At 43.0% G+C, this 71,967-nt stretch overlaps 1 protein-coding gene across 3 annotated transcripts; it reads right to left on the reverse strand.

The window, feature by feature from the left end:
• Positions 1–2,611: 2,611 nt before the first annotated feature.
• Positions 2,612–52,511, reverse strand: SLC35F5 (solute carrier family 35 member F5). 3 transcript variants are annotated; one of them, XM_048484222.1, is made up of 17 exons: positions 51,706–52,505; positions 46,244–46,314; positions 40,992–41,060; positions 39,981–40,122; positions 35,334–35,477; positions 33,433–33,495; positions 28,617–28,695; positions 22,460–22,650; positions 21,415–21,496; positions 19,186–19,273; positions 16,950–17,005; positions 16,016–16,120; positions 14,576–14,735; positions 12,267–12,357; positions 8,548–8,702; positions 8,022–8,113; positions 2,612–6,062 (listed from the first exon to the last, which is right to left on the reverse strand). In XM_048484222.1, the coding sequence occupies exons 3-16, from the start codon at positions 41,030–41,032 to the stop codon at positions 8,029–8,031; spliced, it is 1,482 nt and encodes a 493-aa protein (XP_048340179.1). In that variant the 5' UTR covers positions 41,033–41,060; positions 46,244–46,314; positions 51,706–52,505; the 3' UTR covers positions 2,612–6,062; positions 8,022–8,028. The 3 variants fall into 3 exon arrangements, with proteins under 3 accessions (XP_048340179.1, XP_048340181.1, XP_048340180.1); XM_048484224.1 differs by lacking the exon at positions 33,433–33,495 and having other exon boundaries at positions 51,706–52,511; XM_048484223.1 differs by lacking the exon at positions 40,992–41,060 and having other exon boundaries at positions 51,706–52,506.
• Between the last annotated feature and the right edge of the window lie 19,456 nt (positions 52,512–71,967).

Genomic DNA, 71,967 nt, shown 5'->3' on the forward strand with positions numbered 1-71,967 from the left:
CTTGCAGCTGTGCTGAGTTCACCTATCTAGTTAATTGGGAAAGCCTACATTAATTGGGAAGAGTCTTCATAGCTGTGTTCTGAAGGGCAGGAGTTTTTTTTTCTCCTTCTGGTTGGGCTGGGAACTTGCTCCTATTCTGCATTACATCCACCAAAGAACATTACAGTCAGCAATTAACAGCTTGCTGGTGGTCCCTGACCAAAAAGCCCAGGGTATTTTTGGCCCTGGCTCCAGCCTGGTGCAACTCTCTGTCAGATGAGACCTGGGGCTTGAGCAGTGGTGGGATTCAAATGAACCAACCACCGGTTCAGCCCCCCACCCCCCCGCCACACTCCCCCTGCGAGGCGAGGGAAGGCGGCGGCTTCGGAGGGCCGTCTGGCTGCTTATGCGCCCACGCCATGTGCCTCTGGGCTGGCGGCACAGCCTTCAGTGTGGTCCCATTGGCTGGTGGGACTCAGCTGGTTAGTTACCGGTTTGGTAGAACCGGTGCAAACTGGCTGAATCCCACCTCTGGCCCTGAGGGACTTTATGCAGTCTCATAGGGCCTGTAAGATGGAGCTGTTCCACCAGGCTTATGGTTGAGGCAGCTAGAATTTTACGATCTAACAGCCTTCCTGTCCTTCTCTTTCCATTTCTTCCCCCCATTTCACATCCATGGGAAGTTTTCAAACTGAGCGCTAGACGCCATCGAATTTTAGGATAATGTATTGATAGTGATATGGATGATTAAGTAGGGCCTGTAAGGGGAAGGACAGCCCATAAATGTTAACAACTCTGTTAGAATTGCCTGTGGATTGGTTAATAGTCATCACCAGATCACAGCCTGCTATTTCTATAAATCCTTTGCCGTCAGCTATCCCTTCCACTCACCTTTTTCCTCCCCACTTTCTTATCACTGCCAAAGGATCTTTGTATATGTCTCTTAAGCTTTGTGATGCTCAACATCTAAAGTGCTAGGGACCAGTAAGTATGCAAATTAACTCGCTTCTTTGTTTTCATGTATTCTTGTTATACCAAGCTGTAAGTCTGCTTTAAAAAAAAATTTTCTGCATTGCTTTCAATAAGCTTTATTTCATTATTTACAGCTGTTTGAGCTACTGGTCAGAGATGTTACTGGCTTGGAGATGTTACTGAAGCATGATAAAGGTCTTTTGGCATCAAATCATCTTTTTAAAAGTCTGAAAAATACCCTTCTGCAGGGGAAAGGGCCACAGTGGGGACCGAGGCAAGGAAAACGGCACCAAGGTGGGCAAAACCAGTAAAAAATGCACAGCTTTTCATCCACTTAACATTTGAAGGGACTTTTGATTACAATATTTCCAAAAAGACCATCTCAGACCAAGTTTTGGAGCAGTCACAACAAAATGAGGGTAAACAAGGAAATAGGACAAATAGAGGATATTGTCATATGGATTAGTGGGTGTACCTTTGCCAGCTGAACTCCGGCGCCCTCCAAACCACTGAAAAATATCTTAGGGTTTTTTTAAGGGTTTTTCCTTCCCACAAAATAGCAGCGATATAAGAGCGCTGAAAAGCGGATCCAGAAAAATGCCAATCTTTCTGGCATTTTGGGGCCACTTTGGCCCTGCTGCCATTAAAAAAACCACCTCTCTCCCTCCCTTTTGCTCTTCACTTACCTGCTGACTGCCACCACAGTCCACATATACTCAGAAGCAGCAGATGGCAGAGAGCAGCACACTGGGCTTAGCCTGCCTGGGCTAAGCATTCAGAACTGTGTCAACGCCTCTGACTTCAATGTGGACCTTTCAGACTGGGGAGGGCAGTTTAAGAGCATAAGGGCCCACTATCTTTTGTGCCACATTTATTAAAATGTTTTATATCCTACCTTTTCCTTCTGGTTCAAAAAAGCTTACTGTACTGAAATAACCCCCCTCCCCACGCATGCACGCACGCACACACACACACACACAATACAATGCCTGCAGCTTAAAGCCTGTTTAACAGCCATCACATTCTAAACTGCCTTTCACCTAAACACTTCCAAAGATTCCCTCACTTCCTCAGGGAACATGTTCCACAAGGTTAGAGTCACTTTAGAAAAGATCAGCTCTAGTAGGTGCCAAGCAGGCTACCTTGAGTGAGGAAAAACATTCAAAAAATGGCAACCCAAAGGGTGTGTTTAGTACACAGGACATTATAGGATCCTTCAGAGTTTGGAATATATGCACAGCTTCTCATCACGTTCTCTTCAGCTTGTACCTCAGCAATCAAGGATGGAAATTAGTTCTCTACTGAGAGTGTACATTCTAGCCTTAGCTGTTCTGCTTAGTTTATTGGGGCTTGCAAACATCCTTATATGCACTGTAAGGCCAGGAGGGTGGTATAGGAAAAAAGTCCTCTGACTCTACTCTGTTCAGAGGAACGGGGGGAAAGGCAATGTATTCAGCAAAGGTAAGATTTGGAGTTTTTTTGGCCTTGCATCCAACATTTAATGGCAGGACAACCAACACCAGGGCATCCTCCTCTAGAGAAAGAATAATTAAATAGCTCTTAGTATTTTTTTTAAAGCTACTTCTTAAAGATTAACATTTCTCTTAAAAATAAAAGGGTAGACATGAAGAATTATTTTTGTTCCAAAAAGACAATTTAGTGTAGAAAAGTGTAAAATCACATTTATTACAGGTTCAATGTCTATTTATAACATATACTCTGTAATTCATAGTGTAATAATGATGGAATTATATTCCATTCCCAATTTCTAAATAATAGTAAGAATGGTAATTTCCAGTTTTTGTTTTGTGTACAGGCTGACCTATCTGAGCACATTTAAACACATTCATCATAATGAGACTGAAAATATTGGAACTTTTTACCAAAATGGGCACCATGTAGTGGTATTATGGGATATACAAAGAATACTGAGCAAAATAAAACATTTATTTGAAAGGTCAACATATTATATTGCTATGCATTTTAAAATATTTTTCCATTACAGTTTTTTAAAAATAGATTATGCAGTTTTAGTGTGAGATAAAACCAAGAATGGGTTCCTTCTGGTAGTGATAACTGAATCCTGTATTTTTTGTCCGAGTGACTTGGTAGAATTAGCAATTTTTTTCCTATGAACATTGAAATGTTGCTTCTGAAAGAAGAGTTGCCCATATGAGGAATATGGGTATGGTTGTTATTAACATTACTGTTAGAGGCTGTTTTTACACACAATCAATAAAACAGCAGATTTTGATGCAGAAAAAAATTGTTCTTGTTTTCCACTATTGGGCTCAGTAATTGCCTCTTTTCTTAGTTTAAGAGCAGTTCAAACTCAGCTTCCTCATGAAGATGAATTTTCTCCTCCCAATGGGCAGAACTTAATGTAAGATCTAAGATATGCACTGCAGCAAATCAAGCAAGTAATCAAAAGGAAAAAAGGACATCATGTCGTTCATGTGATAGGTATAATGACTGACACTACACATTTTCTTTTATAAACAATTCACATGTACAAAGTTCAGCTAGTTAATGACCGCCATTCATAACTGGGAACAGATATGATTATATTGAACAATATTTTTCTGTATGACAGAGAGGAAAAAAGTAGTCAAGGTACTGATTGTATTCATCCAAACATCACATTTTTTCTTAGCATTGACATTGTCAGGATCAAATAGAACTTTCTCCAGTAAAAGAGAGAGAGGAATGTACAAGTCTATATTGCCATTTTGTAATAGGAGAGAATGGAAAGCTTGAATCACAAGAGTGGTGCAGTAACATGACATTTGGACATACCTTTCTGGTGAGAGCAAGGCCCTGTGGGATTTAGTATAGTTCTGTCGGGCTTGCAAGACGGAGATGTTCCACTAAGCCTTTGGTTGAGGCAGCTACAGTTTAATCTCAAACACTGCTGGCCTCTGAAATCCTTTCCCCACCCAGGTCTTTTTTCTCCTCCATTCCTTTTTATTTAAGATAAATCTGAACTAGGAAGAAAGTATTAAGGATGGGATAATTGTTTTAATAAGTCTGAGAAATGCCAGCCGGGTGTTTTTAGTTTTTATCGATCTATGGGATGGTCTCTGACCTTTGAATGAACTATTTTAATCGTTAGCCGGCCTGAGACAGGCCTTGTGCGGGATATCAAATTTAATAAAATAAAAAATAGCTTTGAAATTTCAGGATTTATATACCCTACCTTAGTACTTTAATGAGAGACCACCAAGGAACACTGGGGTTGCTTTGCAGAGGAATGTAATGGCAAACCACTTGTGTTCATTACTGTGGAAATTCTACAGTGTCGCCATAAGTCAGCTGCAACTTGATTACACTTCACAGCCACAGAGTTTATACATATTCACTCTTGGATTCTAGCCCTGGAAGGCATGTTACCTTTATGTATTAAAGATTGTTTTACTGTTTAGTGCTAAATGTAATCCCAAATTCCACAGCACTGCTAACATTTTCACTAGCAGTGCAATCTTATGATGACTTACACCAATCCAAGTCTCTGGATTTCACTGGACTTAGACTGGAGAAAGTTGGCATCAAATTGTTTTGTCAGACTTTTCCCTAAAGCCTTTGTTTCCTTGATTTGTACTCTTAATATGAACTACAGTTCATTGTCAACCATAACTTGAAAACATTCTGCACAGTGTAGTATAGAATCAACTGACCTTAGAAAATCATAACAATGGTAGTGATATATTATTTCCATACAAATACAACCTTGTCTAGTATTATGATTTACACAATCCATTGCTATACAGACGTTTAGAATGATGACTGTCCATTTCTGACTAATCAGTATTCCAAGATATTCCAGAAAAGCTATTCTGGAACATATAATGTCTTGGTCATGAGATGCCGCACCCTTTCAAACAGCACTTCAAGCAGCTTAAAAACTTGCTTCTTATGAGACAGCCTGGAAATTAAAGGGGCCGGGGGAGGGGGGGGGGGCAGCAAGTGGAAATATGCATCAAAAGCTTTCTTGCACACAAACAACTGTATAGGCAAACTTGTGGGTCACACAGCCAAATCTACACATCATGGGCAGATCCATAACTTGGAACCTAACCTGAAATAAAAATTAAACTAGGTGCCCTTTCCCTCCCCACTCAGCAAGTAGGGAAACAGTGGATATGAAAGCTGATGGTGGGGATTTGGAGCAGGCAAATTGCAGGCAAGAAATGGGTTAAAAGAAACGCCTTTTTTGTAATGTTCTTTCACTCACTGCAGCCAATTTTATAAAAAGAATAAAGAGGCTGGAGAAACAATCACAGACCTGCTTGTCATGCATAACTTGGCTCACAGCCCATGCATTCCAGTGTAGCTTAATTTTCTTCTCCAGCATTGAACCAAAAACATTCAGTCATTACAGTTTTGTATATGGAATAATTTGGCACATTTTAGAAGAGTTTTGGTATTAACTAACTTTGAATTCCTTTGATTCGAATGTATGCATTAACTTTGATGTTAACTCTTTATTAACATTTTTACTTTAAGACCCAATACGTGTTGAAGCACAAGGCACCCAACCATTGCAAGGTCTCCTGTAGATAGAAGGGCATAGGTAATGTTGGAAAACGATAATAACTTCTGTAATGAAGTTATTCAAATTGCAATAATTTCCTTCCTTTTCTATTATTCAAGTAAAGATTATACATTAGAAAATAGTTACTCGTACCTATTACAGGTCTCTCGTGTGTTTTAGTTTTTTTCCATTTCAAAGTTTATACAAAGTTATGATCCACAGACTTTTTAAAGAATGTGAAAAGTATTTGTAAAAATCTTGTCCAGCATTTTAACATATGAAAGTTTTTTAAAAATGACTAACTAGAACAGCATTCACTTTCTTGATTATGTCAAGTAATGTCACCAACTGAGTTCTATAAGGCAGACTGGTTTCTTAAAAGAAGTGGAATTTCCTGTAGTAAAGTCATTCTATAATAAAACTGATTCAAGATTGGAAATTGAGAGGAAGTGGGAAGAAATGTATTTTTAAGTTTCACATGAATTGAAACATTTAAAGATTCATAAGAGGCACTGAAAAATGATTCCATGGGGACTTTCCAGAAGATTGTCTCTTCGCTGAGCTATCATTTCACCTTACACTATGAAGAAATAAAAAACAAAATTAGTAGTGGTACCAAATTACAATCTGCAGCCTTTTGACTTTACAAGGTGCATTTTAATCACATTACTGAGGAATAATAAGGGCACGAACATATGGCAGCTTACTTAGAATTGGGCAGCCCAATCCAGATGGGGGGTGAACACTCATAGGGACTGTTGGGGTGACACTGGTACATTTGCCCCCTCTGGCAGTGCAAGGAGAACTGCCATCAGTGGAAGCCGCCAGCCACAGCTCAGCTCCATGATGGTGAAACCTGGAAGTTGGGGCTGCTGCAGAACAGTCCCGGTGTCTATTCAGATGCCAGCGTGTGTGGGGTGGGGGTGGACTGGGGTGTCCCCAGGGGTGGAGCTGATGCTAGTTGGCTTCCACTGATTTCCCAGCCTGGGAAGGCTACTCCAGCCTTTGTGGCCTATGGGGCAATTTGGGTGGCAGGAAGGTTTGTTTTCCCTTCCTTCTGTGCCGCCCAAAGCCCTTTTGGAAGCAGTGCAATGCTGCCTTCGCCATGATGCCTCTGGTCACAACAGCACTCCCCTCCCAACTGGATCGCACTGTTAATGTATTAAGGGGGAAAAAAAACTCTACCGGGATTTTGTTGTTGTTGTTCTGCTCAGGATACTCATGCAGCAATATCAGAGCAAGACAACCTGCCAATGTTACCAAGAATCACACCTGCAAGAAGCTATTAGCAAATGTTTGCCTTTATAACTTAGATTATCATGAGGATCCTTCTCACAGTTAATAATGAAACTTTAAATGTATTAAGTGATTGAAGATGGTGCTCATGTAGGCCCTCTGAAGTGGTTTTTCATAAGTAGTGGACTTCAACATCTGTAAGCCAGCTATCAAGTATAACAAGCATGCAGATAAATGTCAGGCCCCGCCATTCTGGGCCTGCTAAAGCGCCTGAGACATGTCTGGGCATGCCCTGCTGTGACTGGTCTTGTATCAGCATTGCCCCAGGCCAGAGGCCCAGCTTTCCTGTTTTGCAGCAAGGTAGTGAATAGAGTTCACCAGCCCCTAATCTTTCCTCTTCCGTTAATGGCCAGGCCATTCCCGAAACAATGTATCTACTGCAACTGTCTCCAACTATCCTTTCTCGTGTTGCTATGGGGAATGCAAAGGTGGGGGCTATCTGACTGTACCTGTAAGGTTTATACTAGGAGCCAGGGAGCTGGGACCTCAGTCTCAGCTACCTGGTCACATGGGTCAGACACAGTTTCAATAAAGATCTTGAAGCCATTCTTGAGTCTTGTTATTGACTAGGGTACTAGGCCCTTACAATAATACAAATCACTATAGTCTGATATCCCAAACTATTTTCCTTTTATGCAGTGGTGGGATCCAAAAATTTTAGTAACAGGTTCCCATGGTGGTGGGATTCAAACAGTGGCGTAGCGCCAATGGCGTGGCCGGGCATTCCGGGGGTGGGGCATTAATAATTTCTCTGTTACTGTAAAAAACTCTTACTGTAAAAAAAAGTTCCTAATTTCCAGTTGGTATCTTTCTGTCCATAATTTAAACTAAATATAGCAAGTCCTATCGTCTATTGCCAACAGAAACAACTACTTCTCCTCTAATTGACTGCCTGTCAAATACTTAATACTTTCAAATACTTAATTTTGTTTCTAGAAATCAAAAGAAGGATACTTTCCTTAAACAAGGAACTTTACCATATTACTAAAAAACATGTTTCTTTTGTAAACATTGCCCAACGGGGAGAATTATCCCATTTTCTACCTTCGCTAACCAGCCACATAGGAAACAACAGGACTTTATGATTTTTGGACCTAATAGAATTTCTAACGGAAAAGCAGACCCTCTCGGCACACACAAATAATTAGTAACCCACTCTCGGGAACTGGTGAGAACCTGCTGGATCCCACCTCTACTTTTATGACTTTTATGTACAAAAAGTCTATTATACTATCATACAAACCTGTTGTCTAAGAGCAGCCACTGTCTCCATCTTCTTGAGAAATACTGTGCATTGCAATGAGACTTACACATTGCTCACTTTCTTCTGGTGTTCTACAAAATGATACAAAATTGTGAAACTATTTTATTAAATCTACAAAGAACTCCATGACCATATCCTATAATTCTGTAGAGGCAGAATAGAAACCATCTTGAGTCTTACAATGTTTTAAGAGATCAGTAATTCTGCCTTTCTTCATTTTCTATTCCACTCTAAACTGATAAACTAGCATTATCCAGAATTATCTGGTTACACAATATTTATCCACACATTTGAATTAAAGCATTGTTGAAAAAACTGATAAAATGGGAGAATCAAGCTCTTATCTGACAGGGAAATTAAAGTGCAAGAAGTCTTCAGATTTCAAATTAAAATGTTTCAGACGATATTAAGTCCTGTGCAAATATTGAGTTATAAATTAAGATAATTAATTATAAAGGGGAAGACTGGGGGGAGGGGGAGCAAAACTGCAGTGAAGTTATTCTACCTCTGAATACGGTGTTTCCTGCAGAAAAATACAAAAACTCTTCTGATTCCTACCATCACAGGATCCCAGTTGTTGTAGTGACACAAAAGAGTTGCAATGAAAAATGAAAAAAATACAGGGATGGCCCCTGCAAAAAATAACCAAGAAAATGTAACCTGAAATTAGAATGAGAATGATATTTTGGTTAGAAATAGATCACTGCATTGTTTCAGCTGCAGCAAAAGCAGATTAGACATATATGTGGGCAGGACAGAAAACATACTTTATCTCTTAGCTATCTATGAAAAAGATATTTGGTTACAGAAAAAAATCAAATTAGTACAAAGTCTATGCTCTCTTCTTCTTCAGGACAGATTTATTTGGAAACTCTGGTATAAAATCCAAATTGCAAAGTAAAACTCAAGAACATTCTCAACCAAGGAAGCAGAAAAAAGGGACATCAATTCAGATATTTTAAGAAAGACATAAATAAAATCAAGTCATTAATATACATTTTAATTTCTGGATTGCTGAAAGACAGGTAATATTACCTATAGCTATTAATTTTTCGTGCAGAGATTATGTCTTATTCCAGATCTTCTGATCAGTGAAGAAATATTATAATTTGCGGTGTTCTCAAATGCCTTGCTATTTTTATCTTCATCACAATTTGGCCTTTCCAAATTTCAGATGTAAATATGCCCCAACTACAAGGAAGGTTACTGTAGGGAAGAGGTTCCCATCCTTCTAAATTACAAAGGCCCCTTTTAAACATCAAAAATTTTGGATACCCCCACATGGTAATAATTGTACTATTAGTTTCCACTGATGGAGGAAATACATGAAGACAAAAAGATCAAAAATGACAATGCTCAATGTGCATACAGACTCACAGGTCCCTTCAGAGTCCCAGATTAGAAAACATGCTAGTTGATGCTGGATTTTATAACCAGTTTTTAATTCGACCCCTCCCCATCTGCACAAAAATAAGATTTGGGGGGGGGGACTTTTAAAAAGATTAAAGTATGGGGGGGGGGGGTGTCAGCATCAATATTGAGGATCGCTTGCCAAAACAATGAACAAAACCAGCAGGAGCAGCTTAAGGCACAGCTACTGGGCATGTCAAAAAGAGAACAGTTGAAGTGACAGGGAGAAAGGGTAGAGGTGGCACCAAAGGTGGGCAAACCAGTCAAGTAGTGGCAGCATTCCTGTAGTATGTACGTTTGCAGGTATGGCAGTTACCAGAGAAACAGCAGGACAGGATGGGACCAGGAGGAAAAAGGAAAAAGTAGGAAAAGTCAGAAACAGTGGAAAAAAGGGGGAGGGAAAGAGCCAGCAGGGGTAGGCAGGCAAAGAAAGAAGCAGTGGGGGCAGGAGAAGCAAGATAAACAGATGGGGTCTCATGGGTCCTCATTTGTAAGTATATATTTGCTTATAACATTAAAAAATAAGTTGGAAAGAATTATGCAACAAAAATGCAATATTAATTAGTTATTCTGTTTTTTAAGTGATATTGAAGAGTTAAGAGGGATCTTGAAAGAACCACTTTTAACAAAGAGGCAGACGGTTTCATGTTAATATATCACATAGGTTTATAAAGACTGAATTTATGTAAATATATCAATTATAAAACAAAAAGCACTGTGGACGAGTGACACAGTCTGTCTCTTGCCATGATCTTGCTCAACCTCTCTGTTCAACAATATCTGCCAAAATCATTTAAAGCTACTCTGGCTGTACTTGGCCAGGTATGCATGGATCTTCCAATGCAGCACACTGTTCCTACCACTGATGTTTTGATCCCTGGATCTCAAGGCCAGGGTATTGCGGAATAAAGCAAAGGGAAAAAAGTCATACTAGGGATCAGAAGTATTTCAGCTGCGGATACGGAGGGGAAAGGTGCGAATCATTTAATTTTGGGGATTGAATTCTGTGAGTTCCTTGAACTTCAACCTAATGCTATTGTTATAGTTAAGATTGATAGGTGAACTGAATGCTACTCTCACACTAGATCTAAAACATCTCACTTCAGAATGGAAGTGTTACAATGACGGCAAATTCTACCAGCATCAAAAATGAATAAAAAGAAGGATTAACACTGTGAGAGGTACAATATATCTTATTGTACACAGTATTCATCATATAATTTCACAGATTTCTAAAGCTGTTTTACAGAGCCCTTAAAAACCTACACAGTAATTTAATTTACAACACTACTCACACAATCATGTGAGCTCTGCATTGTTCTGTAAAACACAAGTAAAGTTCAATAAACGCCTCTCTTGTAGAAAGAATTTTAAGCCATGTTTGAAGGTAGTTTTGATTTTTTTAAAGTGTTAATCTAGTTCAGTGATAACTGTACCCAGAGTACCACTACTTCTTATTGTAGGCATGTGAAGATTTGAGTGATGAAGGCACCGATGAAACTAGGAACTTTACCATAAAATATAAACAGTCCTTGGTAGTTTGTGTGAATAACAGCACAATCCAGTTTCTGTCAGGGGACAGCACTGCTGCCTGCATTCCTGGGGCAAAAGCCAGATAGGAGCCAATCAATGTCAGCTCAGCATCCAGGATGTTCCCAGTTGCACCGGCCAACACCGGCCAGTTGCAGTTAGGCCAACACAATTATGGAAGCAGTGGACAGAGGTGAGCTGGGTGTTAAAGAGCTACAAAGCACCCACCTGATTCCCTATTTGTGCTCCTGGGCAGCACAAGTGCCATTTATGACAGCCAGGAGGGCAAACATGGCGGTACAAACCTGCCACCTCTTACGCCCATTCTGCCTTGCCTCTTTTCACCCCAACCTGCTCCTCCTCATACCCTACCTCAAAAACTCTAGGAATTTCCTAACATGGTGAGGTTGACCCAATCAGGCCTGGCAGCAATTAGTCCTCCTTCAAAGGCCAAAATACCCTGGAAGGGTCCTGCCCTTTCTCCTGCCTTTTACTTACAAAAATGCCAAACCGGAATGCTGTGGTTACCTAGCAATAGCCACTGAGGCAATCCATTGCTTAAAGCTGTAGGTGTCCCTTTTATTATATTAGGATTTTTAAAACCTATTTAAACCTATTATATTTTGTTTTTTAGATTTCACATTTTTCTGCAAACATGGGACCTTTTTCAGGTTTGTGGAAAGATATGTCTTGCCTGTTCACAGCTCCAGTCCAGACTGAGGTATTGTCAGATTTAGCCGACTTCACTATTAGACTTTAAAATGTCTTATTTGAAAAACAATAGATTTAGTAACACCATTACAGAATAGATCTGTGCATGTATTCCATATCTTTCTAAGATTGTACTCCTTGCTAGAGTAGAGCAAGCAGGTTGGATGAGGGGGGAAGTATACACTGACCAACTGTTCCCCATGGTACCCAGGGATTATATTGAAATAATTTTAACTGGGCAGAGGTGGGCACAGCTCTTGAGGAAATAAATATACATGCAAGCATTGCAGAGTGAGGGGAAGGACCACAAGACATTTTCTTCTTCATTTTTGATAACTTCTATTAAGCTTACTGTCATGATCTTTCCCTGCTACCTTACCATGAAGAATATGTAGTTTTTCACTGATAAAAGAATTCAAGAAAAGACAAGAAACAACAGCAATTTTATATAATTAAATACAATTTGTCCCTTATCAGAGCTATAATATTTTTGCCTTGTCTTGTAACTGTCCATAAATTATCTGTCAGGGCACTAATGGTGAGCACAATTGTTATCAATAAAGTGTACTTTACCTTTTGCTTGCACATGTCAGCTATTATGGATAGAGGTATTGTAAGGCTCAGGGCAAGTGTGCCTATCAATGATGAGGTAAGAAAGCAGCCCCTAGGAAAATATTAAAATATAAATTTTAAAGATTTAACAGTCAACACATTGTTAAGGTGTATAAACCTATTTTCCTGCGTGTAAGCAGCATTTGTGGGCTTGCTGAAGATTCTAAAGCTATTTCTGAAGTGCAACACAATTGTGAAATTAAGACTTTTTATTTATTAAAAATATTTATAGCATTATCCATAATCAAACTTTACATAACATTAGGAACCCATAACTTGCGTCCCCAACATGCAGGTCAGTCTCAAAAAGCAGGTGCAATGGACTCCATTATGGATTCCAACTGTGGCACTAGAGAAAGGGGGATTTACTTATACATCTCCTACCCTGTTTCCCTAATAAAAACTGGCATCATGGGCTGCTTTTAATTCCTTTAGGGAAAGACAGATATTTATCTCACATTCATTGTCTCCCCTCTACCAGGACTTAAAACAGACTGTTTTCAATGAAGAAATGGGTTTGGGGCAAAAAGTTAATTTTTTTCCTTCCAGCATTGCTCCTTTTACTGCTTTCTGGGGTTAGAACAAATGTTGGGGAGTCCACTCCAATCACTGATACACAATGGCATATGAGCTTTGGCCTTTAACTATGGATTAATTTTAAGCCTGTGCCAAGTTCAGAAAACAAAAAGCAGCTAAGATTAAGCTCAGTAAAAATCTTATGCCTTCCAAATTTATTCCAATTTTTCACAGTTGAAGTTTCCAGCTGCCCGCTATGGAATAACGGGGCTCTAACTAGTGTTAACATGTACACTTCAATTCTATAAACATTAGCCCTCCTTCTCAGGGCAGGCTTCAAATTTGATCTCTTGTTCTCAGAACACTATGCCTCTGTGTATGAATATGTTGTGTGGTGGTTCACTAATGCATCTTCATTAATGATCACAGCAATAAAGGATGACTTGTAGGCTGACAGGACTGCACATAGCATCCTGTTAAACTGTATTTCCTGATGTCAACATAAGCAACTTTTTACTGGAAACAGTTCACATACTTGGCTGAAAGTCATCCAGTGTTCAATATTTAAGTGAAGTGATATATATATATAAATATGTCAGTTAGAATGTCTGTGATGGCATTGGTTACTCTGGGACCTTGATAATCTAAACATTTGTAATAGGACTCTATACAATAATTTTTTGAGAAAGTAGACAGAAGACCAGTCGTCAGGTAATGTATCAGACAATTTATTTATTTAAATATTTATACCCCACCTTATCCATAGCTCAGTTTTGCTTACCAACTTAAATAACATAGAACACAATATAACCCCCTCCTTAAAAGTGCCCCATTATGAAATTGATCAGCTTTGCCGTACCTCCTAAACACCTCTGTAGGCTACATTCCCAACACCTTGTGAGGGAGTTCATTCCTTAAAGTAAGAGTTATGATGGAAAAATCATGTGATCTAATTGATGGCAGACTGGTTACTCAAAGCAGGGGAACAGTTAGTAGGGGCAGCCTGAGGGCCTCAGATGACCTTCCCTGCTACTTGTACCACTGTTACTGAGCTACCCTCTTCTATTAGCTACTAGGAGCTGTCAAAGGTTGGCATTGATAACAGAATTGTACATGGAGTGACAATTGTGCTGTACATTCAGCTACTGTAACACTATCATATGCAGGTTTCACCCAGGCTGTGTTCCAGCCTTCTGAGTAACAGCCATCATGTGGCAGATACCATAGTACTGTTCAAGCCATAACAGTGCTATAGTGGAAAGGGATGCCTCACATTTCACTCAATGAGAACTATCCACCCTAAACAAGCAAGTAACAAATAAAAAGATAAATCAATGTTTTTGCCATCAAGTCAAGACTTATGGTGACCTCTGGTGGTGTTTTCAAGACAAAAGATGTTCAAAAGTGGTTTGTCACTGCCTGCTTCCACATCACACTTCTGATATTCCTTGGAGGTCTCCCATCCAAATACTTGCCAGGGTCAAGGTTGAGAGTGAGTGACAAGGTCACCCTGCAAGTTTCCATGGCAGAGTGGGGACTTGAACCTGGGTTTCCTAGATTCTAGTCTGATATTTTAACTACTAACCCCCTGCTAACCTTATTCTCTTTACTAATTAACTCTTGATGATAATAGTGATGAAGATATGCTGAGACAATTTTTGCAACACCAGGTGCTATATAAAAATAGTCATATTTACTCATCTATTCAATCAGAACCCCGATTCCCACTTTCAATAGCTGTTAAATGTACATACCATAACCAAAGAAATTCAGACAGGACAGTTCCAATAAGGCCATTGATAACAATGCATGTAAGTACAAATTTGCTGGGAAATTCAAAGTCTTCAAATCCAGTATAATGAAGTAGGAAGAAACCTGGCCAGAGCAGCAGCAAATTAAACAAACCAACAAAACCTGCAAAAATTCATAACACCAAACGTTACTAGAGCAAAAAAAAAAAGTTTACTTTGTGATTATATTTCTTATATATTAATTGATTTAGTGTATTTATAACTGTTTGTCTTTGCACAATCGGGAACTAGTTTCAGAAATGAAACCTGGAAAACTTAAAATGCATAGTTCTCACTGATGTTTGCATTTTTCCTCTATGCCAAGAACCCCTTGCACTAGTACACCATGCTCAGTGATGGGATCCAAAAATTTTAATAACAGGTTCCGATGATGGTGGGATTCAAACAGTGGCGCCGCTGCACACACGCACCTGCAGTCCCTACTGGGCAGGGAGGTTGCTTTAGTAACCCCTCCTCGGCACTCAGAAAAAATTAGTAACCACTTCTAGAGAAGTGGTGAGAACTGGTTGGATCCCACCTCTGACCATGTTCTTGTAGTAATGCAAGAGTGTTTCACATCAGCAGAAGGGACCTTGCAGTAGAATATCCACAGAATGAAATAGAAATAGCCAATCCAGATTTCTATAACCTACGACTAGATAGTTTACCAAGTTCAGGTAGAAGAATTCCAAGTAAGGGTTATGTCGGATCATTAATCAAAGAATGGCAAAAAAAGTATTGCTATTTCGTCAGATATTTAAACAGATGTCTCAACGTTGGGATTAGCTGTACAATGTTGCAATAATTCAAAAGAAGACAATGCAAGTGAATACAAATTATCATTAATGCTGTAATAGAATCCAGGAGTACGCTAGTGAATACAGGCATCTTTTCTCCCATGAGGTATCTAAGCTATCACTGTTAATCTAGTCACATCATTAAAATAATCAGTAACAATGGACATTCTTAGTACTATTTTAATTTCCCCCAACAATATCTAGAAGTGGCACAGGTGATTTAAAGTGGGATGCGGGTTAGAAGAAGGTAACTGAATGGGAAGGGCCATTCATACAGTATCAAATCATTGCAATTTTCACAGTTTGTCAGCAAAAGTTTCTCCAGTCTGTAACTACAGACTACAGTTCACCAAGGAATGGAAAGACAGTATGGAAAGGAAGAGTCCTGAGACTTCCTTATGTAGAGCCAAGCCATGTTATGTTATAGCAGCAAGTCTAAACAGATCCTTAGCTTTTTTTACGACTCATGGCAAAAAAGCTACGGTTGTTCTTCGCATGTATACCTATATGTACATTTCAGATTAATTAAACATTTTTGGCAAATCTTCAGGCTTAAGCAGCAATACCTTGTTCCCAAGAAATCCCCTTATTAAAATTCTAATCTTACCAAAAAACATTGGTATATCAAGTTTGTCTTCTCTGTCAACTTTTCGTTTTATCATAACTATGTAGATTGCGTAGAGCATAGCTCCTATGAGAGACCACAGGGAACCTGCAGAATGGGGGGGGGGGGCAGGTGGAGAGAAACCAAGCATTCCTCATTTCATTAAAGTCACATTACTGTATTATAATATTTTTTTTAAAAAAACCTTAAAATACTATTAAGCAATACTTGTAAAAGTAATAGGGTTTAACATCTTGCTTAAAATATTTACACTTGCTTATATACATTAATATTATGCAAAGGAAATTGTTTTCAATTTGTGACATAATATGAAAACATGCTGAATTTCCAAAAAATGCTATTATTGTTTGACTGCAGACCCACTCTAAAATGCAATCCTATGCACACTCCAATAAATCCAACTGGAAATTGAAAGACTTCTAAGTAAACACGTACAGGCACAATCCAGATAGAGGAGGGGGCTGAATTGGCTTGTGGAGGTGGCACTCCCCCGGTGGAGGGGCAATCAGACCATTGGGTGGCTGTTGCCAGCCCTGCAGGCATGGGGGGGCGGTGACGGAGGCGTTTCTTGGGGTGGATATGACCTTAGTCAAACCCCGAGTTTGCCACAGTAGGGTTGCAGCCCTGGCCCTTGGACTTAGGCTATCTAGTAGGTCCATTAAACTATGAAGGGCTTTCTGGTGGCAGGTTTTTTGGGGTGGTTTTTTTTTTTGCATTCTTCACACTCCCTGCGCCAAAAAGCACTCTGGATGCAGCAGGGCAGAGCCACAATAGTGCCATCCCTGGCCGTCCAAGTGCTCTAGATTAGGCTGCCTCTATACTAACATAGAATTAAATGTGTGGTGTTGGAATTATTAAAGTCTATATAACAGTAGCTTTAAATCCATTCACAGTGTTGAACTTTTGTAAAATATACCTATTCCTGCAGATTTATCAGATCCAGAAAGATTCACAAGAACAACACCTCCAATGCTATTTTGAGGGAAATAAAGTAGGATTAGAGAGGATTTCCACATGAAAAACATTTAAAAGCAGTTCATTATATAAAATTGCATATACCGTATATACTCGTGTATAAGTTGACCCGCATATAAGTCGAGGTACCTAATTTTACCACAAAAAAATGGGAAAATGTATTGTCTCACATATAAGTCGAGGGTGGGAAATGCAGCAGCTACTGGTAAATTTCAAAAATAAAAATAGATACCAATAAAATTACATTAATTGAGACATCAATAGGTTAAATGTTTTTGAATATTTATTTCAAAGAAAAACACTAAACTAGCTCTGTAAGCCCTGATTCTCCCTTTCCATCCACTCAGAAGGGGGGTGATTTAAAAGGAGAATCTGGGGAAAATTTGAGGATGCCTGTGAGGGGAGGAATGTTTAAGTTAGCAGTACCAACATTTCAGAGTATCTTTAGGAGACCCTCCTGATGATACCACCCAGGTTTGGTGAAGTTTGGTTCAGAGGGTCCAAAGTTATGGACCCTCAAAAGTTATGGACCTCATCTACTATTAGCTTCCATTGGAAACAATGGGGATGGGAGCACCACCTTTGGGGGTCCATAACTTTGAACCCCCTGAACCAACCTTCACCAAAACTGGCTGGTATCATCAGGAGTTTCACCTGATGATACCCTGAAATTTTGGTGCCACCAGCCTACAAACTGCGCCCCCTGGCAGCCGACAAAGTAAAAACCCTAAAATATTTTTAAAAATACACCTCACTCGCATATAAGTCGAGGGGGGCTTATTCAGCACAAAAATGTGCTGAAAAATTCAACTTATATGCGAGTATATACGGTATATTTGGGTTTATCTCCTTCTCTTCATTTCACCAAATTTATTAACAAATTAAACTATTCCAATTAACTACATTTCAGAAGTGCTACAGCATAATCCTAAGGGGGAGGGTAAAACCACTGCGTGGTGGTGTGACCCCATCGCTGGTGTAGGGGAGCTGAGTTGCAGCACAATGCCTGCAAACCAAAGCAGCTGTGGCACCAACCCTCTTCCAGCACAGGAGCCCATCCTGACACCTAAGGCTTTAAACAGCTTCCTGAGCACTTTTGGTTCAGGAATCCCGCCATCTGCCGGTGTAAGTCTGCAACAACTGGCATAGCCCATTGTGCTGCATAGGGAAATTTCACAGAGGTCAGGGGAGTATCGCTCTGGGCTTGCTGGCCACAGCACAGCAAGCCTCTTTGGAGGCAGTGTGGTTCCAGGGCACAATTACTCTCTCCCTCTCTCCCCACCCCCAGGATTGCACTGTAAATCATTTAAATTAATTATCTGTTAAGCGTCAAAAGGAAAACACAACACACATCCTATGTATTTATAATCCAAGTTAAAATAATGACAAAATCGTCAACATCCTATATAGAAGCATCTTCAAAGTAAAATAAGAAAAAAAATCATCCTGCATATTTTTTAAAAAATATTTTGACACTTTATTGGGTACAGAAAACGAAAAGAAAAAAAACCTAGCCACTTCTGAGTGTGTGGGGAGGGGAGAGAAACTTAATCATACAGGGATGTTCGTAAGCAATAAGATACACAGTGTTTCGATTTGGTACCTTCTTGGTATTTCAACTGTATTTCTGCATAATTGTGGAATATACAAGTTATTTTGATAAGTATATATTCTGCATACTAGCAGTTCAAAACTTGCAACTTTATCTATGATGCATTACAAAAAAAAATAAGGCAAATGTAGCCTTGTGTCTCCACAGGTTCGATATATAGAGATCACAACAAGTAGCCCAGGTGCCCAAATTTCTGTATGTAGGGGGTGGTGTCGCTGACAGTCCATAATTGCTCCGCTGCACATTTTCCTCACAATTATGAGATTCAATAAGTTCACCTGCCACATTAACATGAGCAAGTTCTTCATAGTGAGGTTTTGTCAGAGATCTAATCCTGGGTTGTTAGAATAGAGGAACAGTGGGTAGTAACAGGCACAGCAGCTGTCAAAACAGCAGTAACACTCGAACAGAATTAATGTATTTCCCCTACAGTTACACACGATCTGCAGAATCTAAAAATAGTGACAAAGCCTTCACCACTAAATCCAGCTATCTAAAGGAATATAAGACAACTCTTGCCTGTGGTAGAGAAGAAAATTGGAGATTAAGGTGTCTATATTCCTACCTTAAAACGACAGCTAACAATTTTGAAAGGGTAAATCTGTCTCCACTGTTACTTGGAAACACTGCAGCTAGGATTAAGGTAAAAAGTCCTGAGAGAAAAGGAGAAAAAGATTCTATTTTAATCTTGAGTTATGCAAGCAGGAAAATACTAGCACATTATACAAAAAAAGCTATGAGATTATAAACTGTAAGATCTAAAAAGTACCTAGTTGCTAATATTAATCAAATATAAACACTTTAAATATGAAAAGAACAAAACAAATAGTATCATTTCAGGTCATTTAAATGAGTATTTATGTTGTGCATCTCAAATGGAATCTTCTCCCAATGTATTACTTTTAAAATGAGAAACAGGGTTCAATTGAAACTATATTTGAATTTTCCAATGGAGGCGTGGGCAGTGTTAGTTGATGTCCCCTCCACTGCATCTAGAGCTGTTCTTGGGGTAGTACTTTGAGGGACACAACAAGTTGTAGTAAGAAAGGGAGTTACACAGTACTTTGGATTCAGCCTAAAATGTTTTAATGTTCAAGGTCTTCTCTCTAGTAAATATTTAATTCTTTAATGCCTACGATATTAGTGTTTGGGCATGCTATGGGTAATGCATCATTGCCATCCTTTGTTCTCATTCTTTTGTGATCATTATTTCCCACTGCATATTGTGCAAGCACTGGCTCTGCAAACTGTTGTTAGCATGACTGTTATTCCATGTAATCCAGCATTTTAAACAGAAATATAAAGGTGAACTTTCAGAGGTTAAGCAAGTATAGGGCAGATCCTGCTCTTAACAAGTACTCATAATCCATCTCAGCCTTAATAAAAGGGGGAGAGGGAACACATGACGGACAGAGAACACAAACTGTGGTTTGGTACTCAATTTTTTAATTTTTCTTAAAAGCAGAGCTTGACTCTTTCTGTAAAACTATATTGGATTTTGTGAGTACTTTAAATAACAGTGAACTATTCCTCACATCGCAGCAAAATAAGAGTGAATAAGAGACATAAGATGTTATAACATGCCCACTATGTGAAACCATTCTGCAGGGTAACATATTTAATAATTCTTTGCTTAACAGTCTTTCGCTGCTGCTAGTGGACTTCTCCATTTAACTCTGTCAGATGTCTAAAACGCAGCTACTAATGATGGCTTTGTTAAAAACAACGTGAGCAACAGAATATTAGCAATCTGGCAGGAACAGTACTACTATAACCATTTTGTGTATGTGTCATTAATTTAGCTAAGAGTATCTGTGTGGTGTAACCATTACAAAATTGGGATAGGCTCTGGGAAACGCTGATTTGAATCCCCACTCTGCCATGAATGCTCACTGGGTGACCTTCATCCAGTCACACATTCTCAACCTAACCTACCGTATATATTCATGTATAAGTCGACCCGAGTATAAGTCGAGGCACCTTGTTTTATCACAAAAAAATGGGAAAACTTATTGACTCGTGTATAAGTCGAGGGTGGGAAATGCAGAAATGTAGTTCCCAGCAGGCCGTTTGCAGCCTGGAAGGGAACACAGGCAGGCCACAAGCCTGCTCCGTTTGTTAAAGTAAGTGTGTGTGTGAGGGGGCGTCATGGGTGTGTGTGTGAAAAATCACTGACTCGCGTACAAGTCGAGGGGGGCATTTTTCAGCCTAAAAAAAGGGCTGAAAAACTCGACTTATAGCCGAGTATATATGGTACTTTATTGGCATGTTGCAAGGTTAACATGGAAGTGAGAATTATACCGTAAACTGCACTGTGGTAAACAGAAGTAAATAAAATAAATTTGTATGATGAAGAGCAGATATATTTGCTAGAAAGCGCTCAAGTTACAGCTGTGACTATACAGAACTGTCTGAAGCATTTCAAGAAATACATGTGAAGACATCCATTATGTATTGCCTGTATATATGCTACCAATCCAATAAACATAAAATACCTAAGTGATTTTTTTTTCATGTTCAACAATATATCTTTAAGACAGAGTTTAATAGGAAATTAAATTCTGAAAGTATATGCTCCTTCCAATGATTTAACAGAACCTCCTAATGCCAAGGAGTTTTCACTGCAGAAGGAAATTCTGGCATGTAATTTTGGCTCACCAAATTTCTGCATTTCTCATCTTCAATGATTGGCAACTGAAAACATTAACCGACGTCTTGAACATTCATTTAACTTTAGCAACTGCAACAAGAAGTCTAATTTTGTCAGTAGTCTGAATGCATAATTTATTCTTACCAGAAGTTGAAGACAGGATGTTAACTATAGCCACTTGGGTGTCTGACAGTGCTTCTTGATAAGAGAAATTTGCCAGGAACCACTAGGAGATTAAATAAAATTTGTTGATGTAACAGCTGGAGCCATAACAGTAACATGCTAAAAATCTATTTTCCGTTTATATGGGGGAAAAAATCAGAATATATGAAAACAACAACAATAATTGGGATTATTAATGTGCAAACATTTTGATATTATAAAGGTTACAAGGAAGCTTTGAAAACAGCAATTTTGAGATACATCAAGGTTGGACAGACTTTTTGTTACTTTATGAAGCTGCTTTATATGATTGCTGCATTCAAACTATGCCACCAAATTATGAACACATTATTCATGCTTAAGCCCCACTGAAACATACGATTTAGTTGAAAAAAAGTTGTGCCATTGATTTCAGCAAGTCATAAGTATGACTAGTTTTTTATCTATGAAGGCCTCGATAATTTGATTTAAGATTATTTTTCTTCAGTTTGAAACATATGACAAATTACTATACCATATAAATTGGGTAACTGGAATTGTTGGAGACCTGAGCATCACAGAAACATATCATATGTAATTTCATTGGTCACAGTAACCTTTTTGACATAGGGTGTGACAACCTCCCAGCTGCTGAGAAGCCCCCATAGCATACAATAGACTGATTAACTTCTGAGATCTGATGAGCTCAGGCTAGCCTGGGCTATTCAGGTTAGAGCCACGTTTCATTGATTACCTCACAAAGCTGAGAATTTGCTCACATATATATTTATTTAAACATTAATCAATTTATCTAGTTTCTCATGAAGCATGGGTGAACATCCCTGCAAATTACCACTTTTTTAAGGATAAGTTTTAAAATTAACAATAAATAGTTGGACCACTTAAATGTTTTCTTCTACAGACAAACATTTTAAGAATGCTGGGCTAATATTTATTACAAAGAATAGGAATAGAGATAAAACGTCAAAAATTACACCATTTTCAACATTGTTCATTCAAAACAATCTTCAATCAATAGGAAACATACCACAAAGCAAAAGAAAAAGCTGATTTTCGCTACTTGGCATGCAGTAAGCTTCCCTACAGCTTTTAAAATGGACTCCTGATCCTTAACTGTTGGATAAGACATACGAGACAGTTTTGCTTCTAATGCATGGCTTGATGGGAGCAGTCGAATCTCCATTATATTACTAAATCTTACGCGAGGCTTTTTGGAAGCTTTAGGGGAACAAAAAAGAAAAAAGAGAGAGAAGTTATATGTATTAAACTGGAAAAGACAAATAATTTCTACAGCTTTCATACCATTGTCCAAATGTCATTTCAGAGAATGTACCCACTTTTCACGAGTTGGTACAGCCAGTATCTATTAATATTAGCAAAAGTCGGCTAGTATCAGAAGCATGGCTACATTTTTGATGCACCTTTCATTTTCTGCTTCTTAAGAAATGGCAATTTAAATGTTTTGATATCGAATGCATTTTCTGTACTCAGAAAATAAAGGATGCTTCCTGGCATTAAGTGCAGCTGCTTCTCTTTAATAAATTTGGTACTCAGAAGGAAAAAAGAAAGATATTACATTCATGCCTAAAAAAACAAAATCTCTGAACTAACTTAGGTATGGATACTGTACCATTTTGTGGTTAAACGAACAGAAGGCTCAGATAAATGAACAACATTGCACTTACCTGTAACTGTTTTTGTCAAGGTGTCTTCTGTGCAGGTACACATGGGCCTACACATGCACAGACCTGCCACAGAAGAGATTAGAACTCTCCCAAGTGCTCTCTTCTTCTCCCTTTAGAGAAGGGGGAACTCTTTCTGTTAATATGATAAAGTGATACAGGAGAGCGGAGAGAACGCTCCCCTCAGTTTCTCTGCAGCTGACATGGATGTCCCAACAACCATCTGGAAGAAAATGTGGAACAGTGCGCGGTGGCAATGGTGGGAAGGTATGTGTGCCTGCACAGAGGACAACTTGACAAACAACAGTTACAGGTAAGTGCAACATTTTGTTCTTTCTTTTTGTGGTCTTCTGTGCAGACCCACATGGGAGAGTAGCAACCTAGCCCACAACTCCAGGAGGGTGTAAGACTGTCTTATTAGAACCACTGTGCTCAAAAGGCAGGGCAAGTAAATGTAACTTGCTTATTAACCAATCTCACTGAAACAGTGATTGTAAAACTGCTTTCCCTACTACAGACTCTCTCCTGGAGTCAACATCCGCAGCGTAATATTGCATGAACGTCGAGGAAGATGCCCATATCCTTGAGGTCCACCTTTGCGAGAAAGGCAACAGATGAAGTTTGGGCTCTCGAGGAATGCGTTACAGGACAATCTATCCCTGCCACCATTATATGCTTTCAAAATGACCTTACACTCCCTTGGGACAATGTCTACAGAAACACAGAACCCCCTGTGTTATTATATGTACCCGAAAATGCAATAAATAAACTATTATCCTGCCTAAATGATTTAGTCCTATCCAAATAAAAGACCAGGACTCTCTGAAGGTTAAAAGGTTTCAATACCCTCGTCACTTCTGCAGAAAGGTTCAGGGAAAAAGCAGGCAGAACTATGCCTTGGGAAAGATGAAAGGAGCAAGTGATCCAAACCTGGGTGAAAGACCACCCTATTCTCATGGAATTTCAAAAAAGGAGGTTCACTCAATAGGGCACAAAGGTCATTCTCCTAGCTAAAGTCTTAGCCAACAGGAAAACTAAGAGAACATCACCAAATCGCAGGAAGCTAGGGGTTCAAAAGGCTTAGCCATGAGCTTAGATAACACCAAGGAGACGCTCCATTGTGGGTTGGGAGCCTTTACTGGTAGGTATAAGTTATTCAAGCCTTTCAGGAATCTGGCACAGAAAGGATTGGCAAATAGGAAAGAGTAGTCAATTCCTATGTGGAAGGCAGTTATGGCTGCTAAGTGAACTTGCAGAGGTGAATTTGCTAAACTGCAATCCTTTAAAGACAATAAATACTCGAGTTTTAAAGGCAGATTACATGTGACTGGATTAACGCCCCTTCTCCCTGTCTACCTCACAAACTTCCTCCACTTAGCCTCATATGATCTACAGGTAGATAATTTGCAAGAGGACCCTAGAGGACCATCTGGTCATTGCAAGATTAGCCAGGTTGCCGAGTGGAGGGAAGTATATTGTGGTGCCTCTTTCTCCATTATTAATAAATCCTCCACCTCCAGAAACATGTGCACTCTCCCCCTGGCCAAGCACTGGAGCTTTGGGAGCCAGGTCGCTTGGTTTAGTAAGGGGCAATCAAGATGCAGGACATTCTGTGCACTTGGATTTTGGCAATGGTCCTGGGAAGTAGGAGAAACAGGGGGAAAACATATAGGAACATCCCCCTCTCCACAAACTGGAAAATGTCTCCCTTGGACCCTGCACGTATCTCACACATGAGCAATATCCCAAACATGAGCACACATGGCACTTCTTGGTATAGGGAGAAGTGAACAGATCTAATGCAGGGACCCCCACACTGCAAACACCAGGTCTAGATATAATTGGTTTAATGACCAATCCTGTGTATTAGTAGGTCCCGCCTCAGGGAGCCTGCTAGGAAGTTTTCTAGCCCCACTATGTACACTATCAGGGGGACACACCCAGAGACATAGACGATGGGCTTTGGTGCACAAGCAGACTGAGCCCATCCGTCATTGCTTGTTCATGTAGAATTTCTTAGCTGTGTTGTTGGTTAATATCAGCACGTTCTTGCCTGTCACAATGGCTGGAAAAGAGACAAGAGCATGCCTCACTGCTCGGAGCTTCAAGACACTTATGTGAAAGGCTGACTCTGCTGGGATCCAAAGGCCTTGAACATGATTACCCTCACAGTGCATTCCCCCATCCCTGAAGGGAAGCATCAGTGTATACTTCAACATCTGTCGGGGCTATTCCAAAAGAGACTCCCTGGAGCAAGTTATCCAACTATGTCCACAAGGCTAGAGAGCTTATAATGGACCTAGGGACAGATAATCTGAGGTGCTTTTTATCACCCTGGGGATCAAAACATTGAATAATCATTTCTGGAGGACATGGAGATGCAATCAGCCACAACCAATGGGGTTGATGCCTTCAGTCCCAAATCTTTTTGTATAGTGATAGCCTTTTGATACCTTTTAGATTGAAATTTATGCACTAGCACAATTATAGAGCACATCCTTTGCGCTGGGAGAAAGGCCCCAGCTTTTGCAGTCAAGGATGGACCCCATAAATTCCACTGATTTAGCTGGAATTAGTTTGGACTTTTCAGTATTCAGTATGAGGCCAAAGATGAGAGAGAGGTATCTATGATAATTAACTGCCTCTCCACATCCTCTTGAGAAGGTCCTACCAAGAGAAACACCTAACAAGCTAACAATGCCAAGTGTGTCACAACTACAGTGATACACTTTATAAAAACACATGGTGCTGTGGCCGGGCCAAAAGGGAGTACCACAAACTCATATGAGTGGTCCTCACATCTAAATCTGAAGAGAGACCTACCCTGAGGCCTGATTGAGATGGAAGTACAAATCCCTCAAATCTATGACACTGAACCTGGAATCTGGCAACAGCAGACGGATCATATCAGACAGGGATAGTGATTCTGAATCTCCGCACTCTCAAGTACATGGTTCAAGATGTGTAGATCTAAGATACGACACTTGCCTCCCATCTTTTTTGTCTATGAGAAAATATTTTGAAAACTATCCCTGTTCAGCTCAGAAGGGGGAAGGTCAATAAGAAATGAGGGGACATCTCCATGTGAAAATTAGGAGTCTGTGTACCAAGGAGTGAAACCTAATTCTAACACATAACCACACTTTATTATATGTTACACCCACGTGTCAGTGGTAGTCTTTTCCCACTAAGATGCAAATCTAAACAACATAAAGAGAAATTTGCACCCAGATTGCTGCACCCTGTAGAGCTTTTCAAGCCTCCTAAAAGACCTTGAAACATAGTTGGGCTTCTCCCAAATTTTAGTGGCCATGTACACAAACGCCTTTGTCATAGGCAAAGCCGTAAGTCAGCTATAGGATCCTTGCACTGATCATCCTACAATCGGAAAATGAAATTTAAAGTACTGGCCATGTGGATGAGGTGTTCCGAATACAGGGATAAACTGTCAGATAGAGAAACCTCTGAAGGGTAATCAAAATTATCAATAAGAAATGGGTCCAAGGCTTTTTTAGACTCCTCATCTGAAAAATAATGGAGGCCCTCCATGACATCATGTACCCCACATACTGAAGGGCTTCCTGACCCCAGACAATGATGCCTGTCTCTGGAATGACTGCGGTGCCTCAAGTCTGAACACCAAAGACTATGTCTGGAACATCTGGAGCTTGACATCAAAAGTTGATCCTGACAGCAACATGAAGAGTATGCTCTGATTCCAACTGTCTATCTTGATGACGAGAGGAAGACCATTGCCTTATGATCCAACTCGGAATGCACTCCATAACGGTGAGATGGTGAACAGCGCCTGCAATCCAGCATCGAGGAGTCTGAGCATCTTGATTTGCTCCTGCTCCAATCTGCCCTCAGACACATAGAAGGAAAAGGCGGGTATGGCCATGGGTCAAATGTTCCCTAGTCCTTTGGAACATGATAATATGATGAAAATTCCTGGTCTCTAGACACTGAGTCTTCCCTTGAATGGAGACGTGAAGATGTGAGATACTTTTTGAAGAGGGAGTTCCAGAAAGTTCTTCAAAAAAGCTGACTAATTTCTTCCACGGCAGGCTGATGCAGACCCGCACATGCTCAGACCCATGTGGGTCTGCACCAAAACCATCACTGCCCTAAGCCCTTCGGGGGAAGGCAGTATACAAATCGAATAATACAATACAATACAAGAGTAACGTCAGTTCACAGTTTTTGACAGCAGTTTACAAGTTATTATTTCTAGCTCTAGGACTGCAATTCCTTTAAAAAAGCAGTTATAACAATAAGAACAAGTACAATGCAATGCTTTACATCTGCTTCCAATTTACAAATATACATAAAAGGAACACTACAGAATCTATGAACTTTCAAGAATCTATATTGCAGCATACTTAAGGGTTTGTAGCAACAATAAAGCATGTGGGGACAACCAAATAAATGTCTTTCGTGTCACAGGACAGGGGTTCCCAATATGGTGCCCATCGGTGTGATAGCACCTGCGGGTAGTTTTCCTGGTGCCTGCCAAGCATTCTTAGGAAGTAGGAGTAGTCATGTGGGGCTTTCACCCAGCAGGGCTTCTGATGGGCCACTGGAGATTTGATTGGATGTACAGATTTTTAGAAATGTTGCTTTGGCAGTAGCTCCAACTACAGCAGTGGTTCTCAACCTAAGGGTCGGGACCCCTTTGGGGTTCGAACGACCCTTTCACAGGGGTCGCCTAAGACTCTCTGCATCAGTATTCTCCATCTGTAAAATGGATAAATGTTAAGGTTGGGGGTCACAACAATATGAGGAACTGTATTAAAGGGCCGTGGCATTAGGAAGGTTGAGAACCACTGCACTACAGCATGAGGACCTTCACTGTGCACCTGAAGATAATCTACAGTGGTCATTTTGTGGTTGGATTCACCTCCTATGGCAACTATTTTATGGCAGCAACTTTGTGGCCCAGCCAACTATGCTGTATCAGAATTCCAAATGTATCTAATGAGATGAAAAATGTTGGAGAGCCCACACATAACATTCACAGGAAACACACAATAGAGAGACAAGGTACTTTTCAAAAATCACATCCCCAAAGGAGTAAAAGAATGTATTGTATTACAATTTTTCATGATAAATTATATTTTTGTAATGTAAATACTTTAAAGATGTAATAGGTTTTCCCTCATAAAAATTCACTGAACTTTATAAAATTCACATAAACCTTTTGGCAAACAGTTCTACAGATGAAAATAATATATTTCCTACTTCAATAGCCCAAATGTGGATGTCACTTGAATGTGTATATTTATATTTTAATTCTCTGCCTAGGAGCTAATATTTTATTCATGAATATATTACCCACATTTTAAAACTGTGAATGCTTTACTTTGACATAAGAACTATCATATTTTTGGTAAGTGGAGTCACAAGTCTAAGTCACTGGGCACACTAGAAAGCTAGCACTAGTGTGCTCTCTGATTTTCAGTATTAAACAACATCTGTACATTGAAGTTTTGCAGAACTTACTTTTTTCAGTATCATCACTGCTGCTGCTTTTTTCATTTGGCAAGTCATGAAACTTTACAGGAACGTATAATGGTTCGCTCTGAAAGGCAGCATAAAAAGCGCTCATTTTTCAAAAGGAAAAATGTCTAGACATCCTGTATTATAATAAACCCATTAAGAAAAACTTGATATAAATAAATCACACTGCAGTTCAAAGCTGAAGTGATTTATCAATTTCTTTGTTTTCATAGGAATATCATATATTTGAAACCAACATATTATTTTAAAGCTTACTTTGCAAGCATTAGAAATACATAGCTGTATCCAGCACTAAGACCTTATGAAGACTATTGATATTCCTGGCTTCCCCACAGCAGCCAGTGCCAACCTGGTAAAGTTTATTTCTGGGTTCTGTGGATTCAGTGGGGATAGGAAAGTGGGAAGAATCATTTCCACACGCCTCTTGTAGGAGCAAAGCTGATGAAGAGGAAGGAGGGAAAAATTTAATCCCCTTGCTGCTGCAGTCTCCTTACTCATGTGTTGGGATCCACATAAAGGAACAAACATCTAAATTGGGAGGTTGGGGTGGGGAGCAGGTGAGAAACTCTAGCAACAAACTAGAAGGAGTTTTATCCTTATGGCTTCCTGACTATATTTTTATTGGCCTTGCTTAAATTTAAACCTAATTCTAACCAAAATGAAATGCAATCCTGCACCTAGGATACTTGAATTTATGTATTTCTTATTATTAGCTGATCTTGTTTTATGGACTGCTAGGCCGAAGGCAAAGCAGTATGGTAAAGCCCAATCTCATCATGCTGGAATCTAAGCAGGGTTGGTAGTTGGGTTGGAGAAAACCATGGGAGTCTCAGCAGGGAAAGGCAATGGCAAATCACCTCTACTTCTCAATTGCCTTGAAAGTCCCTTTTTTGGGGTCACCCCATATGTTAATTGCAACTTGATGGCACAAATATACATACACAGGCTGAAGGCAGGCCATATGGGTGAACATGTCTAGGAGCGAGTGTGTCCACTATGGAGGTAAGCTACAACAAGCAGCTGTGTCTGCTTCTTTATTTGCAGTGAACAAAAGTTACAAAAGCAGAAGATACTTTTCCAGTTTGCAGAGAAATCAAAGGTATATTGCAGCCCTTCTACAGTGGTAATCTTGGCTACTGTGCCAGGTAACCTCTGGCCAAAATACTAAAGACATCCATGGATTAGGCCTCACCAAGAGTCTAGAATCAGCTAACAGCAACCTTCTTGTAAGAGAGAATAAAGTTTTCACTAGGCTGTCTCAAACAGAAGATGGTTTTGCCAAGAAAGCTAATGCCCCACCCACCTTGATGGCTCCCTTTCCGTTCCTAGAAAGGAAAAGAGTATAAACCATGTGGGGGCTGAGACACAAAGATGTATAAAACTCAGAAAAGGCCAAGGAAGGTACTTAACCTCCTTTACTACCAGTCAGGATTCAAATTGTATCAGACACATCTAAAAAATAGGTTAGGTATGTATGGAATACAGTCTCTGAGTGGAATATAGTGAGGGTATATTTAGATTTCCTTGGTGTAAGCTTAATAAATATTCCTTCTTTATTCAAGAACTTATTGCCTGGGTTTCTCTCTGTCTTTCACCCTCAACCTATGGGGAAGAGTCCTGCTGGATCAAAGTAGATCTAGGAAGAGGCCTGATAACCTTTCAGCCCATCTGAACTAAGCCTAGGCTCATTTTGACCCTGACACAGGAAGTGGTTAAAATCTCCCCCTTCCTTCTTCTTCCATCAGCTTTTGATCACACAAAAGTCAGAAGGCAACAATTTGGTCCTCTTCTCCTACCCTCCCAATCAGCATGTTTCTATTTGGGTCCCTAAACCCCAGGGGAAAGAAAAGTGACCACCAGAACCTTCTACCACCCACATAATTTAGGACTTAAAAGACTGCTTCCATGGGTGCACAGGGATACTTTGCAATCCCGCTTCTCAAATCAAGACCCCTGTGCATTTATAAATGCCAGTCATGATGGCTGAGCTATTCTCTGCTGCTGAGGCACACAGTATTGAAGACTGCACATAAAGCTGCAGAAAGAAGCCAATCTTAGCATTTTGCCAAATATATAGAAATTCATGCATGGGCGACCTTGAATCCTATAATATTTGCATTGAAATAATGAAAGGCAATATTTTATAGCTACTGATATATACTTTTTCAGATAATACCAGGAGTGGCTTAACCCCAGGGTGAAACGTCTATGCTAAATTAAGCAAAATGTTAGAATTACTGTTTGATAAATATTCATTCATTGGATTCCCAATTCATAGAACTTTTTAAAGAACATAGATTTAAGACAATGTGATAAAAACTGTTAAAAGCAATGTTCTGGCTGAAAATGCTATTGCACAGCAATTTCCATGCATCAACAATATCAAACAGGGAACCTCTGAAGCCTTGGGAGGATCATTTTCCCTTGATTCCCCTTCTCTACAATATTTCCTTTTCCCTACCTCCTGGAAGTCCCATAATCTCTCCACTTTCCCTGCCTCCTTCTCTTCTTCCCACTCACAAATGTTTACTGTCTATGTAGCTTTATTGTTAATTTATTTAATTCATTTATACTCTGCCTTTGCAATGGGACCCAAAATTGCTTTATTGTTCTTTTCTCTCAGTGACATTTTTTTTGCTAATAAGTCACATCTGACTTATGGCAACCCCAGTGGAGTTTCCAAAGCAAGAGACATTCAGAAGTGATTTGCCACTGCCTGCCTCTGCATCTCAACCCTGTTATACCTGAAAGGTCTCCCAACAAAATACTAGCCCAGGTTGACTCTGCTTAGCTTCTGAGATCTAATGAGATCAGGCTAGCCTAGGCAACCTAGATCAGAGCCTCAGTAATTTACATTTGAATAAAACTGATCCTGAACATTCAGAGTTTACTTTCTCATGTCTGTAAGACGAATCTTTTTTTTTTTTTAAATCTATTTCCTTCATAGTAAATTGAGCACAGTCAAGGTTAAATTGGGGTTTACTGAACAAGGACAAAACATAGTCCTCAGAAGCTCCAATAAAATTTATCTCAGGGGTGACTAGAAGTAAATAATGCCAAACACCAGGAAATAGACATTTCTTTGGCCTCTTTCTCAGCAGTATTTGGTATTGCAAAGATGGTACAGGAGGCAGTCCTCAGTTAATCTGAAAATCAATACATACTATCACTTTCAAGGACTATGTAGGGGTTTTCCTGACAAACATCTTTTAGTGCCTGCTCCTGCCATTGCAACCTGCCACAGCAGATTATGCAAAGGATGAGTAACTGACTCAAGGTCACTTATTCATGTCAGTAGGGATGGGAACCTGGGTCTCCCCAATCCTAGTCTGACATTCTTACCACTATACCACACTGGTTCTTGTAACAGTGGCTGCTGTTGAATAGCAAGTAATAAGTCAGATGGTCATTGTTGGGTATGAGTGAACTGCATAAATAATATGGTAGTAGTAGCTGCCCAGTGCCTGCTGCCATGCCTTGCCATGATAAGTCCTCATCCCAGGACAAGGGGGAAGACAACATGGAAAGCCTGTATGGTCAAAACAGACCTGAAAAGGGCATTGTTTTTCCCCTTGCCTTTTATGGACAGAAATAAAGGCTGGCAATAATGTTGTGGTTGTCTAGCAATAGCCACAGAAATTCATTTCTCAAAGCTATCAGTGCTACTTCTATCATTTTGGTAGTTTTAACCCTTTAAAAATATTTCAGAATTCTTCTGCAAACCTAAGCCTTTTCTCAGATATCCACTGTATAATTTCTCAGATTTGTTTTGTCTATCTATGGCCCTCAATTTCTGTCTTCACGTATCCACAAATCAGTTACATTAAGAATTATCTATATTGATGCTGAGTAGATTAACAAACTAGTATTTCCTAGCCTTTTTTTTCTATTTCTTAATATCTATCCCTGCAAGCTTTTCTGTTTCTAGAACAGACACACCTTAATAAAAAAGTGACGGTCAAATTTGTACTGCTAGGTTACAGCTTCATGCAAGTTAGATCAACGTAAGAATATCACATAGATAAAAAAATGTTGTCCAACTGGGCTTCATAGAGCCTTCCGCATTGATTCTAAAATGGATGCATTCATTCTAACAGAAGGCTGGAAGGTCATAAACAGCTTTGCTTCTTTTAATGAGCTCTCCCTCCCAGTATTTATTTATCCACTGCTCAGGCCCACCCATTCTTGAAGGCAGAACCAACTTTATGGAATGCTGTCCTGTGAAGATGTGTAGAGGCTTCTACACTAGCCTGTTTTTGGAAACGATGCAAGGCTGTTCTGCTTTAGACAGAAGTTTAGCCAATAACTGATCGGGATTGTATTATGAGGAGGATAAAAGTAGTAACTTTTATTTTTACTTGAAGGTTTGGTTTATTAGGCTGTTGCTTTCTATGCCATAATGAGTCACTGTCCTCAATGAGAAAGAAAGTACATAAATATTTTAATAACTAAAATTATATATATAAATAATTGCATATATAATTCATAAAGTTCTTTACATTAAAATATGCTAATCTATCTTTGGTATTTTCCAAGACAAAGCATAACACATCTTAGCCCATAAGGGGAGGGGCAGCATAATAAGTCTAATACATAAATAAATAATGTAACGTATAATGTGGAAAAATCGTATTCATAAAATGTACCGATTCTTGTTTCACAATCCAGTTCTTATTCAAACTATTATTACATATCTTATTCAGATGTACTTATTATTCGTATGTCTTAAAACACACAAAGGAAATGAACAAAAGTTTCACACAGAACATTGAAATCATGTCAAAATTAGAGACCTTACCAAAGAGCTATTTACAGCATTGTCAGTTGTACACGCAGCAAAATAACCTTCAGCATCTGCAAACTAAGCATAGATTTAATATTTGAAGTTGAACTATGTCAATATTACCCTCATGCAAAAAGAAAACTGAAACCCTGTTAATACTTGTGGACATCTGAAGGATTCAGGCCATGAACAGTTTTTCAAGTCAATACTTGTATGCCAACCTCTAGCACTACTGGCTGGCCCCTGTATGAAACAGGATGCTGATGTACCACTAGTCTGATCTGGCAGGGCTTTTCTTGCATTTCCCTGCCCTCATGTCTGGCCACAGTTACAACACTCAATTCCAAAAAGTGGTGGGAGAAACGTTTAGATACCTCAACCCATATATGAAGAGGAGCTTCTAAAAGGTTGCCTGGTACTATCATCACCCAATTATCCTTCTTTCTGGAATAAGCTGCATAACACAACTGGTCTCCCTATTCCCTTTTACCTATCTCTTTATCTCTTGTCCCTTCCTTTTCCCCTTTCCTATTCCTCCTTCATTCCCCTTACTTAGAATTTATGGCACCATTGGGAAATCTGATGAGAACTGTCTGCAAATTTTTAACTATGAAATGTTTGTTGTAAGTCACCTTACAAGGGAAGTCTATAAATCAAATTATAAATAAAATAAATTAAAATGACAGCCTTGAGTCAACAGCAGTCTCAGACAGACAAGCACAAATACACCTAATTTGCCCACCAAAAACCACTGAATTTGAGAACAAAAACCATAATTTAAATATTCTTTCATTAATTAAAAAATAACATGGAAGTACCACTGCTCTGACAGTGCCCAAATAGGGAACTCCAGCCATTATTAACTTTTTTGTGTGCTATCAAGTCACATCTAACCTATAGCAATCCTGCAGGGTTTTCAAGACAAGAGATGTTCAGAGGTGGTTTGCCATTGCCTGCCTCAGTGTCATGACCCTGGTCTTCCTTGAAGGTCCCCCATGCAAACACTTGCAAGGGTCAAGACTGAGTTGGCCCAAGGTCACCTAGCAAGCTTTTGTGGCAAAATGGGAATTCAACCTTGGGTCTTCCAGATCCTAGTTACAGTTTGTTGAGGTTATTGTGATAGGTTACTGTAAGAGGGAAGCTATTAAAGGATTTTTCCTACAAATAATTATGCAGTGATTTTATTAAAGTGTACATTTTCTCACATTTAATTCTTTTTTTGTGTCATCAAAGCGCAGGTGACTTGTGGCGACTCCTGGTGGAAGTTTTATGCAAGAGATTTTCAGAGGTGATTTGCCATTGCCTGTCTCCATGTCATGATCCTGGTATTTTTTGGAGATTGCCCATCCAAATGCTAATCAGGGTTGACCCTGCTTAGTTTCAGAGATCTGATAACATTAGGCTAGCCAGGGGCTGTCCAGGTCAGGGCAACACCCCAGTGTAATTTCCTAGTTAAGATATCGAAAGTACAACACTGAGTTTGAGAAATAATTCAGCACTACTACATTTTAACAATAGACTTTTTTAAAAAAATGACTGTAGAGTGACTTAAAAAAACACTCTCAAAGAGGCATTTCCCAACACATCTTTTTTAACAGGCCAACAAAAATACTTCAAAGGAGGAAGAATATAAGCCACATGTCCAAGTACTGATTCTAGGCACAGATTAAATTTCATTTCATTTATTCTATTTCTATCCCATTAAGAAGCATTAATGCTGCAATTACCACTTCTGTTTATGCAGTGATTCACTTTGAAATGTTACATTAATGAAAGCATTATTTCACTAACTGAACATCTGGGTGTTTAGCTTATGTTCATTTATGCGGGCTTTCCCTGCCAAACATATGCTTTGTTTTTGTGTAATTTGCAGAAGTCACAATGCTGGGAAAATTACTAAACTGAAAAACACTTACAAAAGCTGCATGTCTGCCACGAAATCCACGTGTGCATTGCTGCCTCCATGGTTTCCAAACAATAAATCCCAAGAGGTAAAGAACAAACATGGATGTTTTTGCAAATGTACTGAAAAATGGTTTCTTGTAGTTTTGAAACACATACTGTGAAGAAAAGGGGAGAGTAATCATCACTGATAAAATAAATGCATTTCTTATAACCAATATGGCTTTAATATTGAACTCCTCAGTGCCATCAAATCACAGCCAACAGTTAATCATTCATAAACTTACAGTACAAAACACACTGCAAAAAAGAGCACATAGGTTTTGAATACAAATGTCATATTCTTAAATCACCAGCTTGCGCTCAGTTGAAGACCTGGTATACTAAGAACAGAACAAGAGATCTGTAAGTGAGCTACAATATGTTACTATTATGTTCTAATATGAAACTTATGGTGGAATATGGCTGTAGTAGATACTGGCTGTAACAGATACTGACTGATCTCTTCTGGATCCAAGGAAGTGGGTGTGAACAGAAGCTGAGAACTTCCTGAGGTGCAGCAGAGGTCCAACCCTTTAGCTCCTGGCTGGGGAGAGGCAAGTTGGAACACTTTTCCCTGCCACACCCCAGCACCACCGTGTGTCCTCACACTCAAGAGCCATTTGGACCCATTTTACCCGAAAAGAAAAACTCATGGAGTCAAGTAGATACTTTTGACATTTAACCAATGAAGATAGCACTATGTATTTGTTTTTTTACCTTTACGCTTGTATAAAGCAATTATGGTGTGTTGCTTATGAAATCCACGTATGCTAATGAGAAAAATATGGGAGCCTCTTTCCTCCCCCCCCGCTTCTCTCACCCACCCACCCAATCTTTTCACCTTTCTCGGCAAAAGCTGGGAGCAATCTGCCCTCCGCTGTTTTTTGTTTCTTGGCCCCTCTGCTCGGGCCTCCTGGGAGCTTCAGTTACAGGTAGAGCACCACCGGAGCCTCTCTCCCTCCCCCCTCACCACACACCCACCCACCTTCTTCGGCAAAAGTTGGGAGCACCTGCCCCTCCTGTTTGCTTGCTTGGCCCCTCTGCTCACTCTGGAGCTTCCCAAAGGCCACAGGCAGGAGCACCACGCCGGGAGCCTCTTCCCTCCCTCGGCCACCCACCCACTCCACTCCACCTCGGGCAAAGCTGGAGCAATCTGCCCTCCCCCTGTTTGCTTGGCCTCCCTCTGTTACCTCTGGGAGAGAGCTTCCTTCAAAGGCCACAGGTAGAACACTGGAGCCCTTCCTCCCCCCCCCTCAGCCACTCCACCCACTCCACCCACCTTTCTGCAGTTGGGAGCACCTGTCCTCCCGCTGTTTTTTTTTTCTGTTTTGGCCCCTCTGCTCTCCCGAGCTTCAGCGCCACAGGTGGAGCACCACGCCGAGCCTCTTCCTCCCCCCCCCCCGCCCCCCCACTCCACCCACCCACCCACCTTTCTCGGTGCTGGGAGCACCTGCCCTCCCGCTGTTTGCTTGGCCCCTCTGCCGGCCTCCTGGGAGCTTGGGGCACATATGGCAGGAGTACCACGCCGAGCCCTTCCTCCCCTCACACACACCCACCCACCTTTCTCGCCAAACGCTGGGAGCAATCTGCCCTCCCGCTGTTTGTTGGCCCTCTGCTCAGCCTCCTGAGCTTTAAAGGCCACAGGCAGGAGCAATTCACGCTGAGCTCCTTCCCCTCCCCTCACACCACACACCCACCCACCTTTCTCGGCAGTGCCAGAGCACCTGCCCCTCTCCCCGCTTGCTTGCTTGGCTCCCTCTGCTCGGCCTCCTGGGAGTCAGCTACAGGCAGGGAGCACCACTGAGCCCTCCTTCACCAAGATGCACGCGACACCTACTCCCACTTCGCCTCTGCTGAAGATCCTTCTCTCTGCCTCCGCTTAAATTGGCTGCTACTCAGCTGTCTATCTGCTGGGACTTGGCTGCCCCGGACAAACCAATTGGAGCTCAAGGCCACAGGAAGTGTTAGCCACTGCCAGAGCTATCTCCCACCCATCCGCTTTGCCTCTGGATGAATTGTCTCCGTCGTACTGCAAGGCAATGGGAGCCAGAAGGCGGGCAGGCGGAAGGGGCAGCCATGTGGGAGCCGTGACATGCACTGGGAAGAGCCGTGATGCTCGGGAGCCATGCTATCTCACCCCGATCTATACTAAGCAAGAGTACACTGATGATCAGGTATACATTTCTTTCACTAAGCATTGAGAAGCACCCATCTCTGTTCAAGGCTACTGACTTTCTGTTGTGGTCAAAAGGCTGAGACTCAAGATGAAATTTAATCCAGTCATGATGAAGTTATACAAATAGGTAAGGTCAATGGTCTCCAGCTAATATTATGCTACTCCTGCTTGATAAGTCTGCTTTTGTCAGAATTAGTGAAGAGCTTTGGTGTCTTTGAACCCAGCCGTGCATTCTGAAGAACAGGCTGGTGTGGTGACAAAACAGTATTTTCTTACATCTCCTTTAAGTATGCAGGTCATCTTCTAAATCTTCCTGCAAACATTTAATCCAGCAAGTCTGCCTAAGTAGAGACATCCTAACTCAAGTCTGTCATGCATTTAAACCAAGTTAGAACACACTCTTCAACTCTACAAGGGTGGGTTTTAAAGGAAAAGCAGCAGCACTCTCCTTGCTGTGTAGACGAGGGTGGAGGGAAGCCAATGCAAAGAGTTGCATTGGCAAGATTTTGTTTGCAACAGCTCTGGCTGTTGTACAAACAAAAATAAAATGTTTTGAGGCAGGAAATAAAACGCTTCCTCTAAGGAGTTCTGATAAAAAACTCAGGTTTTTTGACAATTGCGTTATGTACGTTTTTGTTTTAATGTGGCTTGCAGCTGAGGCAGAGCAACGGCTGCAGCTGTGAGCTGCGTTAAAACAAGAGAATCACACATAATGCAATTCTGAACAATCCCTTCCCTGGCTCCCATCTGCAGAATCATGTAGGGGAAACAGGCTGTCTTATAGCCCAGGGGGCTGGGGCGGTGGGGGGTGTGTGTTCCTGCCTGCCTGCAAAGCACTAAAACAACATTTTCAGTTAAAAGCAATTAACAATCAGTAGACCTAATACCAAGAAAAAGGTGTGTGTTCATATGTGTGTTGGGGGGGCACTAAGGATGTGGCCTGGGAGACAAGGGGACAGTAGCCCAAAAAAGTTTAGGAGCCACTGAACTAAACTGCCAAAACTTTACCTATTAGACTTTGCTATTTTTTTTTTAAAAAAAACTGTACTGCGTTACTAAAGTATGGAACAGAATTTGAAAGTTTGATTATACTTAATTATAATTAACATAAATCTCAGAAAAGGCAGATGAGTATGAAATACAACTTGTCAAGTATAAACACCTATTTATCCAGTACTAGCGGGGCCAGGCCACACGTTGCTGTGGCTTATTGTGGTGAAATGGAAAAGGAACAGTAGCAGCAAATCAATTGCAGAGGCCAGCAGTACGTGCTCATGCAAACACGCAGCCTGATACTGTGCGATGTCATTGATGTGTGTGCCCGCATTCCTTGGGGGGGGGGGAATGGAAAGACACCTCTCCCACACATCTAGGCTGGCTGGTCATGATCCTTTACCTGGGAGTAAGTTTGGTTGGTGGCAATGGGTGTTGCTTCTGAGGAAACCCTCTGAGGGGCGCGACACAGCCATTCAAAGTATGTCTTGGTTGCTGTACCAAGCTTACTCCTGAGTAATGTATGCCTGATTTTCTTAACTGTAACCGCAGTATTCAGGGAATCTAGGCTGGCTGGCCCTTCCCTCCCGTTCCTTGCATGTCGCCCCTCACTTCTCTTCCCTCTCTCACTTCCCTTCCCTTGCATGCCTCCCCCTCTGTCCCTTTCCTCTCCCTCCCTCTCTTCCCTTGCATGCCACCCCTCCCTCCCTCTCCCTCCCTTTCCTCTCCCTCGTGTGTATGTGTTTCACTTCCACTTGAGTTACTGCCTATGTACTATTTTCACTGCTCATATTTGGCCATCTGAGTGAACATTCTAAGCAGCACGAACATTCTAAGGGTGACAGTTACACACAGGCAGCTGCATGTCCTTCACCAAGGAGCGCCAGGAAAAAGGCGTTTTACCTGGGCCAGGTGTGAAATTTCAGGTATGTGAACATCTAGAAACACTCTCACCTGGCTGACTATAGTGGCTGGGAATTTTCAGAGGAATTGGCCCAGTAGTTACTGAGTTATACTACCACTAACAAAAACACTGTTAGCTTTTTATATATATAGATGAGCTCACCAAGTTATCACACACAAACTAATGCACATATGTATTGTCGAAGGCTTTCACGGCCGGATCAACTGATTGTGGTGGGTTTTCCAGGCTGTGTGGCCATGGTCTGGTAGTTCTTGTTCCAACATTTCGCCTGCATCTGCGGCTGACATCTTCAGAGGTGTATCACAGAGAGATGCACCTCTCTGTGATACACCTCTGAAGATGCTAGCCAAAGATGCAGGCGAAACGTTAGGAACAAGATCCACCAGACCACGGCCACACAGCCTGGAAAACCCACCACAACCAGTAATGAACACATGTTTGTTGAGAGGGCATTAACTATTACCCATTATTATGCAGAATGTTACATTAAAATCACATACTACCATACTACAAAATAATTCTTACTGCTGTAAGTTCAGAAGAAGCAACCCAGATCACATCAACGAGAAGGAGAATCACAATTCCAAGAGCCATACGTCTGCGCTGTGTGGTAGAACTGCTTTGCGAGCTCATCCGGTTCATGATAAAAATCCACACCATTTGTAACCTGTTGTACAATATGAGGACAAATCAGTTTTAGAATGACAGTTTTCCTACAGGATGGAGCAGCCATTCAAACATCAGAATTTTAAAACTAACAGCTAACCTGCACAACCTGAAAAAGGTCTTGTATTATTCAATAAACCTATTCAAAACTATGCAACAGTGACATGGCTATTGCTACATGTTAACATGTCAAGTTAACATTTTCATTGAACATGTACAGTTATCTGTGGTGAGTAAGCACTGATGGGAGGGCCAAGATTACAAGAACTTATGTCACTGCAATAACAGATACAGTGTGGAATGGTCAACTGTATAATGAAGTAACTGTCAGCCACTGAAAACGTTTATTAGAACTATTTACAAAAAAGGTTACACTAATATGATAAAATAAACAAAAAACACAAAGTGATGCAAATTAACAATGAAATAACTGAGTTATTAGTTTGGACACACTGGTAAGGTCTATCTACGCAGCATGAGCTGCTTTCCATCCCACCTTCCACTGCAGCTCAAACAGCCTCCCCACACTGCTGTTCCTGGGGGACAGTTGAAGGTTCACTGTGGGAGGCAGGAAATGTTAAAAATGTGTTCCCTATTAGCATAAATACTCTGTGGGATCCAAATCTACTGACAGCAATATAGATTAGAACTATCATCAAGGTATACAATTCAGTCAGTGCTGAAATCCTATACACTAGGCTGATGAAACTGCATTAACAGGATTTAAGCAGCTGAACTGTGAACAGGACCACAGCTCAAACCAACTTTTTGAGGGACTGCTGTCTTACTCTCAATGGCTGAATTAGACACCCGGACATTTATTTTTTAAAATGTATACACTCTAAATTATAAATTAAACTGAAGGCATACCTGCTCTGTAACCTTTCTAATGTTAAATGGATGAGCTTCATGCCATCAAATTAAGATGAAGGATGTCCTCTAAAAAATAAAGCAAAGGGTGAGGAAAGCTATGTATGTCTCTTAGCTTTGCTGCTAGCTTCAACACATGTATATTCACCTATCTTGAAATCAAATCATTCACTGTTTTCCAGAATTTGACCCCTAGCATAGGCATACAGAACTTAGCATGATAAAGAAAACCACCACCACGCAACATGTGAAGGGCACAAAACTACACAAAGACAGAACACCATAATGCCATTACAAATAAAACAAAAGAACTGTTTGAGAGGGGATACATTTTTTATTTTTGTTTTTGTCATGAGGGGCTTGGGGGTGAGTTTAACATGGCAAGACTAAGTCATGTTCATTCCTTATATGTTGTGCTAAAACAATAACATGCTGTGATAATGTAACGAAATAGACACGTCACTTTAAAAAGCTATAGGACTGAAAAAAGAGGTATGCAAGAATGAGGCAGGAACACGGTCTTGCCAGCTCTGGTGTCAAACAATTTAGCACCTGCAGAGCCAAAAAAACCCCTCTCTGTAGAACAGTATATATAGTCAAAGGCAGAAGAGAGAAACATCTGGACATCTGTAGCCTTTGCAACCATGCTGAGTGCAGCTGTTCAGTACTGGAGGAATAGGGATTTATATCAACTGATGACCACCTCCTGCTTGACTAGTCATCTTTGCTGCTTACTCTCAATCATATATAGCTTGTTTCAACTGTTATAGTTGATGACAGAACATCAGCTACTGCTAATTCAATTTCACATATCAGATTAATGTTTACTAGTTCTGTGAAGGGACAGCTGTATGAACTGATTACCTGCTACTGATACAGCTTAGAAATTTGTTGATACCACCTGAGTATGCAACTATTAGCACATTGATACCAGTAGTTATTAACACTTGCAGGTACCACTGACTGGCTGTTATTGAGTGAACATTGCAGCTGTTAAGTGGAGACCTCACTTCTGAATCTGCTGCCATTAACTGAACAGCTGCTACTGTTAACAAAATATTTGTTATTATCTACTGAATATCTGCTATTCCTATCAGCTGCTATTAACTTAACATCTATTGCTACTAATTATTGTTGCATTGATTAATCAGAACATTTGATATGACTAAAAATCAGATATGCATAACAAAGTCTGATAGATAACTTTTAACTATCAAACTTTTAACTGCCCAACTTCCTTTCCCCCCCTAACTAAATAATCCTATTATACAGCACGGTTAAATAAGGTTTTAGGAACTACTGGGTTGTATATAACCACCATACACAGTTAAATGGCAGATAATGAAGCATTCATATTGGGAAACATATACGCTTCAGAGGTTAGCAGATTTTTTTAAAAAAACAGTCAAATTCTGCTGGGTAGATTCAAAGACAGTGAAGTTATTATAAGGCTTATATGACCACCTTGAAAAGAACTACCCAGTTGAGATATATACAGGTATAGAGCTTATTACAAAAGGGATTTTAGAAAAAAACAATATACACATCCCAACATAGGAATGAAAAGAAGTACAGTCATACCTTGGTTTTCGTTAGTAACCCATCTGGATTACCGCGGTGAAAACCGAAACCAACAAAAACCGAGGCTAGGCTGTTTGTGCAGGCACAATGCAAACGGTGTAGCAATTTACGCAAAAGTCGCCAACGAAATCCAAGGCAACCGACAAAAACCAAAGGCAACAAACAGCTGGATCCTGTCAGCGAAAACCAAAACCAACGATTTCCGAAGGCAACGAAAACTGAGGTATGACTGTACATAGTCTGGCAAAATTTGGAACATACACCAGAAAGGATTGCCCCCCCCCCCTTCACTTAACATGATACTGAAGGTACCATTATATGTCTATATTACTGAAAATATTTAATCACAGAATGAAATGTGAATGGAGAAAAAAAAAATCACCATACTATTTTGCTGGGAAATTACATGTGTTGCTACTCTGAGAAAGAAATATTAGGAGGAAAGACACAGAATATCAAACTTTTTCCCATACGTAACTTCATAGGAAGGAGAGATGGAAACAAAGAAAGAAATTAAAGTTTGTAGAAGTACATTTATAGCAATTTCCACATCACAACAGAAGGAATTATTTTTATAACAAGATTTGCCAACTGAGATAAAGAAATTAGAAACACTATATTAAATTCTACAAAGGAAGTTATGGATGAGTAAGAAGGAACAGAAGATCTGGAAACTGAATGATTTGTTATGTAGGAAATAAATGGCTCTTGTTACCGTATATACCGGCGTATAAGACGACTGGGGGTATAAGACGACCCCCCCACTTTTCCAGTTAAAATATAGATTTCGGCATATACTCGCCATATAAGACTACCCCGTGGCAGAGGCAGCAGCAACACCCTGTGTGGCCTCGGCCTCAGGAGAGGCAGGCCGATCGTCGCGGGGGTGGGACAGAGCCCCGGCGGCGGCGGCACCCCGGATGGCCTTCCTTGGCCTCGGCGGAGGCTGGCTGATCGTCCTGGGATGGGACAGAGCAGAAGCGGTGGCACCCCAGGTGGCCTTCCTTGGCCTCGGTGGAGGCCGGCCGATCGTCGCGGGACAGGCGGCAGCACCGAATTAGCCTTCGCTTAGCCTCGGTGGAGGCGGCCCGTCGTCGAGGACCGGGACAGAGCGGCGGCAGCACCCGGAGGTGGCCTTCAACTTGGCCTCGGTGGAGGCGGCGGTCGTTCGCGGGACAGGCCGGCGGCAACACGGTGGCCTTCCCTTGGCTCGGTGGAGGCGGACCCGATCGTCAGCGGGGGGCCAGGTGGGACGGAGGCGGCAGCACCCCGGGTGGCCTTCCTTGGCCTCGGCGGAGGCCGGCCGATTGTTGCGGGGACGGGACAGAGCGGCGGCAGCACCCCGGGTGGCCTTCCTTGGCCTCGGCGGAGGCCGGCCGATTGTTGCGGGGACGGGACACGGACGTTTCCACGGAGGCTGCCTGGCTGGATGGGGAAGAGGGGAGATCTCCTGCAGCCCTCGTATGGAAGCTGCTAGCTGGGGCTCCTCTCTTGCATGGAGGTCGCCTGGCTGGCTGGGGAACCTCATCCAGCCAGGCATCCTCCATGGAAACGAGGGGTGCCCCAGCCTGAAGCCCTCGCCTGGGGTTCCTCCGCGGTCTGTGCTGGCTGCGGCCCTCGGCCAGTCTCTACCCTGCTCTGAATTTCTTAAAGGGGCAATTCCCCAAAGATTGCTTAAAGGGGAAACTTTCCCCTTTAAGCAGTCTTTGGGGAATTGCCCTTTTAAGAAAATCATAGACAGAGGCTCAGGCTGACTGCCTGAATGGCAACCTGGAGCCAGCCTGAGCTGAGGGGGATATGTGGGGCCAGTGGCGGCGGCGGGCAGGGGAGCAAGAGCCGCACAGCAAGCAGGAAAGAGCCGTTTGAGGCTCGGGAGCCGCGGGTTCCCGACCTATGGTCTAGGCCAGGGGTCGGGAACCTTTTTTACTCAAAGAGCCATTTGGCTCGCTCGCCCGCCCCCCACTTGCCCCCCGCCCGCTTGCCCCCACTAGCTCGCCCGCTTGCTTGCCCCCCTGCTCACTTGCCCGCCGGCCCGCTTACCTGCTTGCCTTGCCGGCCCGCTCACTTGCCCACCCGCTTACCTGCTTGCCTTGCCGGCCCGCTCACTTGCCCACCCGCTTACCTGCTTGCCTTGCCCGCCCGCTCAATTGCCCGCCCGCTTACCTGCTTGCCTTGCCCGCCCGCTCAATTGCCCGCCCGCTTACCTCCTTGCCTTGCACGCCTGCTCACTTGTCCGCCCGCTTACCTGCTTGCCTTGCCCGCCCGCTCACTTGCCTGCCCGTCCGCCCCTGCTTGACTTGCCCTCCGGCTCCACTTACCCAGCCCCCTTACCTGCCTGCCTAAGCCGCTCGGCTCACTTGCCGCTTCGCCAGCCCGCTGACGCTTTGCTCGCAGCCTGCCGGCTCACTTGCCCGGCTCGGCTTGCTGGCCCAGCTCACCCCTTGGCTCTCGCCCACCCACCTGCCTGCTTGCCCCCCTCGCTTGTTCGCCCCCACCCGCCCGCTCACCCCCCCACTCACTTACCCGCCCGCTCGCTCGCCCACTTACCTGCTTGCCTCGCTTGCCTCGCTTGCCCGTCCGCCCCCGCTCACTTGCCTGCCTGCTCGCTCCCCCCCCCACTTGCTCACCACCGCTCTGCTCGCTCACCCGCTTACCTCGTTTCCTTTAATTTCTGCCCGGGCTTGCCCAGCCTATAAGACGACCCCCAGCTTTTGTTAAGATTTTCCTGCATTAAAAAGTCGTCTTATAGGCCGGTATATACGGTAAGACTTTGGAGAAGGGGGATACACTAGTTAAAATGCATGCATCTTTGTTGGTACACATAACAAAGAGAGAGTTCCTTATTGTAAATCTACAAGATAGTACAAATGCAAAGAGTGATTCCAAAGCTTTTATGAAAAGAGCTGTATGCCAGAGCAGCATTACATTATTCCAAAATAGTGGCTGTTTCAGAATGAGATTCCATGATTTACTGGCATATGAACTCTTCATTTTCCCTACATACAGCACCTTGGGTAAATAGGATTGGACCAATGGAAAGCTTTACGACTTCGTGTGATAAATGAGAAAAATGAAAATATGGGCTTGCTCATTTCTTTTTTTTTAAAGAAAAGGGGGAAAACCTCACCAACCTCAAACAACATACAATTGACTTCAGAACTTCAGAACAGAACTATTTGAATAGATCTACCGCAGCTTTCAAAAGGGAATTTATTCTGTAATAAAAATGCTCTGTGTCTTGAGTTCCCTGCCGCCCTCCCTCCAAAGCACAGAACACATTCTTAAACAGGGATCCATTCCAGAGCATCATGTATACTACTCGGTAAACATGAGGCTTTCAGCTCATGCTTTTCCATGGCAGTTTCCAGTGTTGCCATCCTTACTCACCCTTTTAAATGTTAGAAGTCATTTGAAAAGCAACTCACAAGATACAAAATGGAAGAAAGACTCAGCCTCTTCATGCATGTACAGATTACTCTGTGTCATAGCCACAGAAAATTGGGTGTAAGAGAATAAGGGTCAAACATGCCAATATCTTGCCTTTGGTTATTTAGCAAAATTATATAAGCTGATTTCAACATTTTAATGAATTATTTAGATTAAATCCTTAATAAAATATTGTACAAAATACACATTCTTGAAAAAAAGTTATGACATAAATATATTCTTACCTTTGGATTTCATCAATGTCATAGGCTTATCTCATGGAACATGTTTTTTTGGCCACAAGTTTGGACATTTTCTGCAAAAATTCAAAAATAAATTGAACCTTAGCAACTTGGTTATTCAGCAGTTATATGATTACAATTATGACCTTTCACTTCCCTAGATTAAACTATTGCAAGATTAGTCTAGCCAAGATGTCATTATTTAAGCAAAGATTTTTATACTACTGCAAGAAGCCATTGCTCGTGGGCATGGATTGCACAGAAGGACCTGTGCTAAATGGCACGCATCTCCAAGGATCTGGCATTATGTAAAGTGAACAACCTCCATCTAAGACCCTGGAGAGGTGCTGACAAACAACAACTAGGTATGACCACTTCTATGGACCAACGGAAGACTCAGAATAAAAGACAGTCTTCAGGCTCAGAATTGTAGGTAAGTTTCAATTATACCGGCATAATTTGTACCCAATCCAAATCTCCAGTTTAGAGTAGCAACAGGAATCTAGGCATGCAACTGGGACTTTGCTTAGCGTTCACACTGATGAACAGACAGACTGTTATTCTTCTTCCAAGTAGGTTGTATCTTTGAATTATAGCTCAAACGAGAAAAGACTTCAATTTCAATGTACATGATGGCACATGATTATACTGAGTTGGTTTCTATCCCACCATCTCTACTCCATGTATCACTCATAGAACAGATTTTTGTTCCTGTGTCCCTTTGCCAGCAGTCCTCCTACCTCTCCAAACATGCTCTGATTTGGGTGAAGAGAAGCATCTGAAAGAAATGTCATGTGACATCGATTTTGGCAGACAACAATAGTGGATAAGAGTTGATCCCATAACTCTTGTGTTAGTGGAAGGACACACCACACAGTATTTTATTCAAGAGGACAATCTTTTGATTTTGTTCATTCAAAAAGATGGGGCAATTGGAGGGGGAAGGGAGGCACAAGGGGAAAGGCAAGGCCAGGAAAACCCACTTCTATAAGCTACTTCTAGTTCTGAGATCCAGGATCTAGCCCATTATCTTTCCCCGTCCCCTCTGCGACTTCATTGCATGTTTATACATCAGCTTCATTATTTAATAAAAATTAAATTTATTAATAAAAAGTTCTACCCTCATAACATAATAAAACACAGCAAAGGGGACTGCTATATTATTTCATATTTTTACCACACATAAGAAACTGTTTATTATGGCTAATGTCAATTCCTTTAAAAATTAGAGAAGATCACTTTTCATACAAGCACAAACCATTTAAAACCCCATGATAAAACTGAAATCTTACTGCAGTAATAGATTTGTTATCCAGTACTCAAACCCCAGCCTACTGGGAATACTATGGTGGCTCTCCTTACACCTCCTTACACCTTACACCTCCTTACACCCTTTCCTCCTGAACTACAGAGCTATCCTATGTAGCAGGAAGACCACAAGGACAGCTGCCCAGGATGCCTCTGTGCTGACTTTCAACAACTCAAGGTAGGATGAGAGGAAAGGCAGAATCCAAGGAAGACATCAACTGGCAGTGCAAGCTGTCAGAATAAACCAAAGTTTGGGTGGAAAGATTCTGGCTGGTTCTACAGTTCAAATCCCATTTCATTGCTTACTGAATGTCCCATCCTGTGGATTGTATTAACTCACTCTGTATAATCTGCCTTGAGTCCAAGTGAGTGGTGGGAAACAGGAAGTTTAGAACTGTGATATTTAACAGTTGGGAGCTAGAAGTTCTAATAGGGATAGAACATTTGGTAAAGGGTTAGTTTTAACAGGGCAGTGGATTAAGGACACCACAGGGATCAGATTATCCATTTAATCCCTGTATCCTGCTCTGGAACAGAATAGAGTTGTGCAGTTATTTATTTATTTTGTTTATTATATTTATGTACCGCCCTCCCCTGGAGGGCTCAGTTACACCAAGATGCATATTTTTAACAGTCTAATTAAGAATGTAACAGAGTAAAAGTCTGCCTGGAAGAGGGTCCTCCTCCCTATTACATGTATTTCCTAAAATCTGAAACTCCACATCTCCACGTTAACAACATTTACCTCACTTTGCTCCTTCTTCAAAAAGAAAGAACCTTGGGCCAGTTTTCACCTTCCACCACGAAGGGGCCCTTTATATCCAAGCCAGAGTTCCATATATCAGCATATAAATATTTCTGCTGGGACCATGGGGCAGTGGGAAAGGCAGGAAAGTTAAACCAATCCTCAGGTAATAAATGGCAAAATGAACTTTTTTAATGGGACACATCCCAGGAAAAGGTCACAATCTTATATACTGAACAGCATAAGTAATTGTTATGAAGACACTTCTCGAACAAAGAAGTATTTTACTGACTGTTGTACTTCTGTCATTGAGAGTTAACAACTGCTTCTGTTAGATCAAAAGACAATCCACCTCAAATTCTAGTTCCAGCAGCTGCTTATAGATGGTTCTAAGAGCTTGCAAGTGATGTGAGAAGGAGATAACTTTGGTCTTTGGATTTCAGACATGTACCACTCAGAAGTTTTATTCAGATATTGTGGCAAGCAACCACTGGGAGACTGGCCCTCAGAGGCTGGATATGTGCATTCTTGGCCCTGTGATCACATAAATGGATACAGGGAGAGATAGTCCCAGCTCCTCATTTTCCCTTCTCAGACTTCCCCTGCTATTACCTGCTACAGCAGAGTTACTCATGGGATAGCTGCCACTACCATTCTACCATGTGACATTCATAGACTTCACGTGCACACACATGCACACACTAATCTTGAATTACTGGTTGGGATTTTCATTGAGCAATCAAAGGCATTAATCAACTTGTGGCTTCAGGGGAACAACTTCATTTGAAATAAAGGAGAGACAATGCAAACAGAATCCAAGGATGAAAGATCAGGGGGAGAGACACAGAGAACATACTTACACAGATGGTGTTTGCAGACAGTTCCAAAATAAACAAATCCTAACACAACCCTAGCTATACTTTTCCTGGCCTTGACTTACATTAGTCTAAGTCTTGGAAGGCCATTGACCAGAGCTTCCTGTACCCATCTCTTTCCAAGCTCCACGGGAAATGTGCACAGGATTTCCTTTTAGATATTCAGTCATTTAAAAGCTTTTAGTACCACCGCTCTCTCCCTGAAAATAGAGCTGCTCCTCTGATAGGAAGTATTTGATTCCTGCTTCTAGAAAGAATGATCAATAGAAAGGAATTAGGGTTGAAAAAGAAGGGCTTCTTTTCTCTTTTCTTTTACACCTTGATGCACACTCTCTTAGGTAGAGGTACAGTCCTGAAAGGGAGGATGGTGGCAAAATAAGCTAAGAATCTCTGAAGATTTAACCCTTGCAAGGAAAAACCATATTACTCAAGTATGCAAATGATAGGAAAAGGTATTGGTAACACGAGGACCATCATGGCACATCCAGTTTTTGTGTACATCCTGATCCTGAACAGCAGAAGGAACCGACACAACCTACAGAAGTGTTTTAGTGCTATTTATACTAATGTCCAATTAGAGCAGCAGTTCTCAACCTGTGGGTCGTGACCCCTTTGGGGTCGAACGACCCTTTCACCGGGCTCGCCTAAGACTCTCTGCATCAGTGTTCTCCATCTGTAAAATGGATAAATGTTAGGGTTGGGGGTCACCACAACATGAGGAACTGTATTAAAGGGTCGCGGCATTAGGAAGGTTGAGAACCACTGAATTAGAGAATTAGACCACTCATATAAGTAAGGAAACTTTATGATTTTACATCTTTAAGTCTCCTTATGCCTTACTGAAGGAACAATTACAATGCCAGAAGTTTCAAAATACATATTCAATTAAAATACTTCTCATATAGCTGCAACAGATTTTGTTGATTAGCATTTCTAATACAAAAGATGTATTTAGCATATTATTGGCAAGGGTACAAACAAAACAAAATAAAACAGAGCAACAGTGCCTGTTGTGACATAATCACAGTGAAGAACAAGCCCAACTAGAAAATGCGCACAACAGGCCTTTGCAGCTTCTGCCCCACCTTCTTCTAACTTTATCTCCCACCATGACAGGGCAAGAAGCTGCTTGCTTTCACTTCACTGGGTGTCTGTATTAGGGCAGGAGCGAAAAGACTAACCACAGGAAAAAAGCAGATTCTAGTTACTCCCACAGACTGCCCTGTATTCTTCACTAATGAAAGTGGTAATACTCTGAATGTGCACAAACTGCATCTTGGATTTGAGTGCTGTATTTGTGTACAGTAAACACAGGAATTATCATTGTAATACTGCAGACAATCTTACACACACACAAAATCATTGCACTGCACAGAGTTGAAAATTAGCAAACCATACCTTTAAAAAGATTTTCACATTCTAAAACAGAAAATATTCCATAGGAGGGGGGGGGGGTTTGCAATGTTTTGTCAAATGTTCAGCCTCACACTGGGGGAAAAAAGTGTGTAGGGGAACTGAAGAAAATCCAGGCCTTGAGATCTTTATAATTGAATATTTAGAAACAGGGCAAAAACAATTCATTATACTTTGCTCCAGAGTAACTACACAATGGCAGGTGTAGTCTTTTGATTCCAAGACATGCTCTGTCTTGATACTTCAGCATCAGTAGACTACCTTGACTTTGACCTTTTAACTACCTTTCAATTCTATGAGTAGCCATCAACTTGCTGTGCGTGCCCAGATCAGTCCCTTCCACATAAGATATGAATTATAACATAAGACTGTCATAATTTTAACATGCAGTTACAAAATGTGAGAAGAAAATGGAGGAGATGGGGGACAACTGTGCAGCTGTGGATCCCCGTTATGGAGAAAGGCAGGGTATAAATGAATATATATATTTTAAAAACTTACTATGCATACAATATGGCAGCACTGGGGATGAAATGACAGAAAACGGTGCTAGGATATAGGGGACAACTGTGCAACTGTGGGTCCCCCTCATGGAGAAAGGTTGGGTATACAAATTCATATTCAAAACTTTCTATGCAATATGGCAGAAGTGGGGATGAGGAGACAGGCAACAGTAGTATAAGCTAGGACTGGACTTCATACTGGAAAAAAAGTATATCCGCTGTTAGAAGGAGATCTGAGAATCAAAAGAAAGGTAGGATAAAAACCAGGATCTTGAAACTAATACACGGGGAACTGGGGCGTATAAAAGGTACATAAAAATAAATGCATACCCAGACGGGAAAAGAAGAGAATTCAGTATACCTCACAAGGGGGGAAAGAACGTGACTTCCTTAGTCCCACTCGCTCCATTGCAAGGAGGAAGTAAAGAAGGATTTAAAACCAACCCTCGTTGGAGGACTCAAATCCACCCCTGAACACGATGCACCCCGCATACCCCGGCGAAGGGCACGTGCCCCCCCCCCCCCGTTCATAATAAACAACGCAGCGTGCGCAAAGTTGAATATAAGTTTATTTGCACACATGATTGCCCGAGATGGCAGATGGAAGAGATTATTACTAACCTTTCCCGTAAGGAGGATGGGGGGAAAGTGCTGTTTTCTACCACCGACCCTGTATTTCCTTCTTCCTTCACCTCACACAGGGGACAGGGGCGTCGGCGGGGTGACTACCAGGCGCAGTGGTGCAAAGACACGATGGTGGCGTAGTAGGCGCTTGACAGGGAACTGCGACAATACCACAAGCAGTCAGAAAGCAGCCAGACCCCGAGTTTGCATACTGCAAGTAAGGCCAACAGGTATCTGTGTCGAGTCTCGATCCGGCTTAATTACCCCACGCCAGTCTCAAAGATGGTGGCAGCCGCGACCGCTCCGCGCCGCGGTCAAAGTCACAGCTGACTCGGCTCACAAGCCTGGGCCGACGTGAATCAATAGTCGAAAATCCTACCCACCCCGGCGGTCCTCGATTCGCTCGACTCTCCCTCTGCCTGTCCCTCCGCGTACTCTTTCTCACGCACGCGCAGTTGTAGGAGCGTTCCCGTTCCGCCCGCGCACACTAGTGAAGAGTCGTATTGAGAGGTGGAAGAAGGAGAAAAGGGGGAGGAGTCACGAGTTAATGCTTTCTTATGCGACACTGGAGGGGCACGGAGGAGATGTGGGCGAATGTGACTTTTACATCTGATGGAAATGTTAAGCTCCCCAATTTTATTTTACTAAAATAATGGAGGCGATGGGGAAATATAAAAACGCTTATGGCTGCAATTGTGGGTGCGTATTGGGATAAATTTCATGGAACATGGTGAGAGGCTTCTGAACATTTACATTGTATATAGCCCACCTTTCTTCCGCTATTGGAGTCAAGCTAAAGACAGCTGTGAATCACCCAGTGGCTGCGGTTGCCTCTGGGGGTGGGATGGGTGGAGCCAAGGTGATTGCTACCGCTTAACTGAGGGCGGAAGCGAAGCCCGGCCATGTTGGGCAAGTGCTGACCACCAGGAGGGGAGGGCAGATTGCCCCCTTTAAAGGGGAAGCCCTCCTTTGTTCTGGCCATGTGCTTCGGCCAGCTGATGAGTTGAACAACCGATTGTGGGCCAGTGTGAGTATGGCTTGAACAATAAAGCTTGTGGGACGTAGGGGGTTAGTCTTGTTTTCAGTGGGCCGGGTTTCGGGCTGTTTGACTCCTTGGGGGTTCCCCTCGCTACCGGCCTGCAGGAGCAGTTGGGCCCTCTGCCCCAGCCGGCATGGCCGAGCCGCGCTCCCCCCCCCTCTCCTCTCGGGAGATGGGGGCCATTCTGCCTGCGGCTGGCGGGCCGAGCCGTGGGCCTCCTTCGTTCCCCTCCCGGCGACCGGGCCGGGGAGCGCTCCAGCGGCGGCCCGGCCGCCTCCACCCCGCCCCCGCTCGCGGGGGGGCGAGGCCTTCCCGTCCGCGGCCAGCTGGCTGAGCCGCGGGCCTCCTTCGCTCCCCTCCCGGCAACCGGGCAGGGGAGCGCTCCGGCGGTGGCCTGGCTGCTTCCACCCCGCCTCCGCTCGCGGGGGACGGGGGCCTTCCCGCCCGCGGCCGGCTGGCTGAGCTGCGGGCCCCCCTTCGCTCCCCTCCCGGCCAGCAGGCAGCGGATCGCTCCAGCGGCGGCCTGGCTGCCTCCGCCCTGCCCCCGCTCGTAGGGACTGGGGGCCTTTTTGCCTGCGGCCGGCTGGCCGAGCCGCAGGCCTTCTCCGCTCCTCTCCTGGCAACCGGGCAGGGGAGCGCTACATTGGCGGCCTGGCCGCCTCCGCCCCACCCCCGCTCGCAGGGGGGCGAGGGCCTTCCCGCCCGCAGCCGGCTGGCCCAGCCGCGGGCCTCCTTCGCTCCCCTCCCGGCAACCGGGCAGGGGAGCGCTCCGGCAGCGGCCTGGCTGCCTCCGCCCCGCCCCCGCTCGCGGGGAACGGGGGCCTTCCCGCCCGCGGCCGGCTGGCCGAGCCGCGGGCCTTCTTCGCTTCCTGCCCGGCAACCGGGAAAGGGAGCGCTCCTGCGGCGGCCTGGCTGCCTCCACCCTGCCCCCGCTCGCAGGGACTCGGGGCCTTTTTGCCCGCGGCGGGCTGCCCGACGCGTGGGCCTTCCTCGCTCTCTTCCCGGCATCTGGGAAGGGGAGTGCGCCTGCGGTGGCCTGGCCGCCTCCGCCCCGGCTCGCGGGGGCGAGGGCCTTCCCGCCCGCGGCCGGCGCGCCGAACCGCGTGCCTTCTTCCCAACTAGGGGATGGGGAGTGCATCGTCGGTGGCCGGGCTGGCCGCCGGCTCCACCCCACCCCCGCGGCCGGCAGAAGCTGAAACGGGTCTCGCGCATCTCCCCTTCCGGCAACGGGGGACGGGGGGGGGCAGCCTCAGCGGCTTGACCGGCCGCCACCCCCACCCCGCTCTGGTCGTTGGGAAGCCGGACGTGGGGGATGGAGGGGCGGCGGGTGCCTCTGGACAGTGGGTCATCATGTGGTTGGCTCTCCACACACACACCCCCCACCTCTCTGCTGCCTGGTGCAATCTCAGGGACGCTCAATTACTCTTCATCGGCAGTCACACACTCATCGCCTGCCGGCCCAATCAAGGCACACCTGCAACGCAGGGCGGGGTCGGCCCCTCCGGAGGGTGAAACCAGGGCATCCCCTGTCTCTGGGGGGCCCCGGGGGGTCCGGAGCTCTTACCGACCCACCCACCCGGCTGCAGCAGCAGGCCTTCCTTAAGGCACAAGGGGTCATTTGGGAAGCCACCAGGGGGAGCCGACGCACCAGGCCATTGAGTGCGGGGCCCGTCCAGGGGGCCGGGGGTGCCGGGCGCAAGGCAGCAGCGTCGGCGGCCACCCTCGGGCCTCCCCTGGTGGCCCAGCAAGGGCCGGGTGCGGGGGACCTCGGGGGGACCCAACGCCTCCCTCCCCTCCCGGGTTGCAAGACTGGCCCTGGCCTCCCCCACAGGCCGCAGCCTCGTGGTACAGTGACGCCCGTGGATGGGGGGCTGGGCCTGCCCAGGGTCCAGGGGCGGCCCAGTGGGGGGTCCCGGGCTCGGCCGGGACACCCCATGGGTACTGGCCATACCAGGGCCTAGTTGCCCCTCCCCCCTGCCGACCCCTGGCAGGGCATGCGGAGCATCCTCGAGCAGACAAACAGGGCGGTTCAGGATATGGCCAGGGCCTTCAGGGAGGGTGCCCACGCTGGGGGTGCCCCCCTGCCTCTGCGCCTCCTCCACCAGAGCACCGGAGCAGCGGCCTGCACAACGAGGTGGGGCCCCGCCCGGGGGGAGAGGTTCTCTCTTCCCCGCAGGAGAGCCCGACACTGCCAAGCGGACGCCTGTTCGAGTCCGACAGGGATGGAGAGACCGGGATGGCCACGGTTCATCGACGGGTGCGACTGAGATCTTTGTCACGCTGTTGCGCGTCACGGCGGCGCCCGGAGAGCTCGTCGTCCGAAAGTGAGTATGACCCGGTGGACGATGCGGCACATGCCGATGGCACGTTCTGGTATGACAGGGCAGCCATCCCTGTGCTCCCTGATTGGCTCGCCCGCCGAGCGGAGGAAGGGTTGGGCCTGGCCGGGCATGGCCTCCCAACCCTCCCACTGGCTTCGGGGGGGGGGGAGCTCAGCTGCCCGCCAGGGTGGCACATGGCGAGGCGGATCCGGAAGCGGGCCCTGGCGGGGTACTATGTCGATGTCTTCGACGTGGCCAAGCCATCGGGGCAACCAGGGGTTACGGGTAGGAAGTACAGGCCCACGAAGCGGCGGTGCGTGGACCGCACATTTGACAATTGGTTGAATGGGTACCAGGCATATGCCGCTATGCTGTCGGCAGCCTTCCCCCGAGGGCATGGCAGTTTTGGGAGCACATGGGCAATGTGCTGGAGGCCAGGTCCATTGCCAGGGACGCGGCGGCCATCGAGTATGATGAGGAATTCTGCCGATTGGCCTCCCACTCAGCCGCTTCCCAGTGGGATGTCATCGAGCAACGCATCTGGACCCTGAAGGTGCAGGCATTCACCAGGCAGGGCCAGGCCCGCGGGCAGCGGTCTGTAGGTGCCAAGAAGGGGCTATGGCCAAAATATTTACCCAGCAAAGTGTCCAGTGTGGTTATTGGAGAGGACTCACCCTGGTGGTTCCACCCTCAGAAGGCAACATGAGCTCAATTCCTCGGAGACCTGATCTTACAGAGACTTTGCACGCTCGGTGCTCAAATACTGTGATATCAATAGAGGCAACTGAGCTAAAGGCTTAACTTTATTGGAAATTATATCCCAGCATAGGTGTTTGTGTTCTGGGGTTTGTTTCCTGAATAAGCGTGATGACTGAATTATAACTTGGAACTATCGTATTGTTAAGGTTGTTGCCCGGCTGCTTCTTTCTAAGGCAAAATTCTTATTAACAGTGCTATCCTAAGCACAGTTACATTATTTTAAGTCAGTTGAAGTCTGTAGACTTAGATCGATATAACTCTCCATAGGGTGGCTCTGCAGTAGTCCAAAATGGGAGAGTAATAGTTTGTGCAAAGTAATAGTTTGTGAGATTGTACTTAATTTTTTGCAGCTGTAGATGAGATAACCACTTGCCTTTCCATAATCAACAGTGTTAAAAACTTCCACTAAAAAGTTTTTAGTGTGGTAAGGTTCACTACATTACCTGCAGGGATCAGTGATTTATGGCTGATGACTTTAGCCTTTTCCACTTGGGCCCCTTCTGCATATGCAGAATAATTCACTTTCAGTCCACTTTCACAATTGTTTGCAAGTGGATTTTGCTATTCCACACAGCTTCAAAGTTAATTGAAAGTGCATTATTCTGCATGTGTGGAAGGCAATGCTGTTCTGTGGAAGTTCTGGTATTGGTGCAGTAGCCATATGATTTTCCAGTGGCAGCTTTCACTGCATTTTCTCTGCTCCAGTCTCCTTGGTAGTTTGGCCATTTCCTCCCACACAATAATTGGGGGAGGAACTTTTCTGAGGGTTTTTAAAAATCACAATGGACATACCAAAATATAATGATAGGAATAGCCTCAAAAAAGCTTTTGTTGGCATATACCCCCACAGATTCCTTGCTTTATAAACCCCTATTTTAAAAGGGGGAGATTCAAAATCAATAAAATAACAGCATTCTTCTTGCTAGGTAAAGAAATGTGAAATTGCTTCAACCAGAAATCAACATTTAAATTAACAGACATTCAGAATAACCATAGGAACTTTACAACTAGAAGTAAAACTATATCTTAATGGCTATGAGGCAGTGGCATGGTGGGGAGGGGGGAATGGCACCCAGGGCCCCCGCTCGCCCCACTTAGCTTAGTTCAGCTGACTGCAAAGAGCAGCCAGCTGAAAAAGCAGCCTGGTGGGAACCTTACTTCCCAGGAGACCTTCTGAGCCCCAACTCCTGCACAGGCCTCCCTGGGAACGGGGGCTTACAAGGACTCCTGGGAAGTGTAGATCCCACCAGGCTGCTTTTTTAGTTGGCTGAACTAAGGTAAGTGGGGGAGGGCTATACTTCCGAGGAGACCTTGCGAGCCCCAACTCTTGCAGAGGCATCCCGGGGGGGGGGGGGGGGGGGGCCTTTGTGGTTTCTGCTCCTGCCTCACCTGTAGGCTGCTTCAGGCTGGCAGGAAGAGGGAGGGGTGTGGGAGGCGATTTTCTGCCCCACATGACCCCAATGGCACGCGCCTGGGGCATGCTCCCCCCGTCCCGTTGCAGCTACGCAACTGCTATGAGCATAGCACAAGTGAAGGAGACAGGTTCTTCAGGGAGGGCATTCAGAATAATGGAAAATAACAAACAGTAATACAAATGAGAAAAAAATGTCCAAAATGGTAACTAGAAATGCAGGGCTGTTTCTTTATCCACACCTGCTCTTCTGTGGCTCCTACTCTGGCAACTGCAGATGTATCTCCATCTTGGCCCTGTATGGAGATTATTAGTTCCCTCAATCAACCTCTGGGCCTTCCCTCTCCTGTTACTGACCAGACTGAGTCACTGAGGGGAAAGAATCTTAAACCATATCTTGAACCACAACATAACTAACAGCCTGACAATTCATTTTGTTATAGCAATTCTTAAAGGGGAAATTCCAGTATGCTGTTTCTTCCTCATTGTGCCCACCACATACCCTTCGGAGCCCTTCGGGGATCGGGCGGTATACAAATTAAATAAATAATAATAATAATAATAATACGTATAAGGAAATTATAAGTTCCCTCAGTCAAGCTCAGAGCCTTCAATCTCCTGCTGCAGGCCAGACTGACTGAGGGGGTGCGGCTGGTAAAATTTGCGCAAACCTACCAACTGCTCCAATGGAAATAAAATGAAATATGAAAATGGCATGAGTTACATTGGCATGGGGGAATGACTGCTGTAGAGGCTCTAGGGCAAAGAACATTGCCACTATGGGGGTGTGTGAGTGGGTCTGGGGAAATGCAAAATACCCAATCTTTTCCAAAATATTTCAGCAAGTCAGGTTTGGAAAAGATTGCCGAAAATCTGGTTTTAATTTTAATTAGTAAAAAGATACTTTGCAGTAATTATTTCTTTTCCATTTAATTACATACACATAGTGGAGATACCATTTCAGAGAGAGAGAGTTGGCTGAATAATACGTGTAGAACAAAAATAAGCATAGAAACTTGATTATACCGGGGGGGGGGGGGGGCTTGCTTTAATTTCCCCTTCAACCATCAACCTCTGTAAACAAACAGGAAGTAATGTTAAAATGCTGCAGCAGTGCATTGAGCAACAGTTAGTAAAAAATGTCTTTACTTCTAAGGAACTGAATGAGTCAGGAGTGGAGTAATAGGAACAACAGAATAATTCAAAAGCGGCCACAGCCGATTTCACATACATTTAAGAAACAAACTAACTTATCCAGTTTTGTCACACTGGAATCTGAACTCAGTAATGAGTCTGGAGTGTACCTCATATGGTGCTACAAGCTAGTGCATTGTGATCCCTAACACATTGATCTTGTATGTACTAGTGGGGCCATTTTGGGTAGTGGGAGTGTGCGATATAGTACAAAATTTGCTAAGAAAGCTAGATTTAACAAGTGCAAGCAGAATGCCCAAAGAAATATTTTTGCTTTTGAATGAAGTTTTCTTGCTTATCAGTTCTCTTTAAGTTTTAAGTGTTTGTGGCTGCGAAGTGTTTAAATAATAAATAAGTACTCGGTACAGTAAAAGATGGTTCCCCATATCTTTTGAAAAGCTAAATTGTATACTTTTAGGTAAGCATTAGCCTTCCTAGTTTATTATGAGATACTTCAACAGAGAAGTTTTAAAAAGTTTTTAAAGTATATATGAAACTATTTTCTAAGTAGTACCATTGACTCTCTTTATCAGACCTGGAGTGTGGTTTGAACATTTCAACTAAAATATTGTTTGAGAAATGTCAAAGCCATATCAAATAAACTGACACAAAACAAACGTTGTTGATTTTGGTGAAACTTTGCAAGAACAGCTTTTTGGTCTGAAAAGGGAAAATTGAGTCATTGAACATTGTGTGTTTGAGTAACCAAGGCTGTGCCACTAGCAAAATAGCAGCATCAGGCACAGGATCTGTGACTCACAGTCCCCTGATATACTCCTTAGATCTGTGTTTCCCAAATTTCGGATAGCTGACACGCATTTTCTGAATGAAAATTGAAGGCATGTGTCATTCTCATGCCCAAAAAGAGTTTAAGAAGCACACTGTGGTATAGTGTGTATGTTCCCTTAAGAGATAAGTACGTAAGGACATGTAAAGAAGGGAAGTGCATGCAGCTGTTAGAGATAGAGTGCTATAGTGTGCTTGGTTGTACTTTTAATAAACATTGGATTACTGAGTCTGGAGGCTTATTGTGAAGACATAACATTGGCGACGAAGGAGGGATGGCTTGTTTGCCTTTGAATCCATTGGTACCTTTTACTTACCCAAAAGTCAGGTGAGCCTCCAACTCCTTTTACCTCGGTGGATTAAGCCTTTTTTGATAATTACCTGCTTGCAATTAGTGACACAGAAGTGTCTGAAGAAAGGAAGCTTGCGCTGCTTGTCCACTCCTTGGGAGCAGAAGGACAACGTATTTTCTACACACTTTCCCTTAAGGATGACAAATATGAAACTGCTTTGGCTGCACTGAAGGATTTTTTTGATGCCCAAGGTTAATGTGATTTGCTATGCGCTACAAGTTCCCCGATCAGCGGGCATACAACAACCCGGAGAGTCAACTTTACAATATATTGCAGCTTTAAAGAGACTTAGTTTGGCCCCTGTGAGTTTTGGAATGCTGGCTGATGAGATGATAGAAGAGACCAACTTGTAGAAAAAAACTAACATACCCGTGTTAGGGAAAAGGAGCCTTGCTTTTGGAATCAGAACTATCATTGGAGAGGCAGCTATGATTATTGCAAACCAGATTGAAGCAGTCTTGAGTGACATTGATATATGATGCACCTGGGCACTGGAGGGAGGGAATAGAGAAAGTGGAACTGTTGCAGAAAGCACCCAAGAATTAACTCAAGACACACCACAAGCAGAGCTGAAAGTTTATACTGGACAGTCAGAGGGGAGCCAAGGAAGCAGAACACTGACAAAAGAATGTTTTACCACCGTTGTGGCTCTCTACAACATATTGCAAGTTACTTTAAGTGCCTACTGCAAAGGTTATTACAAATGTAACTTACTGTAAAAAAAGACTGGACATTTTGCTAAAAGTGTACTTGCCAAGACCCGATGGAACAGCCATCAAGTACATTCGAATTCAAGTGCCTGATGTAATTGTTTTGAATGTTAATGGAAGTCTCAGTCCATAATGTGTCTGGAGGAGGAAAAAATCATGTGTATTGTAAATATAATTGCTACCTGCCGTTGGGGAAAGGGCCAGGATGTTGAGCTGATGTTAGATACTGGTTCAAGCAGAGTCTCTACTCTATTACCTGAAAGAGCAATTTATTTGCAGTACTTTAAAAGCAAGAGCACCATTGAGTAGAGCCAAAGAAGTTGCAGCTGGTATTGCTATTTAAAGAAGTCAAATACCCAGTGTGTGGTTGTTTTGCCTGTTAAAAGTGAGAGTTTTTAGAACATGCTGTGCATCAGTTACAATTTTATATTGTGTGCTAATGGTACCCTATCACTTGGCAGAGACTTGTTTTGCTGCATTAAGATTGATGGTGGTGGGATGGGTGCGTTATGGCCCCCCAAGATAAAGTGGATTTGCCACAAGGGGTTGCCTTGGCTGTGACCAGGGATAATTCCATGCAAGAAGTGGGTTGTGCTGTGGGGTTTACCCATAAGGTGCAAAAGTAGAGACCCTAATGTGGTCCCTGTGCAACAGCAAGTTCACAGTAGCGATTGCCATTTGCTGTAAGAGATGCTGTGTCAGAAGAGCTTAAGAAGCTGGTGCAGAATGACATTATTGAAGAGGTGGAGTCATCAGAATGGGTTTCACCTATAGTTGTGGTAAGAAAAAAAGGTGGGAAAATACGACTTTGTGTAGACCTGAGAGAACCAAACAAAGCTATAGTCATTGATAGCCACCCATTGCCTCATATAGAGGAGATATAACACACACCCTGTGTGATTTTGTATCATAGAACAGAAGTCCAACTCCCAAAATAATGTCTTGTTCAAAGAAATGGACAGCTGCTTACTTTGAAGATGGGTCAGTCTCCACCTGTGCATCAAGACTGATTAATTGATCCAATTATACTCATGGCACAGAGATGGCTGAAAAGACTTGGGTTAAAGCTGAGTGGAAGGAAACCAGAAGAGCACAGTAGTGTACAATCTGTATTACAGTGTATTAGTGTAGCACGGCTGAAACTTCAATAAGGAAAAATGTAAACTAAGGCAGAAAGAAGTTTCCTTTTGGGGACAAAATGTGTGATTCTGGGTTGAAACCAGATGTAAATTATGTGGAAGCTTCCTGGCAGGCACCATGCCCAAGTGATTTACAAAAGCTGCGTTCCTTTTTGGGTCTGACCTCACGAATGCAAAGTTTGTTCCTAATTCGTTTGCACTTACTCAACCACTTCCACAGTTGTTGCGGGGGAATAACAGTGGGCATGGTCAACTGAGGCCCAGGCCAGTTTTGATACTGTGAAAGACCTGATTGTCCATAGCCCAGCTTTAGCATAGATTGATCGTCACTGCCCACAATAGGCACACACGGATGCCTCAGAATATTGCTTGTGAGCTGCAATGATATATTACTGTGGTTGAAAAAGAGGCGCTTGTTTATGTAACAGAGCTACAACAAAATTGGAGAATTTAATATGGGGCCATGCCTTTAAATTGCGTACTGATCATTGTCCCCTGACAACATGGATGAATGGATAAGACTATGTACTTTGCTGGGATATAAGGCTAGATGGTCAGCATGGTTGCTTTCTTTTACTTATGAGATGGAATATAAACCAGGAAAGGAGAATGTAACTGCAGATTGCTTGTCTCGATTGCCTTTGCCATCTCCAGAGACATCGCTAGAGGAGGATATAGAAGTAGTAGCACTCCTTTCAGGCAGTCCAATTGCAGTTACACTGGAAAAACTTCAGGCTGCATGTTCAGCATGTCCAACCCAGCAGAAGTTAAGAAGGGTTTTGATGACGAAATGGCCAAGTAAAGAAAAAGGGCTTGAGGCAGAATTGATGCCCTATTTTAGGGTACGTGAGGAGTTATCCTTACAAAATGGCTGTATATTACGAGGAACACATCGACTGTTGGTTCCAGAATCGTTGCGGCCTACGCTGATACAGCTTGCGCATGATACACATCAAGGTATTGTTACCGGTGCCTGGTAGGGATTGAGAGATCTGTATGGGAGGGCTGGAATTCTCCCAGATTTCTGAAATACTCTCCATTGAGGCTACATGCGTTATTTGTCAATCTCATGAGAGGATAGCAAATAACACACCCAGCACCATTGCAGCCAGTTCCGTTTCCCCATTCTGCTTGGGAGAAGCTTTATAATTGGCATAGTCTCTGGGACCGTGGTGGCGAATGCCCCTATTGAGTGTCACTCAGATGTTATGGACTGTTCCCATCAGCCCCTGGCCAGCAATAGCATTTACATCAGGAGCAACTTCTGCTGCTATAATTAAGTTCCTCTCTGTAGTTTTCAGTAGAGAAGGTGACCCCAAAGAGCTGGTTTCTGAAAATGGTGCTCAATTTACTTCCAGGGAGTTTGAAACCTTCCTGGCAGAACGAAATATTATACATAGGAAATCATCAGTGTATTATGGGGGGGGGGGTGGGGGGGGGGGGGGGTGGGGGGGGGGGGGGGTGGGGGGGGGGGGGGGTGGGGGGGGGGGGGGGTGGGGGGGGGGGGGGGTGGGGGGGGGGGGGGGTGGGGGGGGGGGGGGGTGGGGGGGGGGGGGGGTGGGGGGGGGGGGGGGTGGGGGGGGGGGGGGGTGGGGGGGGGGGGGGGTGGGGGGGGGGGGGGGTGGGGGGGGGGGGGGGTGGGGGGGGGGGGGGGTGGGGGGGGGGGGGGGTGGGGGGGGGGGGGGGTGGGGGGGGGGGGGGGTGGGGGGGGGGGGGGGTGGGGGGGGGGGGGGGTGGGGGGGGGGGGGGGTGGGGGGGGGGGGGGGTGGGGGGGGGGGGGGGTGGGGGGGGGGGGGGGTGGGGGGGGGGGGGGGTGGGGACCAATTGGTCATGCTGGCAGGGGCTGATGGGAATTGTAGTCCATAGCATCTGGAGTGCCAAAGGTTTGCCACCACTGCTCTAGGATATCACAACTCCCCTGAGCTCCCTCCCCTGCTCAAACGCTACCCTACCCAGACTCCACCCCAACCCCCCAATATTCAGGAATTGCCCAACCTGGAGTTGGCAACCCTATTGCCTGCTGAGTTCCTGACCCTGGATAGTAAACATTTTTATAGATTTGGAAAGGAAAGGTGATAAGTCTAAAATTTCATACTAAAACTGGCCTATAAATTCTAGAGACCAGGGGTTTTTTTAACCTTTTTTTTTCTTGGATTTTTATGGACTTTGCATAAGATCTTGTTGAATAATGATTTGCATCTGACCTTCTAATACCTGTAAAATTTAATGTAATAAAACATTTCACTTTTTTCTTCCTGTTTAAAAGTTTATTATTATTCCCACAGCATAGCAGCATGGTTTTGTTTTGTGATTGTATGACTTCGGACCAGCCATTCTCTCAACCTCACAGGGTTGTTGTGAGAATAAACTGGAAGTGGGGAGAACTGTGTAGCCCTCCCTGAGCCCTTTAGAGGAACAGCAGGATGAAAACAGTAGAATAAATAGCTTTTAAAAAAATTGAGGTTAGTTGGATTCATATGTTTCATATTTCTGTGGTTTCAGATAGTTTTTAGACAAATTCTTTCCATAATTTTGTTGTGTTTGGATTTCTTTTACTGCTTCATATTGCAGCAGAATTTGAGCTACACTGAAAGATATATTTGTAAGTAATTGGTTAACTATTCACATTTTATTTTTGGCATTTAACTTATTTGAACTATACACTGCCATTTCACTCAATGGGGTTTACTCCAAGGTAAGAGCTGTTAGAATTGAATGTACTAATACTATATAAGGGTTCTCCTTGAACCAGCATATTATAGTGGTTAGGAACCAGGTTCAATTCCCCACTCCTCCACATGAAAGCTTCTGGGTGACCATGGGTCAGTCACAGAGAGAAGTCCCAAGCAAGTCTACTCAGAAGTAAGTCTTGGTTTATTCAACGTGGCTTACTCCCAGGAAAGTGCCCTTGGATTGCCCTCACAGTTCTCTCAACACTTGTTCAGCTCACGCAGAGGCAGGAAGTGACAAACCAACTCTGAAGCCCTTTTGTTTTGAAAACGCTTTAGGGTCCCCATGAGTCATCTGAATAGCATTTTCCACCTCCACCAAAAGTTCTCCTGATCACTTGGAAAATTTAGGAAGGAATTTCTCACTTCAGAATTTAGGTGCCTGGGAGTTAGCCACATTGAATAAACCAAGATGGTTTTATATATTCCTGGAAGAGCTTCTTAAGCCCCTTGCCGCAGTCTAGCAGAAGTGATTGGGTACCCTGAGGTAGCAGAATTTTAGGCATAGGACTAGGGTGGACATAAATATTGCCTTACTTAAAAGAGTTGAAGCTGTCATGTATTTGTGCATGCTTAGCCTCCTTTCCCTGGCTAACGTGGTTCAGTTTTACATCTGTACTGTGGCTGATTATAATTTTATCTATACTTTCAAACCAGTTCTAATCCTAGTCTTAGTGCTGACCAACTAGTTGTGAAATTCCAGCATAGTTGCCACAAACAAAAGAACTGAGGAAGGCAGGGAGGGGTATTTATTTATTTATTCAAGTATCAATATGCTACTTTGCCTTATGGCTCAAGGCAGATTACAAATCAATCAAAAACTTCACAATTTAAAACATACAAAATAAACTCCCAGATATCCCCCCCCCAAATAAACAAAAAAGATGTCTGCAGTCTAGCAAATAAATATGATGCCCTTTTCACCACCACAGATTGGGAGCTGCCTTAGAAGGCATAGGCTACAGGTGATGCTACATGGGCTACTGTTACCGCTGTCCCGGTAACTTAGAGTGAATCTAGGGGTGATTCAAGTGATTTCAGCTCGTGGCAGCAAAGCAAAGAGGAAAGGCACAGGAAACCGGAGATTCTTCAAAATAGGAGATTCTTTATTGGCAAGTGATTCCTCGAAAAAAGCTCAGCAAAGAACGCTCACATGGCTGTGCGTCAGCCCCTTTTATACCTTTCCCCAGTAACCCAGAAAAGGGGTGTTGGGCAGTCCCACCCCCACAGTGTAAAACCAGGAAGGGGGCAGTCCCCTTCCATCTAATACAGAGAAAATATCCTAAAACACCAAAGGGAGAAATCAGTCCTTTCACAAATGCAGATGAGATCAAATCCCAGAAGAAAAGGTTGCACCTTCTTTAAATGATCCAATGAATTCCTGGATCCTGAAAGTAAGAGTGTGAACAATCCTATAAGCTCGTGGATCCTGAGAGTAAAATTTCAAATAGTCCAATAGTAAAACAGGGTGACATCTTCCAACAGTCAGTCCACACCCTGAGTCCATCCTTTGTAAATCAAAAGGCCCTTTTGTTGGAGAAGATGGGATTATGTGGGTGTTGGCTTCTGCCACATTCCAGGATTGACTTCCTTGAGTTCTATTCTATCCAAAAACAACAATTTCCCCAAAATGGTTTCAAACATTAGTAAAATCAAACTAAGATTAATGTAACATCAAAGAATCTACAACGTACTAAAGAATGCCTACATATATGTTGAAACAAAATAAAGGAAAGGAAATGAATGTTTCCAATGAGTGGTTTTGTCACTGACACACATGCTCTTTTCATTTTCTGGCTCCATGGGATGTACTTTGGTGCAAGAAGGTTATTTTTAGAAAGAAGTTATAATTTTCATTTCTCCAGCGGTAACACTACCTTAAGTGTTAGTGTTAGTACCTAGTAGCAGCCAGTATCTAGCAGTCTGAGGCCATATTTGGTGCACAGAGGTGTATGGGAGAATATGGTCCTTTAACTATGTGCGTGTTAAGTCTATTTTAAGACAATATGTTCACATTGGTGAGCTCATGACAATAATTGTACTGTTTTGGGGAGCAGCTGAAGCTTCTGAGCTGCCTTCTAGGCCAGCCCAACATTACAACCATGGGGATATAAAAGTGGGTCAATCTGGCTTGACTTACTGAATTTAAGAAATTAGATGGAAAACCAGATGCAGCTGTTAGAAGATGATCCTTGACAGTACACCAACCTGCAGTGAGCATCTCTACTCTCTCAACATGCTCTGAAAACTCCAGATCCCTTCCATTCCTTCTCAGCTAGTATAATTAGCTTTTTCTGCCATAGCCACATGATCTTAGGCTCATTCCGCACATGCAGAATAATGCACTTTCAAACTGTTTTCAGTTCTCTTTGAAGCTGTGCAGAATAGCAAAATCCACTTGCAAACAGTTGTGAAAGTGGTTTGAAAACGCATTATTTTGCGTGTGCGGAAGGGGCTTTAGCATGGGAAAGGGGGGAGGCAATGCCTGAATCCTTAGCAGGTTCCTAACCTAACTATTGTTATACAATCACTACCAATAGGTTATTTTACTAAGCCGTAAAAATATGATAATTTGCCCATTTGTAAAAAAAAAAAGGCTAATAGCGGAATGAGCTGTGGTGCCTGACTGTAGGTTAGTAATGCTAGGTGGTGGTAGAAAGTATAATCAAATCACAGTTTACTTACAGAGATCCTGTGGGGTTTCCAAAGCAGGAGACAAACAGACTTGGTTTGCCATCACCTCCTGCTACACAGCAACCTTGGACATTATAGGTCAGTGGTGGCGAACCTATGGCACGGGTGCCAGAGGTGGCACTCAGAGCCCTCTCTGTGGGCACGCGCAAACAGAGTCCTCCCCCCCCCCATCTAGGATGGCCTGGGCCGCTGGACTCGATTATGAGCATTAAACCTTTACCTAGGAGTAAGTTTGGTTGCTGGCAATGGGGCTTGCTTCTGAGTAAACCCTCCTAGGGTCGTGATTCACCCGTTAGAAGGGTTCCACGGTTGCTTCAAAGCAAAGCCACCGACTACCGCCAAGCTTACTCCCGAGTAACGCCTCTGAGCCAACCGTTTTTTATAAACGAAAACCTCAGGATTCAGGTTAAATTGCCGTGTTGGCACTTTGCGATAAATAAGTGGGTTTGGGGTTGCAATTTGGGCACTCGGTCTCGAAAAGGTTCGCCATCACTGTTATAGGTGGTCTATAATCCAAGCACTCACCAGGGTCAACCTTGCTTAGCTTTCAAGATCTGATGAGATTAGGTCTGGCCAGGGCTCTACTAGGTAGTACTCTGTTTCATTTTACTGAATGAAACCATTGGCTAAGATGCAATAACATTATGGACTGTTGGGAAATAGTCTCAACAGCTCAGGAATTAATTTGCAGTACAAACAGGAAGCTTTGTGCTGGTGCTAGCAAAGAAGTTTAGAAAATAAAACTGATCCCTGCCCTTCATAGTCCTTGCCCAGCAATGTTTGTCAGTTTGCTGAGGCTGGTATTGTTGGGGGAGAACATTTCAATATGCAAAGATATGTTAAGAAGAATGGAGCAAGATGCATGTGGATTAATCAGAATACCCCACCCGCAGGATTTGCCTTTTAAAGAGCTGCTGCTCACCTACCATTCTTATTGTCTAAGTTTCAGCTTGAGCACCATCATTACTATGGGAGCAGTACTTTTCAGAGTTTTATTTTTCTTACTTTTCAGAGTCTCCTACTTTTTAGAGTCTGAGTAGAGCAAATAATATTTCTTGGTGAAAAAGAAAGATAAAGATTTGGGGATGATTAGACTTAGAGGCAGAGAGCTTTCCAAGCCGGATGTAAAAGCTGACATTTCCCATATGTTGATATTGGAGGGTTTCTCACTGTGCAATCCTGTGCAGAACTGCTCCTGTCTAAGGTCACTGATTTCAAAGGATAGCACTGTCAGTCAAGCAAGAAGAATGCTGGCTGGCTGACATCTGTCTGCAAATAATTTCTATTTGAGATTCAAACAGTAGGATATTCTAGTTCCAGTGCCAAATTTCTCTCTGCTCCTAGACGAAGCATTTAAAATGTAGTTATTAAAGCATATAAAGGAAATGGGCCAATGTGGTAATAATCCTGCTGGGTTTTTAAAAGACCTTTTGTCTCTTCTGAAACTTAGAGAATCATGGGGTTCAGACTGCATATTTGCGCCTGTTGAACTTCTTTTTTATATATATAATTCTGTATAATTTTATGTCTAATCCACACTAAAGTATCTTTTGAACTGTTCAATTCAACCGCAAAATACATATTTCTTATGAGATGGACTTCCCAACTTGGGTCTCTTTACATTAAAATGGTAGATAGTGTCTTTATATTGAGTTGAGCAGAACTGTACCATGAAGTAAATGTTATATCATTTATTGGGGAAAGGGGATGTTTATGTAGGAAAAAATGACAACTGGTACAAAGTAGATCTTTAATTTTGCATTGCAAGAATTCTGAAACATCACCCAAATAAAAAAATGTTCTTAATTACTTTAAAATATTTACATGCTCTCCTTTCTCCTAAGCATCGCAGGACCTAAAGCAGGTAACAATATAAAAACAATATAATGACACACAAATGGCCACAACATATATAAAAACAAACTGAACACACTTTATTCTCCCACCAACAAGATGTTCCACTCAAACTGCCCCAAGAGCTTTCCAAAAGAGTTCTATTTTGCAGCCTTACCAGGAGGGTAAGAATTTGCTGAACTTTTACAAGAGACTGTTCGGGAGGCACATATAGCCACTTAGAAGGATTGAGTTTGGATTGTTGCTGAGCATATCTTAGGCTCATTCTGCACATGCAGAATAATGCACTTTCAAACTGCTTTCAGTGCTCTTTGAAGCTGTGCGGAATGGCAAAATCCACTTGCAAACAGTTGTGAGAGTGGTTTGAAAACGCATTATTTTGCATGTGCGGGAGGGGCCTGAGAGAGGTACTGACAGTTAACCTTGCTGGGAAGAATGTGCAAGGAATGGTGACCCTTCAGTTATGTGGGCCTTAGGTCATAAAGGGATTAAAAAGTGAGCACCAGTACTTTAAATTGAACCTGGAATCTAATTGGCAGCAGGTGAAGAGACCTCAAAGTAAGAGTTATCTGGTCCCACCAGCTAGCCAAATGACCCCACTGGAATGGTTCTGGACTCAAGAGTGTCAGAGGAGAAGTCCAGGGAGCCAGAAACATAGCTTAGGGGAGAGCAGAAAAATCACAGCATTCTGACCTCTCTGTTCCAGAGGCTACCCTCGAGGAACCTCAGTTGAGGCTCTTCCATCAGCACTTCAAGCTGCCCCCCCCCCTTTATCCAGAGGAAATGAAGTGCTGACCTAGGATTTGGACAGTGAGCTCAGCAAAGATCCACCTTGACCTAGCAAGAGGAGCAGAGGCAGTGGGCTTATGGCAGAAGTAGCTGAAAGGAGGCAAAGTACCAGGTCAGCAATCTGTTGCTCCAGCTGTTGTACCAGATTATGGCTGATTCCCCACTGGCAGAGTCAACCTAGGTTCAACTCGGTTCCTTTAACTGGTACTGACCTAGGTCTACTCTCATCACTCCCCACAGCAACTGAGTTTAACTCAGTTCGTCCAAGGTGAACTGAGCTCAAAGGGCGGGATCATTTTCGGTACCTCTTTCGCTCCTCGTTCCTGATTGGATCTTGTTTTACAGTGGGAAACGTGAACGTTAGTCCTTTTTTTTAGTTTTTATATGTCACAGCTATGTAGAATTGGCGCCAAAACATAGATTCGTCATTTCAAGGCAGATAATAAATAAAACAAAACAAAATAATACAATAAAACGACACGCTTTTCCTGCCGTGACTCTCCCATTCAGCGCATGCCCAAAACACAGCTCTTGATTGGCTGAACGGGAGAGTCGTGATCACATCATCGTAGTTTCGAAAATTGCAGTTAAAATTAAAAAGGCGCTCTTTTCACTGTCGCGACTCTCCCATTCTGCGCATGCCCAAAACAGCTCTTGATTGGCTGAATAGGAGAGTCACCATATCTTTTTCTGTAAGGCTCATTCCGCACACGCAAAATAATGCACTTTCAAGCTGCTTTCACAACTGTTTTTGCCATTGCACACAGCTTCAAAGAGCCCTGAAAGCAGCTTGAAAGTGCATTATTCTGTGTGTGCGGAATGAGCCAAAGATTCTGATCCAGTTAAGACCCCCACCAGGAGAATTCCAGAAACATTTTCCAGAACAGCTGAGGCTTCTTTTCCTCAGACTGTTGAAGTGAGTGCAAAGTATCTGTGCTTGATGACCCGTTTCATAGAGCTGCAACCCTTGTGTGTTAGATGAAGTAATAGTCTGCAGGGTAAGTCCTGACTCTCAAGGAAACCAGTGGGCAAGGAAGTCTGAAGCCAGAACAATAAGCTGCTGCATTTTGCACCACCTGCAATTTCTGGATCCTCTTCCAAGAGCAACCGCATTTATAGTATGTTACAATAATCTGGCCTTGAGGTTATAATTCTTAGATTACTGTGTTACCTGTACACAGGTGGCCAACCAGAAGCAGCACAACAACAATAACATTTTTGCTGACATATTCACTTGTTTCTTCTAGATGACATCAGGATCCAGCAAGACTCCTGAGCTCTTAACAGGCGTTTTCATCAGACATTGGTAGAAAGGACAATCCTGTTAAAAGCAGTAGCTCTATTCCAGAGTGAGGGTCAAATAGATTTCCTTTCCAAGTAAGTTATTGAAACAAAAAGATCTTGGGGGTTGTATTAAGCTTGCCACTAATTGGCAAGTGGGGGAAATCAAGCCTTTATTAAATATTTTTCTTTTGCAGTACAGAAATAGAGCAGCTTCAGAATATGGGGAGAAAATTAAAATTAATGTGTTCTACCATTTATATCTATTTGGGATTAAAATGACCCCAACTCTATAATAGTATAAACTGCAATTTACACATACACACAAAAAGAACAAATATGAGTCATTAGAGGCTAATTAACCTTTCCTTTCCTACTATCAGATCCTCTGAAGATGCCAGCCACAGATGCAGGCGAAACATCAGGAGAGAATGCTGCTAGAACACGGCCATATAGCCTGGAATCAACACAGCACCCCAGTGATTCCGGCCGTGAAAGCCTTCGACAATACATTAATTTTATATTGTTAAATGATTGTAGCTTGCAAACATACGGCACTTTATATTGCTCATAAAGATGAAAAGCTGAGAAACATATTTTGTCAAGTAATAGCCAACCAATGACAAGCTTAATGCAATGGCATAGGACACTGATTCCCAAGAGAAGCTGAATTGTGCTTTGAAAACCTGAGCAATACTCTTTTGCCTCTTGGAGCAAGAAATCTCTACTGTTGATCCTGCTCTTCTATCTATACATGATCTGAGAAGCCTTGAAAAAGGGAAATGCTTGAGGCACCACAGTTGCTTGGAAATATTTGGCAAAATCAAGGACCAAGTTTCATGAGCCTTGCTGTTGGAAGGAGAATCTCTCTAATTTGTTCGAGGAACTGAAAATAATATTTTTATATAATTAGTATGAAAGAAAGTGTTCTGTCAGTTTTAATTAAGGGGTGGGAAAGGGACGGAACCATGCAACCCAAGTTTCAGGTTTTTGAGAAGCACCAGCACAGAATTTTGATGGCATTATAGGACGTTACAAGGGGAAATCCCTGCCAAACATTTCTTTAGAAATGCAAATGCAAACAGAAATAGTAATATATGGCCATTTTTATACCCACAGAAATATTGGCACTCAGGGCAGTTGTAATTTTCCTGCCATAGATCAAAGGCTTGCCCATGTAATCATCAGCACTTCTAAAAG

This window comes from Sphaerodactylus townsendi, linkage group LG02 (genome assembly GCF_021028975.2).
Source record: "Sphaerodactylus townsendi isolate TG3544 linkage group LG02, MPM_Stown_v2.3, whole genome shotgun sequence".
Classification (NCBI taxonomy): domain Eukaryota; kingdom Metazoa; phylum Chordata; class Lepidosauria; order Squamata; family Sphaerodactylidae; genus Sphaerodactylus; species Sphaerodactylus townsendi.

Bases quoted from the DNA above. Each gene is read 5' to 3' on its own strand.
- SLC35F5 (XM_048484222.1), bottom strand. From the start codon at position 41,032: ATGAAGCTCATCCATTTAACATTAGAAAGGTTACAGAGCAG. The intron at 35,478-39,980 runs GTAAGAATTATT...TTTTCTTCACAG, and splicing joins CTTCTTCTGAACTTACAGCA to TATGTGTTTCAAAACTACAA. The intron at 12,358-14,575 runs GTATGTACATTT...ATATTTTCCTAG, and splicing joins TCTGAATTTCTTTGGTTATG to GGGCTGCTTTCTTACCTCAT.